General features: G+C 46.1%; 2 protein-coding genes across 2 annotated transcripts; both read right to left on the bottom strand.

The window, feature by feature from the left end:
• Positions 1-2,559: 2,559 nt before the first annotated feature.
• LOC126540362 (uncharacterized) lies at positions 2,560-14,520 on the bottom strand. Its single transcript, XM_050187162.3, has 3 exons — positions 14,267-14,520; positions 6,157-6,449; positions 2,560-5,184 (listed from the first exon to the last, which is right to left on the bottom strand). The coding sequence occupies exons 1-3, from the start codon at positions 14,268-14,270 to the stop codon at positions 4,897-4,899; spliced, it is 585 nt and encodes a 194-aa protein (XP_050043119.1). The 5' UTR covers positions 14,271-14,520; the 3' UTR covers positions 2,560-4,896.
• A 7,745-nt stretch (positions 14,521-22,265) lies between these two features.
• Positions 22,266-41,297, bottom strand: LOC126540363 (uncharacterized). Its single transcript, XM_055076328.1, has 3 exons — positions 41,190-41,297; positions 25,637-26,083; positions 22,266-22,396 (listed from the first exon to the last, which is right to left on the bottom strand). Exons 1-2 carry the CDS (start codon positions 41,199-41,201, stop codon positions 25,703-25,705), a joined length of 393 nt encoding a protein of 130 aa, XP_054932303.1. The 5' UTR covers positions 41,202-41,297; the 3' UTR covers positions 22,266-22,396; positions 25,637-25,702.
• Positions 41,298-58,381: the final 17,084 nt, after the last annotated feature.

Genomic DNA, 58,381 nt, shown 5'->3' with positions numbered 1-58,381 from the left:
ATGCAGCTTCATGTAGCTGTTTGTACGAGACGTTTCACAATGTCACAAGTTTACAGTTTCAGCAGGGCTTACAGTAAACTGAACATTTCTTCTTGTTTAGGGATGTCAGGATTTTGTGAGCCAGAGGAATCTACACCACTTGGGAGCCTGCGGCACTTCTGCAGGCTGAACAGCGCGTCAAAGCATCTGATTTGCATGCTGCGACAAGGTGTGTGCAAGACGGTCACTGCCACACACATGAGATGTCGGTACTCACTACTTCATTCCTTGGAAGCGATAATTTTGGTCCCAACCAAGCAGCCCGGAAGAAATCGGAGACAAATAAAATGTGCAAAGAATACTATTGCGTCTGTTATTTTATTGCATGCATGCATGCCAGTTCCCCATAGTGGGGCTACAGAAATTCTCTCTAATGTCTGCCTAAATGCTGTAATCCTGTGACCACAATCTCGACAGACTTTCTGCAGAAATGCTGTATCCTGCAGCTACACAGATTGAGCAGACTTTCTGCAGAAAGGGTGTACGAATTGGGCGCTGGGAGGTGACAGGGGGTGACAGAAAGTCTGTCACCTGTCTTCAGATATTCTGCATCCCGGGTGACTCGGGGTATGCAGAATTTCTGCAGAAAGGGTGTACCAATTGGGCGCTGGGAGGTGACAGGGGGTGACAGAAAGTCTGTCACCTGTCTTCAGATATTCTGCATCCCGGGTGACTCGGGGTATGCAGAATTTCTGCAGCAAGTCTGCAATGATTTTTGTAAGGGAATGTTGCTAAGCCCTCCTTAACCTCGGCGGCGCCTACAATTAGCCAGGCACTCGGGAGCCAGGACCACCGCTCCGCGTACAGCAGTCCAATTCGGGGCTTGTCTGTGTGGCCCCATGTGGTCGTCGGCGGACTGCCAACTCCGTGCGCACAGTACCAACTTCCCCGAATCCGCACCTCGCACCACTGGCGCCTGCCATGACTTGTCACTCGACCCTGCGCGATCCTTCTGACCCCTCATAACACAGAAACGGTTGCCCCGCTGACCTGGGGGGAAGTGAACCCCCTCTCTATACACAAAGCACGTGGCGACTCGCGACACTTAAGTACACAAACAATCAAAGCGGCGTTACAGCCCGGCTGTGGCTCGGCTTGCTGTGGCTGGTCGAAAATCGCAGTGGCACGCAAGGGAAAGTTCAAGCAGAGCGATGTCGTATATGTGCTGAAAGTGCTTGAAAACACCATGCTGCCACGCTAAATCCTTATATGGAAAGAAATTCATTCTCGCCATAGAGATCAGCGGGCAGCCATTTTTTTACTCCTTTCGGAACGGGGCCAGTCTCCGGCTATGCCAAAATCAGTTTTGTTAGGCATAATAATGCAACTTAAGTGCGTAGACATCACTTCAATGTGATTGAGTTTTCGTGGTTTTGCGACGTCGAGGGACAGACAAAGTGGGCATGGCCGGATAAACTCGCCAATAGCGGAGTGCTAATGGCGACAAAGACGTAGAATAGCAACTATATTTTTTTCTCTTTTGTATAGCAGAATCATGCATAATCAGCGCGTAGACGCATTTTAGGAGTGGAAGTCCTCTCAGTTTCGGGCCATCGACCGACAAGCAAAGTGGGTAGGGCCCGAAAAATGTTGACCAATGGCGGAAGATTAATGGCTGAGATGGAACGTAATATTTAGGTTAATGAGCCCAAGGTCGAAGAAGACTTGGAACATTTTCCCCAGTTATTGCGGTTTGTACTGACAGCTCGAGATCGAGTGAGTTTTTTGCACAGGCCCAGGAAATGGGTTAAAAAAAAGTGTACAAAACACGAGAAATAAGGAAGAAAAATATCGCATCAATACAACACAAGGAAAGTTTATTGTTTCCCATGAATTAACTAAGAAAATAACAAAAAGTTGCTCAGAATGATGACACGGTCGATCGTGTTGCGTTGCTGTGATTAAAGAGGGTTCGTTGTAGTTAAGGAAGGGTATGCATTGCGAAATTTTTTTTTACTAGAGTTCTAGCGCTGCTCAAAACATTTGCTAAACTTGAAGTGTATGACAGATTCAACGACATTAGACTAAAAGGGGTGGGGAGGGTAAACTGATTATAGGCGAATCTTATAGAGACACCTCTATGCACGGGGTGCCGTCCCGTCTTCAGCCTGCCGTAGTGGGCCCGCTATGTACTATATATGCATTCCGTCTATGTACGATATCTGTGCAATTAGATGGCGGGGCGATTGCTTGCCTTTTGACTCGGTATGCGTGATTATTGTAAAAAAAAGAATAAACGTAAAGCGAAGTAAAGTGCGGGAGAAAGAAAAGGCGCTGCTCTGCAGCTGTCAAATGCTTTTTCCAGAGGGTACACCGTATTGCACATTTGATAACAAATAACTGCATGATTGATAACAAATGATTCTATTCCATTATTTCGCTTAAATGTTTTACACTGCTGCTACATGCAGAGCTCGCAAAGTCCTCTGTAGCGCGTCCGTGTTCTTGCACGGGCGTTAGAGCAAGCACAGTGTCGCCATGGGCTCCAGTTACCGACAGAATGAAAATAAACTTTGTAGACACCGATAAAAAAAGGCTTTATTAATAAACAATAATCGATACAGTGCGTTTATGTACAATGGTGTAGTTCAGGACCCGCCTGTATGCGCAGAGGCCTTCGCCTTTATTGTAGCATGATCACACAAGTGCTTCCCCTCAAATACCCGGCACCACGGAAGATTTTAGCAAGGCGACGGCAGCTGCTATTTTCGTCGCTCATCGAGTGAACGCAAAACTATCTTGGGCTGACTTTCTCGAACAAACTTGACAGCAAAAACCGGAACTAGTCATTCAAATGTAATCGATTCGTGCTCATTTTGCCTAGGCAACAACACAACGGCGATAGAAAGAGGCGGAGAGGAACTGAAGCTACAGATTTAGCGGCATACCGGAACGAATGTGCTTCCTCCCAACGCAACTTTTACGCGCTACACAAACAGCAGTTAGTGCTAGCTATTGCGGGATCAACGCACACGCTCTTCTCATCTCCCACACGTAGGTCACTGATATGATTTAGGAATTTCTGGAGACAGCGCGTTGTCGGCTACCTCACGGCGTTATGAAATACTGAAGAATTTGACTCATTATTTGGAATTATTCAGGGGATTGCAAAGGCAAATCTAGTCTGAAAAAAGAAAGGCGTTCCTCCCCAGTTAAGGTCGTCCTTTTTTCCCAGGTAACTTCTGAAGCATCGTTCACCCCATTCCCGCATTCCCATGGAGCACCGCGTTTGGTATTTCTTTTGTGCAGACCATAGGTGCATGACACACAACGACAGTGCTCCCAACCTCTGAAGCCAGTTTTCCCCTTAACTTGGAGAAAGAAATCTGCCTAGATTTCCTTAGATTTGTGCAAAATGTGGTCAATTTTGTCAATATTACATCCGTATACATAAATCTTCATGTTATGTAAATGAAGACTATTTTATTTATAAGCTTGTGTTATAATGTTCAAATAATGAAGTCATTGTGCTCAAGCTCAAATAATGACATAACATTATGTCCTCCTGCTTGACGACCTCTCCCCCCGCCCCCCCTCCCCGCTCCCCTTCCGTATTCACAGAAGACTTCAACACATTAGTACATTTATGCTTTCTTGCCCTTCACTCTTGTTTCGCACTTAGAACAAATTGACAATATTATTGTCAGTTTGCCTTATTACCTTATTGGAATTGCTAGGAAGATGGGCACTGAGCCTCTCTTGCAGAATGTAACCGCGTCAGAAGTCTGCTACGGCACGACAGCAACGTAAAAGATGCGAATAATTTTTTTGAATGACCTGTTCTAACCTAACACCACCACATTTACGCGCTTACATTTCATTTGCAGCGAAGCACGCAGATATACGTCTGATATTTAATGCAAGGAACCGGGCGCGCCGCTCCATGGCCCCCAAGTACTTACGCCGGCGCGCGCAAAACGCCGGACTCAGCGGCTAGTCTGTGAACGCCGCGGTCGGTTTGTGTGTGTGAAAAGGTTCCTTCCGAGTTGTCGCGTCACAGAATTATGTTTTATCGTATAGTCAAATTACAATCTGAGAGCTATCATGTCTGTAAGTTGTGTGCAAGCAACAGGACGAGGAGAGGGACACAGACAACATCGTAGTTTACAATATTCCTACGTACTTTAGTTTGAGAAACTCAACTAGTTCAATCAATTTCTTGCATCATATTTAAGGCCCGAGCGTACATGGTCCGAAAATCTTTTTGTCGATGCGATGCCCGACGCGGGACACCGGATTTTCTGCGACACGGGCTCCTCAATGGTATCGCATTGAAATGTGTAAAATCCCTAGATCTAGGGAATCTTAATGATGACAAACCATCTGTGGGGGATATGCCATGAAGTAGGTGGTCATATGATAAAAAGACCTAGGGAATTTTCCATAGAGGTGGCGGCTTTGTTCGACGGCGAAGATAACGGCCGCGGAACCGAACGTGATGAGGCGCGAGTACTTTGCATACTCAAACTTCCATTCTTTTTCCTTATATAAACGTTTCGAAAGCGTTGAAGAGACCCTTTCAAATTTCCTTCCCCACGCCATGAAATGAGCCCTCAAGCGAGCTGCCTGATTCTTCGTCAATCCTCCACTGTGGGTAGGTGCCACAGTTTCTGAAGTCACCATCGCCGTCTTGTCGAGCGCTGGGACTAGGTTTGCACATAAATACATCTTGTAAATGGTTTTCTGCGTACATCTCCACGTAACAATACCCTCCTAGTCGCGTGCTGTGCTGTGGCTTTAGACGTTTTTTTTTTCTTTCGCAATAGGAAAACGGTCTAGTGTCCAGCTCATGCTTTAGACAGTCTGCTGTTTGTTCGAGCAAGCCGCTATAGCCCGAGTCGACTCCGCCGGTCGCAGTTAGTGGTGTCGCCGCTCTTTCGCCCGCATGGCGAGTCTAGCCGCCCAGTGCGTGGGCTGCGGGTGAATGTGCACGTTGACCGGCCCGTGGTGTCCTCGGCTCAGCAGCCCCGGTCTGTGCCCAAGGTGCGGCGGTTGGTGGTGGTGCCTGTCGTGACTGTGCGCAGCCGCCGCTACTCCGGCCATTGCGGCGCCCGCCATCATACCCACTGCCGCCGCTCCTGCCATGCCCATGCCGCTGCTGCCACTCTGCTGTTGCTGAGGGGGTGGCCGGACAACCTGTGTTGGCTGCGGAAAGAGAGATAGAGGAGAGAAAGAAGCGTCTTTGCTTAGAAACCGTGCTGCCCACGGAAAGGAGGGAAACAAGAAATAAACATATCTTCACGTCGGAAACTATGCAAGCGATGTCTTTATTTACTTTCCTCTGTCATATGGTTATTGAGGGCCGAGAGATAACAGTGGTTACTTTAAGGAGACGAGGTATATGAGACATGAGCATCCCTATCTCAAAACGCGTCTTATAAGCTCTGAGTGACCGTTGCGCATCAAGTGGTTATCGAAAGTCGTATTTGAGCCGTAGCAGTGGGGATAGGATTTGTAAAGTAATTGAACTAAGCGAAGTCAAAGATGAAGAGCGCTTGTGTCATCCTGATGCTCGTCTATGTCCTTGGCGTTGTTTTTACTATGGACATTAACCAACTAGCTCAACAACTTGCAGAGCTAGGAAATTATTCGCGCGTCTCTCCGTCAGGTCATCGAGAAGCGCGGGATGGGTAATCATGAGTATGTTCACCCGCACTGTCACCACTTCTATATCGCTCTCTGGCACCTTTCTCCGACGCCAGTTTTATAGGGTGGCCATAAGTGCCCCGCTGGAAGAAGATAAAGAAAGGAGCAATACGCAGGGCACTGGTATGGGCACCGTCCCAGCTGAGAAAACGTCATGCTGAGGAGGAATAGAGAAGGTAAACATTTATCTCTTTATATCTCTTTTATTATTAGGTATTTCTAAAAAAATTGTGGGAGTATACTCACTGAAATACATTGTACCCACTGCAGTGTGTTCTCAGTTCCGAAAACAAACAAACAAACAAACAAACAAACAAACAAACAAACAAACAAACAAACAAACAAACAAACAAACAAACAAACAAACAAAGGTATTGCAGGACCCTTTGAAACACAACCCCCTGTATCAAGGTAAGGTCTGCGCTTTATGTAATCCACCAGCGGGTATTTCGAACGTGTAAACGCACTCACCGCTGTCTGTGCGTTGGGCTGCTGCTGCACAATGACCGTGACGGGTGGCGCCGACGGTGGCGCGTTCACGTATGTCGGGTTGTACGACGGTTGCATCACCGCAGGCTGTGGCGGTGGTGGATAGCCCGGTGGATAGCCCGCTGGATAGGGGGCGGGCTGGACGCTGGCCGTGGCTGCAGTCTGGGGCGGGTAATAGGGCGGCGGAGGCGGGGCCGCGCCACCTGCCACAGGGGCTGGCTGTGGGAACGGTTGCACTCCAGCCGGAGGAGGGTAGTAGGCATCGTACGGCGCACCTGCAGGGAGACAACTCGTTACAAAGCGCGGCGGTTTATTTTCCATGCCTTTATATTAAACCGTAATGAGTCTCATGACACTTAGGTTAGCAAAACAGCATTTTTGCTTTCTATACGAGACTGACTTACTAGTACAGACATGTGTCTCTCCCACAGACGTCTCCTATTGGAACAATGTGAAGTCTGGTTTGATGTTTAGTGCAGCTTAATGGCGAGTAGCGCAACACTGTAATCCGGCTCCGTATGCTGCGTAATCCTGAATATAATCGCCACTCCTGCTTCAGAGACGCCGAGCATCAGGAGAGGTTGCAGTTAGTCAGGGTACCGCGACGTTCAAATGTTAGTTATAGAAAGATACTTTGACCGGTGTATCCATGGAGTTTGGCGAATGAGTTCATAGGATCTAAAGCACCGGCAAGAGAGACACAGGCGAAATGCCTCTTTCGACTGACAAGTTTGGATGTCAGTGGCCGGCAATATTTTCGGGCGTTTGTTTCATAGAAGAGAAGTGGAGGTGGTCATCTAGAGGTGGCGTGCGTGCGACAAAAATGCTGAGAGGAGGCAGCAATAATATTACACTATAGTAATCAGCAACGCGTCAAACTCATTTCTGCATAACAGAGAAGCCAGGGGGGCTAAATAGTGCTTCCTTTGTAGTGGAAACCGCAGACTACCTGCTCAACCAGCAATGATCTGCAGAGACGCTATCGTGAGTCAAAAACGGCATAGAAGCTTTTGTATTGAATTCTGCTCAAATAATCTAGGTGGTGGTGTATCCGAGGCTGAACTTAGCGGCACATCGCAGTCTGATGACAATTTTATGCTGTCCTTAATTCCCTTGAACGATGTCTTTCGTCATCATCATTATCAGCTTCAGTTTCATTCTTTTCAGTTTCAATCAGCCTAATTTCAATTTCAGTTTCAATCAGTCTAATTTATGCCCATTGCAGGACGAAGGCCTCCCCCAGCGATCTCCAAGTACTCCTGTCTTGAGTCAATTAATTGACTCCACCATGTGCTTGCGAATTCCCTAACGTCATCACGCCACCTAGTTGACTGTCCTCCTCGATGTCTTTTATACCGTCAATCAAGGATCAAGAATCAGTGCTCTACAGACGTCATCGTTGCCATGCGAGGTGACAGTGTTATTTTCTTTTACCAGATGGAAGGGGTAAGTTCGACAGGTGTTCATGTCCGCGGGAGGTCGGACAATCGGTAGAGTACAGCACAGGTGAAACAAAAACATACAACACTTCAGTCACACATAGGTGGGGTTGTGGGCGCTCCTATGCTCTTCTAAATCAGCCCCCAAGTCAACAGACGATGGAAGGTTTCTTTGCATGAACTCAATATCCAGATCGCTGCTGAAGGATCAGTGATTAGGAGAAATGTCGGGCAACCATCGCTGACGGTGAACAAACCATGATGATGCACAATGTACGTTTCCCGCATCTAATAAGTGCTCTTCTGCCCAAAATGGGTAACGGCATAGTTAACGCCACTGACATGTATGGGAGGACCAAGATATGTCCGGAAGAGAAGATTGAGATACCGTAAACATGCTTTTGAATAGTGAGGAATCATATTAGGGAATCTCCGACGGGCCATGGTTTGTGTCGCTTCCAGCGCCATGTTGATTTAAAGGCTGATCATCTCGTTTTCTTTGTAAAAGACGTGTGAGGCTTTGTGTTTTCCAGGGGCAGTAAATTTGCTTCTTTTAAGGAAGGCGGAAATTTTCAACACCATTTAGTTTTCGGCAGCCCAACAGTTATAACATAAAGGACGTTTGGGCACAACTGCCAAAAAAGTGTCGCTGTGCCATTTCTTCTTCTATTTTTTTTTTGGTATTTGATTGAGAAAATTGGCAGTCCGTTCGGGCCACTGCAGTCTTGCCGCTACTATTTGTCATGGTACTTGTATGAGGGCACCGCCGGAGTTCACCTTAGGCTGATCACTTCAGACAAGCGCTACGTTCTGCCATAGTTATCTTCCTTAAACACCGCATGCACACTGGCAAGGAAGACTGACGCAATAGCAGTTCACAAGGATGTGAGGTGCGTGTGTAGAGCGAGGAAAAGTGGAGATCACCCTATACTGTATACCCTTGTTATACCATCTATCCAAGAAATAAACAAATGTTGGGCAGCTTCTAATACCTTTGAGAGGCTACGTTGAAAGCGAGGGCAACTTCGGTCCCGTTCAAGAAGCAATGGGACAAAAACAGTGAACTCAGTGCTTGGGTTACAGGACAAAAACAAACAAGTTGCATAAATCTTACGTCGGCTTCACCATATTTCCAGAGCACGCGCACAGTGGTAGAGCAGCGTATGTAATAGTCTCACATCGGTTATTCGGTTTAGTGCTTGTGTGCGCAGCTTTTGGGGAGTAGAATATTCACCACGGCGATACCAAACTCCTCGCGCAATAACCATGTCGCGCTGCCTCTCTACTGAATTTTATACTAAGCGCGATTGAAGTTAGTAGCAGCAAAAGTTACTGGTTTCATGAAAATGCGAGGGAATACTCATGTTGTAGAATAGGCTGAAGTGTCTAAATAGAGGGCTGTGTTGCTCGTAGCCGATTACAGTATAATCGGAGAAACAACACGAGAGGTATATCAAAATTTGACTCTACTATCACAAAATGGTCTTCTTGCAGCGTTTCTATTTTGTTGCTACGGCAGTTAGAGCTACTTTCGGGCTGTTATATATATTGTCTGAAGCACGCTTACGAAAAAGTAAGCGCCTCGCACTGCTTTTGCTTCCGTCTTACACCTCCCTAACCAGCGACCGGAGTAATCAAAACGCAGACATGAAGTGGCCAGCGTCTATGCCGCGCAAGTCCAATAGGAGAGCTGTACGCAGCAGAAAGAACACAGATTGTAGCCAGCTGGTATCGCTAATGAAACGAAATACGGCGTGAGTGAAAATTGGACGCAGTGAGAAGGAGGCCACAAGGCTTTCTCTGTCGACAACATGTGGAGGAGAGGTTCACAGTTCCAACGGCAAGATTATCTATCTAGAAAAACCAGCCGAAGGCGAGGAAACAACGTATCGCGAACATTGTATGCACAGGGCTCAATGATCTCTGCAATTTGATTGAATAAAGCATACAGAGACAGAAGGCTGCCTAAACATTCAGTGCGAGAACTATTATATATATATATGTATATATATATATAAGGGCCCTTCCAACATGTGAAGATGGAAGACCAGCGAAACTGTATTGTTCAATAGCTTATATTAAGTTCTATATGGTGGTTATGCTATATTGGCTGAATAAAAGCCCAAACGCATAACTTCGTTGTTTGCTTCGTCTTTCTTTTTTTATTCTTCTTTATCTATATTTTTATTATTTTATTTTTAGTGTTTAATGTCCTTATTTCTTTACTCTTTTTTACTTTATACATACATAGCGATATTCTTTCTTCCATGTTACACGGCTCTTGCCCGTGGACACATTTTTCACCAGAACCTATAGCCTTATAAAACATTGATGCAAAAAAAAAAAAAAAAAAGAAACTCGTAGCTTCTTCTCAACGCAGGCACTGCCCCTCACCAGGTCTGGCCATTTTGAGCTGTCAAGCGCAGAGCATACAATGCGCGCTAACGATCGTGTTTGCAAAGAATTGCTCACTGCGCGCCGCAGAAAGATCTGAAATTTCAATTCGAACGCCGTTTTCCCTTTCCCTCGCGGAGACCGCGCTCCAAGCCGGACGGGGACGTACTCGTGTCCGCAGTGTGACGTCGCTCGTGATGACAATGACTTCGAGAATTATTCAAGGCAACATCCGTTATTTGGGTGATCTGTCGCTTGAATTGACGAATTGAAGTTTAGAGAAATAATAAAACACACAAATGGAATACCTGCGTGTTTTTTGTTTTGCTTCGCACCAAAGCAAGACAGATGTACTTCCGCTTCGTCTGCTTGTTCCCAGGGTCGTGCAGTCACGTGTGAAGGTACCAAAACTATGCCATTTTCTACCGTGTTCCAGCGCCGTGATAATGCTCTGCGATCCGCTTGTTCTGCCTTAGTATTCGTGTAGCACTGAATTATACCGCTTGTCATGCGTCCCTGTGCACAGTGTGCAAAATTGTGCGCTGCAATCACAACAGCTCGCCGCCAACGCCGTCAGCAAAAATGCACAACGCCGAAAAAGAAAAAAGAAAAGAAAGAGGAAAAAGAAAAAGAAAGGAGAAAAAAAATGAAGGCGGGGCCCATGACGTATGCGCCACGCGATCCTCGAGGTCCGGTATGGGAGAATGCAGGGTAGGAATTTCGCTTGCGGAGGCTAAATTGGGCGAGTGGAGAGAGTGTCTCGCTTGGCAGTGGAGCCCGCCTGCTGAAATCATGGGTTCGCGGCACTGAAATATTTCTAACTCGGCTATTAATGAGCCGATTTGAAATTTTTTTGCGGCAGAACGCTTCCTAGAGGACACGTAACAACTTCCAGCGTATAACCAAATTTTGCTATGAGGACTGGTGAGGGGCCCTTTAAAACTCCAACCACTTCCTTTCTCTTCCGTTCCACTCCCCCACTAGTCACGGCCTCGACGGTGGCGCCGCCTATGTCGACACTGCCGTAGCAGTGGACGGCTAATGCGCTACCGGAGGGAGGGAGAAAAAAAAAGAAATAAAAGAGACCAAGAGGGAAAAATAGAAAAGACAGAAAAAGAAGGGCATGGGAGGGTCTTGGAGGAGCGAGAGGTTAGGGATCATTCAGGGGTGTCATTGGCGGCATGTTTTTGTGGCTTTAGAAGAGCCGGTCAGGCGGTCAGTGCGCGAGTAACAAAAAAGGCCCAAAAAGATATCAGTTGAAAGAACTACTGGAGTAGCGTCGCAACAATGCGTCGGGTAATATTGAAGGAGTTAAGATGGCGACAAGGAGTCTGAGGTGCAATGCGTGGGGTAGCTGGAAGGCAGCGGCTTGGTCTTTCAAGGGACGGTAGTCCAGTAACTCAACCTAGGCGTCGTCACGGCGGTATACAGAAGTGGCGACACCCTGTGTAGCTGAGGCACCCGAAAAGGTATCCTGGCGTCTGGGACTTTGGAATGTGTTGGTGAGGATGTTTCGAAAAATAAAATAAAGAACAGACAAAAAAAGGGGGGGGGCGAAACCGGAATAACAAATAGGAGGGGGACATGAGTAAAAGCGGGGGGGGGGGGGGGGGGGCAGGTGTGTATGGGAAAAGGGGTCGTGCAGTTTATATATGCGTAAAAACGTGAAAGAGTATATTAAATTGAGTAGTAGGCAGGGAAAAATTGGAAATGGAGGAATAGGTGAGGTTGAGAATTAAGGTTAGCTGGTAGCACAATGTGTTTTGTTCCTTGGTTGATGATATGAGAATTTCAGATTTAGCTTACAGCTTTTAGAGATTCTAAGTTGCCACATACCAAATTAATTCCCGTCGGGTGTAGGCATTTAAACTTGTGTATGATGTATGATTCCGTATACTTCTTCTCGCGAGGTGAACGGAAATTTATTTGTAGTATATAGAGCCTTGCTTTGTCGAATATATGACCATGTTCATTGAAATGGCTGGCTACTGCTTCAGGTAAATTGTGTTTTGTATCTGTGCGGTGACCGATGAGTCTTGTATGAATTTGTTGTCCAGTCTCCCCCCCTACGTATTGTTTGCTACAAGTGGCGCATTCTAGACAGTAAACTACCATGCTTGATGTGCAGGTGAAACTCGAAGTTGCCTTTTGTGAGTAATTCGACGCTGTACTTTTTACTATAGTAGTAGATTTGCATGTAGAGCACCTGGAGTGGCCGCACGGACCGGTTCCTAACTTCGCCTTTGTCCTTAGCTTGACATGTACAAGAACATCATTAAAGTTAGTGTTGCGTCAGTAGGCTACTCTGGGCGGGTCGGGAAAAATCTTACTCTGGGCGAGTGGGGCGGCGGAAAGATGTAAGAATGGCGCTGCTTTTGGAAGGTGTAGGGGCTTTATCACTTCGTTCATGACGACGCCACCATGATCAGGAAACCGCAAATTGATAAAACAGTTCCTCTGCCTTATATTGTACCATGGTATACAGGGTCATAAAGATAAATGGAGAGTGAGTCACAGCATATTGATTATCGGCTATTGGTTGCTGCAATCTGAAAAATATTGTTGCAACCTAATATTCCAACCTGTGGTATCCAGCTGGAGCTTAGGAGGCAATGCGGCTACAATATTCTTGTAGGGAGAGAAACACAGTCTTCGAAGAATCTATTATGGCGGCACGCTTTGAACTATGGTCAAGAGCATCACGTGAGGCCCTCACCTCCCCGCTGTTGCATATCGAGTGAATTCGAAGTCGTCGTCCTTTGAGAAGCCTTGCGTCCTTCGGGCTGTTGTTCGAAACCACACGCTGACGATGCGTGTACATAAGATAGAGCGGCGGGTCAGTGTACGCTTGATGCGCGTGCATATGCGTACATCTTGATATCCGCCCACGAATACCGAGGCATGATTTTAGGCGGTACATGCGCATAACAATACATCTACGCTGGTATGTGTACTGCTGCTTGCGGAAATTATGTGGTGGCATAGATCCGGGCATTGTTACACAGATGTGCCGTCGTAGTGAGGACAAAGATGAAAAATTCCACCCCGATAAAATGTGAAACTTTGGTACTTATATGTGGAGTTGACGAAAATGAAAATTGTGTGCGTGTATAAATATCACATCGGTAGAAGGTGCTTCCATTGGCAGAACGTCGTTCCCTAAACGGTATATAGCCACGCAGGGAGCGCAACGGGGCGCATATATTTGGCCCGACGTGTGCGTGCCTTATTACGCCACACGATTTGAGGGCTGAAAGAAAGGTGACACGGCGAGTTGACGCGGTCATGATTCAACTTATGAAATGCCATTCTAGATCACATAGAATGTACTTCGACTGACTATTTGGCACAATTACTGCTCGCTGTTAAACAGACGTGCCGACGCCGACGAAACGCCTGAAATACGCTCCATGTGGGTGCCTCCTTAGTCCTTTAAGAGCCGGCGAATATTACGTAGTTTTGAAAGTTGCTACAATGCCTATTTGGAAGCCATTTTCCGGGACACAAATGGGGCAGTAATGATTGATGACTGAAGAAAAAAATGTGCACACGGTTATTGGCACTGTTTACTGCAAGCCACCATAGTTGTGTTGACGTTATGCGGTTGTACTAGTGCAAGCTGCAATACGCAGAACGGATTGTCCCATTGGAAGGATGTTTAGAAGGCTGTATGCAGGGAGCGGATGAACAGGTGCTCTAAACGCAATCTTGCATGTAAACGAACAGGAACGAGTGAGTGATAAAAATATAGTTAATTCACGGCTGCTTTTAACATATTGAGCAGCGCCTGTCGCAAAAGGAAGCAATTCTGTTCTCCGAAAACCTCGAAAAATCGAAAAAAGTACCATGACAGGCATTCTAATATGAAACATCTCTAGGTATAAAGTGCTAGCGTGTGTAACATTGAGAAAAAAAAAAAAAAAAAACGCGCACCACCATTTCTCTTCGTAAATAATATTGTAAACTAATAAGCACAGGTTCGAAATATAGCGACAAGGCTAAATTCACGCATACGTAGCGTTTTGAGGATAAACAAATCTGCGCGGTTGTCTAGACACGATAAACTCTCGATATTTAATCCTGTGTCAAAATTACTCTTCTTGGTACACCAGAGATGAGTCGCACACGGAGCACGCCGCCTGCTTGCCGTGAGAATTTGATACCCAGAAGAACTTTGAAGAGGAGTTTCCAAAATATCTTCTCCTTTCCGAGTGCCGTGAGGATAAGGACGCGTGATAAAGACATTGGCTTGTACTCACTCATGTCGAAACTGTGCCTTCTTCCAAGTGAGAACTTCGGTCAACAATAATGGCACTGGTCTGAAGTAAGGAACCCTCGCAGGAACAGTTAGTCGAGTAGAGGTGTGACTACGCCGCGGTGCTATCCACAAGAGAAATATGACCGTTTTCTTCAACCAACGTCCTGTATATCGTCACCCCGAGGCACAGGCCTATCGCCGTTATCTCGCGAGTACAATGTCCACCGGCTGGCTGTATCGGTCGCTTTCTATCTACGACGTTCAATCGCCACTACGAGCTGTTATTGCACACCCTCCTCTCCCGCTCTCCGCTCTCTCCCATTGCTTTGTTCCTTTTTTTTGCCCCTCGCACTCCTGGCCTCTCCTACATGAGCAACCCACGTGGAAGGAGGCCCCACGTCACCGCACCGACGCCCGTACACAACAACTCAGCCGCAGCTGGATTGTTTTCCGCTCGCCTCTCATCCGCCGCGCGGCTTCGCCCTTGATCGCAACTGGGACTCGAGCCGTACGTGTGTAACGGCCGCGCGCATACCACACGAACTTCACTGCACACCGAAGCCGCGTTTCCGTTTTGATGGCCTCTCGTTTTTTGTCCCGTCCCCTTCGCTCTTCCCGCTTGTGCCATGTACGCGCGCTCGTATACACACGTATAGAAGCACTTCCGCTGTCGACGTGCTGTTCTGCTTGTGACGTTTTCCTTCCGCGCTCCTCGAGCCTGGGGCGATAAGTTTCCGGAGAAATCCTGCGCGCGTGTGCGTGTTGCAAGCCCGTATCGCGTCGCTTGGATTGACTCACGGTCGCGCTCTTCTCCCTCTCGCCGTCGAACGACGCTTAAAAACAGATAATGTGATTGAGGGAGCTCTTCTTGTGTGAGTCACCGGTGTGAATCGTCGCGGCGATTGCGTAAGCATTGCTCATTGAGCGACATCGCTTTTGTATATGTCACAATTATCTTCGCCTCTGCTCCAGAGGATAGCTTTCTTTTTGAGAAGAGGCAAGTAAATTTCTACAACTTGTTCGCATGTATAGGTGGACAGATAGAACTCACTTACGCTTCTTATATGTTCTAGAACAACTTTAGAACAGCTTTGACTAGGTTTCAGCCGCACTCAGACTCGCTAAAAACCCGAACCTGTCGAGCTCACTCGGACTCGCAGTCATCAAATTCAGATTCAGCTGGCCTTACTGCAGGCTCACTCGAGCTCAAAACTACCACGTACCAGACACATCTAGGCTCATTCGTAAACAAACTTCCCAGAAATGGGAACCGCCCAGCTGCATTCGGTCTCCCTCACTAAAAATAACGCGTTGTCTGCCTCTCTCGAACTAGCCTAATTCAGACCCATCTACGCTCATTCACATTTAGACTCACCAGAAAGGAAACCCAACTAGCTTTATTCGGTCTCGCTCACCAAAATCACATGCTGCTTGACCTACTCGAACACGCAAAAATCAGACGCAACTAGGCTAACTCGCACTCAACTATGTATTGTTTGTAAACAATAAACAATACATAGGTGAGACTGGACAACAAATTTATACAAGACTCATCGTTCACCGCGCAGATACAAAACACAATTTACTTAAAGCAGTACCGAGCCACTTCAATGAACGTGGTCATATATTCTACAAAGCAAGGCTCTAGATACTACAAACAAATTTCCGTTCACCTCGCGAGAGGAAGTATACGGAATCATGCCTCAAACACAAGTTTAGATGCCTACACTCGGCGGGAATTAATTTGGCGCCTGGCAACTTAGAATCTTCAAAGCTGTAACTTTAATATGAAATTCCCATATTATCAACCAAGGCACAAAACACATTGTGCCACAGCTAACCTTAATTCTAAACCTCACCTATTCTTCCATTTCCAATATTTCCCTGCCTACTACTCAATTTAATATACTCTTTCATGATTTTACGCATATACCAACTGTACGACCCCTTTTCCCATGTACACCTGCCCCCGCCCGCTTTTACTCATGTCCCCCTCCTATTTGTTATTCTGGTTTCCGTACCCCCCTTTTCGTCTGTTTTTTATTTTATTTTTTGAAACGCTCTCACCAACAGATTCCAAAGTCCCAGACGCCAGGACACCTTATTCAGCGCCTCAGCCACACAGGGTGTCGCCACTTCTGTATACCACCGTGACGACGCCTACCTTAAGCTACTGGGGCTAACGTCCCTACTGGGGCTAACGTAACAGCCACGGCGTCCGTCCGACGCCGTGGCTGTTCACCGCGGGATACTGCAGTGCAAGCCGCAGAAGTCTAGCGCCGGTAACGTGACGTCATCACTTGGTCACGTGGGTTTTGGTACCATCGGATGGTAACGCCGGACGCGGGATTTTCCTTTTCATGGGGCATATAATGCTTTTGCATTAAATATTATACTTTCTCTCATTGCGAAGTCGTCGTAGCGGCTGGAACGACGACCCTCGATGTGCCGTTGCTTGCCTTGGGATTCGACGACACTTCCCCAACGCAATTCCTAGGATTAGAACGTTGGGAATTGCCCGTCCGGAGAATTAAGGTCGTTTTAGGCCCTAGGAATGTATAAATCAAGCCGCCACCTTCTTCCACCCTCTCTGGTATTTGACCTATAGCACGAAATAAAGGATTATAATTTGCTAAGCATTGTCTCGTCCCTATCAAGACCCTGAACTACGTAAGCCTGAGGACCATTTCTTGTGGTTCGCATACCCCGTCGTAACAGCTCTCGGAGACTTGGCCGTCATACTTTCCCGTTCCTACAGGCCAATAAGAGTGGGTCATGCACAAAAATGGCGACCTCGCATATCCGAAACACGGAGATGATGCTTTCGAGATGGTGACATCATGAGACCCGAAGCCAGCTCTGCGAACACATCTAGACTGTTTTTGCCAAATACAAGCAAGGCACCGCGCCTTTGTGACTGCGCCTCTCGGGTCGCTCTGCCGTCTACGAATTGTCTTGAATTATGGCTTTGTGCATCTGGAGAACCACTTCTAGCTCAACAGGGCCTCCAGCAGACAAACATGCCACTTCATCGCGAGGAATGTTTTTTTCTCACATGATCTTGGAAAGTCTACTGATGGCATTGAGGGGCTCTGCAACACACCGTAATCTCAAGGACAGTGTGTTAAGCCACTTCGGCGGTCCTATTGCCCGTGGTTCAGAAACGCCGAAATGATCCGCTGGAGTCTCTACAGAACCACCACCGGAGGGAAAGGAGGAGCAAGAGGAGCGTTGTTGCTCCTCAGCAGTCTGACCTAGTCTCGCAAAAGTTGTGGCAATTGCTCCGCCCAAGCGCCACTTATTATGTGCGGTAGGATCTGAAGAGCGTCGTATTACCTCTGGTAACACAGGCATCTTCTAGAGCTGGGATTTTGTCGCGAAATTTGAACACGGAACTTTGAGCTTACTTTTCCTTGTTATTATTCAACAATTACCGCGAAATTATTGAAAGGACGGTTTGGAAAGAACGATTATAGAAAAATAAGAAATTAGAGAGTAAAATAAGAATTTTAAAAGAGCCATGGGCCTTGCAGCAGGAGTGGCGGCACCATGCTGAAAAATCCATTTCAATGTATGCTTTAAGTGGCAGCTATCCTTCTGGGCCACGAACTTGCGTTGACGTGCTGTTTCCGAGAAGGACCGCATTTCGAGCTGCTGCGCCACTTAGACCTGCACATCGATGAAGGTGGACTGCTCCTGGACATCGATAACTTGACTGATTCCTTCGTCACTGCACAGACTTTCAAGACGACATCGGTGACGTCATCCCACGTGACTGTGGGAGCCTGCAAAAAGGAGCCCCTGTATAGTGCTTCGATAGTGGGCCCTGTAGCAGCAGTGGCGGCATCATGCTGAAAAACCCATTTCGATTTATGCTTCAGGTTGGTCTTTATCTTCCTGATAACTACTACCGTAGCGATGACCGCTTTCTGCTGCTTCTGCCCTGCCCACTGTATATCAAGCGCTTTCCTGGTTTCATGAGCGATCTGAAGAAAAACCTTTTACTTTGCGGGGACATAGAGTCAAATCCAGGCCCCACGGAAAAGAAAACGCGGCGTGTCGTGACTTGCTTGCAGGCCAAAGCAAAATGCGGTCTGCTAGTGACGTGATCACGGACTACCAAATAAACATTGAGCGAAAACAATCTACTCTAACAGACCAAATTCATGGTATCGAAAAACGTCCATCAGCAGTGATCATACTGACAAGCAGCGTAAAAGAAATTGATGCAACTAATGCGAAGTTCACAAAACAAGTTACATGACATGAATGATTTTGGATGATCTTGAAAACAGAGGATGAAGGAAAAAGTTTATAATAAACGGTCTTACTGAGCGACGCACCGAGACTACCGAAACGCTCGCAAAGACAGTAAGCGCTGAAGTATTCCAGCACAAATGGGACGTATCAGCAAAAGGTATGGAAAGAATTCACAGAATGTGTCAAGAGATTGAAAATAAAGTGCGACCTGTTAAGTAAAATTTTTGGACCATCGCGAAAAAGTATCTGTTTTGAAGGCCACCTATAAACTGAAGAACAGTGACCTATCTATATGTGAGGACTTTTCAAAGCGGGTTCGAAATATTAGAAGGCAATTGTGGCAAACGTCGAAAGGGCCAAAGGCGCGAAAGTCAAGCTTTGGTTTGACAAAATAATCATTGATGAAGTCACGTGAGTGTGGGATGACACCACTGCGTCCCGTTGCCGCATTAGGAACGAAAACAGGGATTGACGACACAAGTCACCCCATTTCTCGCTGAATATCCTCAACATCAATTGCCGAAGAGTTGTACATAAGACTGTTGAATTGAAGGGACTTCTACTGTCACAGAATCCTTGTATAGCTGTCCTAACAAAGACATGGTTAGCAGACTCAATCTATGAAATCGAAGTCGTTCCACCTGGCTTGAGTGCGTATACAAAATACTGCACTCCAAAGACCGGCGGCGTGTGTATGCTGTTTTCGTCATGCCTTCTACTCTAACCCAGTGACCAAAGTTGCCTAATAACTTGTGCCATTAGTTGTGTTCGGGATCGTGATGCCGTCGTGGTTGTTACATCTTCGGCATCCCAGATTTGACATCCGACTCTCGTCATGCCGTCGTCATACGCCATGGTCGTCACACAGTTGTCGTCATGCCGTTCTGTCACGCTGTCATTTTATCATTGTCATCACTTCAGTAACGTCATCCAGTGGTCACGCCGTCGTCGTCATACCAACTTCGTCATTCCATTAAGTCAATTTTTCTTCGTCATTACACTCTAATCATATTGTCGTCTTTCAGCTGTGATTATGCCACCCTTGTCATGTCATCGTCAGTCTGTCGCTGTCATGCCTCCATTGTCAGACCGTAGTTGTAAGGCCGCCGTGATTGGGCTATCATCATCACTGCAGCTTCGTCATCCGACTCGCATCAGGCTGTCGCCGCCATGTCATTGTCGTCATACAGGTTTTGTGATGCAGTCGTCGTCACAACATCATCATTATGCATCCGTCGTCATCCCTTTTTCCTCATGCCGTTGTCATGCTATCGTCATTACTGAATCGTTGTCATACAGTCGTCGTCATGTGTTCGTTGTCATATCGTCGTCGGGATGCCGTCGTGATAGTTCTATAGTCATCATTGCAACTTCTACTTTCGGCTCTCATCATGCCTCCGTCTTACTATCGTCACACTACCTGTCACACTACCTTCGTCTATAAATCGACATCATTTCTTGTTAGTAAATCTATCGATATCATGCTATCGTCATTCAACTGTGATAATGCCGCCGCTGACTTGTTATCGCTGTCATTGCTTTGCGTCACATAGACGTTATTATGGATCCTTTGTCACACCGTCATCGTCATGCGGTTTTAGTCGTGCTACCGTCGTCATTCCCGTTTCTTCATCCTGTTTCGTCATGCCATCGTGGTTGTGCCATCATCGTCGTTCCGGCATCGTCATCCGACCCTCGTCAAGCCGTCGTTGTCATGTGATCGTCGTCATACAGGTTTCATGATGGACTCATAGTCAAGCCATTGTGGTCATACACTCGTCGTCATCCAACTGTCTTCATGCCGTTGTTATGTCATCGTTGCTATGCATTCGTTGTCATACCGTCCTAGGGATGTCATCCCGGTCTATCGTCATCACTGTAACTTCAACACCCGATTCTCGTCATGCCGTCGTCGTCATGCCGTTGCCGTCATGCCATTGTCTTAACGCTGCCGCTTCACCATCGTAATCACTTCAGTATCGTCATTCCGTTGTAGTGATGCCGTTGTCGTCATACAGTTTTCGTCGATCTATCGACGTCATTCTTAGTACGTAATTCTAGCGTAATCGTGCTGTCGTTATTCAATCGTTATTCTGCCGCCGTCGTTATGTCATCGTCGTCATTGCGTCGTCGTCACATATACGCTGTCATGCATCGTTTGTCATGCCTTCTTGGTCGTGCCATCGTTGTCATTACCGCTCCTTGATCTGGTTGTCTTTCGTTATTCTGCCTCAATGCTGATGGACGACCTTGGAAACGAGTGCTGTAATAGCAAAGTGAGACGATATCGGAGTATGTGGCATATAGCCGAAGCAAAGAAAGTCTCAAAATTACTACCACACGTGGTAAATAAACGTGACTTCAGCAATATGGTCTGTCGCTACAGTGCTCGACTGATATTTGTATCACCCTCGACAGTCATCATCAGATGAGTTCTGCCGTAATTTTTTTTGTTCCGAACTTCCGCGGCAATTCAAATCCGCCTTGACAGCAGGTGTAATCCAGAGTAAATTTGCATACTCTCTCGCAGATGATTGCGTACCGGAGAAGAACAGCGCCATTCGAAAAAAAAATCATTGCGGTCACCTCCAGTGTATGATACACATACAACAGGCTGCACCACTGTCTGTCTGATGAGCGCAAGCCATGACCGCTGTTGTCGTGAATTGAATTCCCAATGCAATGAACTGAGAAAAAACAACAATAGTCGCGCGGGAGCCATTGTCCATAAGGCTGAGCGTCCACTAGAAGCATCTTTAAAAGATTTCCGCGAAGTTTAAAGCTGCTTTTAGTTCGAAGAGGAACGGCGTCTTTCGAAAAAATGTTGCGAAAGCGTTTCGTACGCGCGGAGGCATGCAAGCTTTGATCCAAGGCATTTTATGTTGTACTTTTCCTTTCGTCATTCCTAGCACTCTAGATGCTGCGACCGTTCTGAGGCAAAAGCGATGTTTCATCCAGTGACTAGGCTGTCACACTGTGTCTTTTACTTCTTATCCAATCTCGCGCATCTGAATAAATCCCGAGTTAGGTTAGGCTCTTAGCTCGTTTGCTTTCTTAACTTGATCCCTTCCGCTGGTATACTTTAGTTTAAGATTTGTTTCATTACTCTAACACCTTGTTCATTCGCGAAGATTAAAGGAAGCCGGCCCAGCAGCTGTTTGTCACTTGCGCCATGAAGTAAAACAAAGAGTTGTGGCGATTCTAAACAACGCGTTGCAAAATCAAACATGAAAATTTCATTGGGATGATACACTATCTTCGTTGTATGTGAACGTGTAGTACATGGCCAATATATTCCTGACAACATTAAAGTTCTATTTTTTAATTTTATCTCAAGTGAGGCAGATCCCCTTCAAAAGCGTGGCAGTTTGGGCGAGTTGGTATGTCATGACTGTTTCAGGCTTGTAGCGCAGCTCAGGACGAGCAAAAAAGGAAGGAGGTAGGGGTAATCAAAGGGAACGGAAAGAGTGCTCACCCTGTTTTCCGTTCCCTTTGATTACCACTACCTCCTTCCTTTTTTGCTCGTCCTGAGCTGCGCTACAAGCCTAAAACACTCAGATCCCCTTCGAAATTCAAGATTCGTTGTGCGCACGTTCTAAACGCATTGGGGTAAGCAGAACGTGTTAGTTTCCACCGCAATCATTGTTAAATGCAGATTGAACAGCGTGTGGCACGGCCCGCCGCTCAAGGGAATTGAACTGCAGTATTTGAGGCTGCCAAAGGCGACATGCTCAAGTAAATGGAAACGAATGGAACACATGTTTATTATTAAGTCGATGCATTAAAGAAGTTTTATTCTAGCAAACGGGAGGCTGCGTCGAGTGCTTGCAGTTTGCGTATACCCGAATCTGAAAATCTGAGTCACTGTAGTCTGAAACAAAAAGAGAAAACAGAATATATAGAACCCCCCAAAACGCACTCAGAGGCAAACAGCAGCACTACGTAAATATGGTTCAAATAGGTTTCCAAAGTTTCACATACAACGTTGTTGCTCAGGTGCAATCGAAATAGCTAGAGCGTTTTTCCTCTCTGTAAATCGGAAAATGCTTGCTGCAGCAGCGTCCAGTTTGAAATGCAAAATGCACCTTAATATGAAACCGTAACGCCGTAGCCCTTCAACTGAAAGATCAATATTCTCTAGTTGTGGCTGAAATCGAGCCAAAGCTCTCCCTTTTCAGGACACTGGTTTTTAACGGCAGCGATAAATCATCGCAAAAGGTTGCTTTTGTTTTTCCTCTGGTGATATAAAATTTGTTTATGATTATGTCGGATCCATTAAACAAATAAGGTGGTTTGTTTATATCCTTCACAGGGGGAGTGGGTAAAGTAGTCGACGCCGCTCTATCGGTATCTCTTAACATGCGCCTGTTATTCGGCTAGTTGGTACATAGCCTGTTTTATGAATTCGGCTAGAAAGGCGACAGAAAGAGGAGATGGACACATACAGCGCCTTCGTGAGCGTCCTCATGTGCTCTTTTCTCGCGCTCTATTCTGAACGCATTTGCTTACTGCGTGTGCATGGTGCACATGCGCATGGACATGGAAATAACCGAGGGTTCTCTTGCACCTCGAAACGTGCACATCCATATCGTCTTATCTCCGCAGAAGCCTGCCTTGGTGTATCTGTGGTCGGTCAGAGGAGAAGAGATTAGGCAGGAATCGGCCTTTGTTAGCAATGGCGATTATGGTGGCAGAACGGCTGGTGTGGTCGCTGCCATGACGAACTGCGAATCTCGTGCTTTTGTGTGCCACGGTTATCTTGTTTGTGGGCTCGTAAGTGTAGATTTAGCCACGGCTGTCAATGTGCAGGCACGTACATCGACACAGGACGGGATTTATTTTTGCGACCGACATTTCCCGGAGCATACGGCGATCACTACAGATAATAATAATAATAATAATAATAATAATAATAATAATAATAATAATAATAATAATAATAATAATAATAATAATAATAATAATAATAATAATAATAATAATGTTTGCAGCGCAAAACGCTCAGTCTCTATTTTATCGCTGCCATAAGCGAGAGGAAAAGACACAACAGAGGAATTAAGTGATTTCCGCGGTGTAAAAACGTGCTGCATGTGGCTGATAATTCCATCTGAGCACGAAAAAAAATCTACGACCTTAAGCCAGCATTTTCGTCGGGCACAAAAGCCGTTTTGTGTACGCGAATTCAGTAATTCAAGACTATGTATATAATCTTCACCTAAAGCCTGCCAAATCAAGCTTTTTTTTTTTTCAGCAAGGGCCAGAGCAAGGTTTCTAAAAACAAACAAATAAATATCTTTCTGAAATCGCCGAAGAGCGAAGGTAGGCACTGAAGAGTCATTTCGATTTTTGTTTTCCGTGACCCTCAGAGGCTGCTCGCATCCTGTCATGGCGGACAGCTCCAGCTGTCGCCATATGCTGACAAGGCGAAATCAAACAAGGGGAATTTGGAGTCGTCGTAGCTCGGCCACAGCACACTTGCGGCGTATGAACTTCCGCATGCCATGCATTGATAGAGGGACCATTGCCGTGCTGTGATCGGAGGCCATGTAAAGTGGATGTATATCTTTTGCAGCGTGATTCTTACTCTTCTTTCGTGTTCTTGTCCTGCACTCCTCCCCGATTCTTCATCGCTGGTTATGACAAGCTTTATGCAGCGGAACACAAAAGCAACAGGCCGAAAAGAAAAGCTGAAGGCTGAAGATATAATCCATTTCACTCTGGACGAGTCAACCGCCGCGTCAATGTCCTCGTGGTATATCGTCGTCATGTTCGCAAAGTAGCGCTAGGAAACGAGCGTGGTGAGAAATTGGGCTAGTTGGCGTTCCTTTATCTCGCAATGTGCTGAGTGCTACCAGACTGTTTTATTAACTTCTTTCTTAAAGAAACACGTTATTAATGGATTCCCTTGCTACTGACAACCACGGAGGGACATACTCGATAAGTTTGATGGATCGCAACGCGGTTCATGTCTGGTGTGCGCTGGCGTGGTCATCAGTAGCACTCAGGCCATAATAGTGATCAACTTAGGAAACAAGGAAGAATAGGAACTATACAGGGAAAGGTCTTGTATTGCTTTGTCCGCATTCGTTTTGCGCATTTCTTTAGCTATTATTTTGTTCACAATACCTTAATGCGCAATGAAGGTCATTGAGTGAGGAGATAACGCTTCACAGAAAGCATAAAAAAATAACACTAAAGACAAAAATGACGAATGTACATGCAAATGCTACAAGCAAAGTTAAAGTACAGTGAAACATCATTTTAGAATACTAAATGTACAGCGTATTCAGGTTATTGCGAGGTGTCTCGCGGTTGGATATGAATGCTATGTGGTACGTGTGCACATGTCCTTGCGCTGCTATACAATCACGAACACATACGTACTGGCTCGACAGTCTGCACTTTGCATTGCAGGGCTCATGGTCATTCTCGCCTAATCAGCCATCACTGACATGACTGGGACTTAAGGCTTTCTTTTAAGTGGCTGTATACTAACAGCGCTAAAGCACACACATAATTTCAAAGAAACGTGTGAACTACCACGACACATTCAACCTGCGAATGACGTAGAAGATGGTAGTAAATGGTTCTGCGCTAATAAACGAATAAATCGTATACATGCAAATTTTCGTATCAGTGTTTATGGAATATCTTTTGCGTCCTCTGATTTTAGGCCCACAGAAACTTCCACCGCAAATAGTGCATCTGCGTGAGTCCAGCCCTACTAATGGACAGTGTGCCTGCAGTTGAAATGTGACGCAAGCTTGCTGCTCTTTTGAGCTTTTAATGTATGACAATGTATGACAGTTTGAAATATTGAAAGCTTCAATGAGTCGGCTTTTTATTTATGTTGCATTTTGCTAGGACATTGAAGTTTCCGAACGCGCTGCCTTTACCATGTGGATCTGATATTTTGGAACGTGTTCATGACACTCTTTTCAAGTGTAGAGTGCAGGAGCCACCTTTATTTATTGTTCGTACGACATTCACCACTTCTGCTTTCTTCACTGATATGCAATCTCATAATACCAGTGATACCGAGGATCACTTTTCCTGATTCCATTCACGCATCATGCAAGTAGCTCCGTGCCCTTGATCCCAGGTAACGTACCTGCGTTTGCGTGGAGTTTGGTGTGGAGTTTAGCCTTTGTCCAATTAGTCAGGTGGTTCAGGAGGCCTAGATGTGGTAGCCGGTACCGTAGCCCACCCCTACAGTGTGTACGCCGTATCCGTAGCGGTCTACTCCGAGGCCGACTGTGTGTACTAATCCCGGCGCTGCCACGTATGGTGTGTGGTATCCGACCACGTGCAGGGGTGCTGCGTACGCTACGCGTGGCACGTAGCTGTAGGGCGCACTGTACACGGGCCCCACGTTCGTAGACTTTGCCTCGGACACGATGGAGACGGGAGAAGAGGCGACGGCTATGGGCGCGCCCGACGAGCCCGAGGGGCCTACCGCCACACCGGGACCGAGGCCGCCCAGACTGTAGCCCAGGAAAGGCGCTGCCTGGGACACGCCCAGCACGAAGCTAAGGAGAGCGACGACCACGACGAATCTCTGCGAAGAAGGCGATGACAATCAGTCGCTCAGTTACAGTCAGAGCTACTCCCTGCGCCAATATCTTTTTGCGATTAGCATTTTAGCATACAAGAGCTGAAATTTGGTTGAGCTTGTAAGAGTTCATACCTGACTTAAAGCGAACAAAAGAGGACACAAGAAGGAAGTCAAGACAGACCAGCGCTCCTCGATCCTGTCTGGTCTTTCTTGTCCTCGTTTTTTGCGCTTCAAGTCCAATATTATTTTTAGCGTGCTATCTATCTATCTATCTATCTATCTATCTATCTATCTATCTATCTATCTATCTATCTATCTATCTATCTATCTATCTATCTATCTATCTATCTATCTATCTATCTATCTATCTATCTATCTATCTATCTATCTATCTATCTACGCTGATGCGTCACGCTCGTTTCAGCGTCGTCAGTTCAGCTTCTTCATCCGACTCTCGTCATGCCGTCGTCGTCACGCCATTTTCGTCATGCAGGGATCATCACGGCGTTGTGATCTTACCGTCGCTGTGACACGGCATCGCACCATCGTCATCAATTTCACAAGCGTCATCAAATGGTTCTCATGAAGTCGTCGCCATACTGCCGTCGTCGTTCCATCGACGTCATTCGTTCTTCGTCATTGCCATCGTAATCATGCTGCCGTCATTCATTCGTCATTATGCCGTAGTTGTCGGTTCAGTGTCGTCATACAGTCTTCGCGGTGCGCTCGTTGTCATACCACCGTTGTGATGACGACGTGGAACGTTCTGAGTTCGTCATTTCAGATTTGTCATCCGATTTCCGCCATCGTCGTCATACCGTCGACGTGAAGCCGTCGTCGTCACCTAGTCGTCGTCTTCACTGTTAGTAGTCCTGTCATCGCCGTGCTACCGTCGTCATGCTGTCTACGTACGACCGTCATAATTTGAGAAACGGTATCCTATTTTCATCATGCCATCGTCGTCGTACCACCTTCGTCTTTCCGTTAACGTCATTCCTTCGTCATTCCATCGTAATCATTCTCTCATTCAAACGTGATTATGCCACCGTTGACGTGTCGTCGTGTTCATTGCGTCGTCGTCGTGGGGTCGTTGTCATACTATCGTCACGATCTCATTCTGGTCGTTCCGTCGTCGTCATTCTAGTTTCGTCCTTTGATTCTCGTCATAGCGTCGTCGTCACGCTATTAGACAGTTTTAGGACAGCGTATATCGCCTTATGTACGTTAAGCGCAAGCATCTTTGTGGGACGCTACGGTGTGCGTCCTTTCAATCCTTTTATACACGGCGAGAACTTTCTGTGGCAGCACAACCAAAGGTCCAAAACTACGGAGCCAGACACGCATATTGTTACTGCGTATCAGCATGTAGTCCGCGAATGCAAGCAACTGGAAGGTAGGCAGCGTAAAACAAAACGTAGCAATTATTATCTTTATTTTTTGGCTCAAGATCTATTTTATAGCGAATAAAAAGCGTGCTTGGAAAAACAATTTCCGTTTCATGCTGCTCATAGTTTTCTGGCTTTCTAGTGTCCATGTCTGATTTTCCTGGTCCTGTAAACACAGATGGCGTCTCTAGGTTGCAACAAGTGCGGGCGAGTGTGAGTAAGCTGACCTCAACTCATCAGAAGCAAAGGAATACAGTGCTGTGTCGATGAGTGTTTGATTGGCTGCATAGTAATGCTAAGAAAGAAACTGTGTCGTGTGACGCTGACAACACAAGCACAACCGCGTCGCTGGTCCGACACGAGGGCGATGGCCACCTCGACATCGGCAGCCTGTTCGTGTACGGCGGGTCCGCCAGGTGTGGAAACACAACTGTGCAATTAGAATCAGCGCGTAAAGAACGTGAGCATTTCAGTCATTCGATGACATAAAGGGTCGGTATTGTAGGTTGTCTAACACCGCAGATATAGTCACATTCGGAAAACTTCGCGTGTAGCGGTGTAGCACAGGAGGTGTCAGCGTCTATGGGTGAAATCGTTCCTAGCACTTCGCCACGACAGGTTTGGACTTCTTGGATACAGTCATCTTCGCGAATTTCCAACCATTGCAATAGACCTGTCGATGTTTATTATACGAGTGACAGCTTTACTTCCACTGTGCGAAAACAACGTGCTTGGCCTGCACGAAAGATGCTACTTCCCGCAGGCGGTGAGGCGTTTCCAGCCAGCCACTCTATATCACGTGAAAGTTATTTCTACTCCTAACATGGACAACCAAAAACAGGGACGCTGTATGCCTTGGCATTAGTGAAACGGGCTCTTTGCTTTACGTAGAATTTCCGATTTTGCAGTTCCTGGTTGGTCCGAGGTTTTTCAGAATATGAATGCTTGCGTCCATAAAATCACTTGCTCCCCTGCTTCGGACTACAACTACTGCATCGCTTGTCGTATAACACTATTCGAGTGCATTTCGCGTGTTTGGACATGTAGTTCAATAGTGTGTGGCTTAGCGTAAAATAAGAAGCTACCTCGAGGTAATGTCTTTTGGAAAAGGGCTCAGCCTTCAATGCGGCATTCATAATTTATATCAGTATTCATGTTTGCTTTTGAAAAACAACATACATATCTAATTTACCTTGGCACTGTTTCACGAATAGTAACGATACACTGAGCGAGCTCACACGAAGACATCTAAGTGAAAAAAAAAAAAAACGCTCATGTGCTGAACGCAATAATAAATACTGAAACCGAAACCGCCAGAAAATGTCGGCACTACTTGGCGTAGTAACGCAATAGCAGAACCTCCGCCAATACGGGCGCGTGCGCATAGCTTTCGCTCTGCTGCCACATAAAGTTGTTGTCCGGTACAGTTTAACGTGCGGGATCGCAAACGCCATGAATAGGTTAGGAGACAGAGTGCCATCTGGTGCCTTGTGCCAAACGTATCCAAGCTAAGGCAATTCGTTAGCAACCATCCTGTCGTATTTATGCGGACACGTCTCGTTAAACCTACGAACACCGGAATCGCCAAACGATATAAAAGATTGGAGCCGCTATGCGCTTATAAATAACGTTGCGGGGGAAGTTAAAGGAAGCGAAAGCTCCTTTCTGTAGTTACTGGCAATCAGTGCGAGCGAGGGCGTTGCCGCCACGAGAATTCACGCTGAAGCAGGAGCCATGGTGTCCACCATGTTCGACAACGCTATTTCTTGGCGTGCGTAAATTACGAACGCTGAACTCGCGAAATAACGTACGTTATAATGCCGCACGTCGACCACAGAAACCCAATAACGTTGTGAACACTCGCAGTAAGGACAATGTTATTTCTTTATTACGTGATGCGTTTACGTTTGGTTGGAACCGCTGTTCTAAATGTGACTGTTGTCGTCATACAGTCGTCGTAATCCCATTGTCATCATGCTGTCGTCGTACAATCAGCATCATTTTAGAAATGTGGTCCAATCGTCATGCGTCGTCATAATACCACCTTTATTGTTCCATCGACGTCATTGCTTTTTCATTCCATCGTAATCTTTTTGTTATTACTCAGTCGGGATTATACCGCCGTTGTCATACCATAGTCGCCATTGCGTCGTCGTTCAGCGGCGAACGCGGCAGGTGACTCTCTCTTCCTTTCAGCAAGATGCCCAGTGCCAAGCTTTCACGGTAGCCACGGATAGCTATTTACTTTAAAAGCTGGGGAATCACTTCAGAGTGAGATAAATGAGAAGTTTATTTAGTCGCGTACAAGGTATCAGAAATAAACACAACATGCAAAATATTCTTACCATGCATCGACATCGATCGTCAATACTACACAAGAAAAGGATTCTTAAGGTTCTTGTCTCGGTGACGCGTCACAAGATCATCTCCGTTAGACGCTTATAATAGGGCAGGTGTTTGTGGTACGGACTGTATTTCATAACTTCTATTTCTTAACATAAAAATGGGCTCCTTACTGCATTTGCTCAAATTTTCGCCCATTAGGCTCACCTCTAATATATAATAAAAATCCGCAAAATTAAAAAAAAATATTATTGCGGTGCATAGCCAAGTACAACAAATTAGAATGAGGGCTCTTACACTCAAGCCATCCCCCTAGGGCTTCGCGTCAAGGTCCGCATGCTCGAAGTACAGGGAATAAACTCACCGAATAACACCTGCTGTGTCACATTAAGTATATTTCTCGCCAGAACGATTCCACGCCACATACTAATCAGTAGTGAACTTCCGACGGACACACAGGCAAACTGCAGTGATAGTACATTGAAATAACCGCCCCCTCAGTAGACTTCTGTTTCTTGTCTACCAGACGGGACAAATGACATCAATGAAACGATAACCTTACCGAAACACACTGTCCAGAACATTGCATAATTACATCCGGATAGCTATGTACCGCAGGTTAATTTTTTGCAGAAATAATAGTCCCTCCTGCTTTCCCAAGATCCTTGTGTTCATCTCCTTTTTCAAACATCTCAACGTTCATTCGAACTTTCATGTGGTAATGATTTGCTTTAAGGTCACAAGAGATTAGATAAAAAGAAAGCGCATGCGCTTCATTTCACTTTTCTTCACTATTCTTGCCTTTCAATAAAAGAAACAGAAAATATGTTAATTTCTCTTACGCTTTTTCTGTCTGCATTGTCTGTTGGCTTCATACGCTTGAGTCAGCTTGCTTCACATTTTGTGGAACTCGGGCCCTTACTGGGCGTGAATTGCGCGAATTGATGTAATCGCTTGCAAGCATAAGCTGGTACCTAATTTTATTGCTGACAGGCTGGATGTGATGCAAAAACATGTTGCCACACGGCAACAAGCGCATCGTGGTTACCAACTCCTAAGCCGTTCACGCGCAATAAATAAAGAATAAAAAATTATAAGGAAAGACCACATCGGCTTGTTATATCGCCTTTACATCAATAAGATCCAATGATGATGCCTCCGTTATATCGAAGTCTCGGCTATAGTTAGGTCAACAAAGTGCGTGTGTTACTAGTCGCAATTCGTGTTATTCAATAACTGTATTTCCGCCTCAAAATCCGTCTATTTTTCCAATGGCCGAAATGAACACTTAGCATTATGCATGGCCTTGGCGATCTGAATTTTCAGCGTGGACGAAAAGGCTTCGCCACATACGTCTTCCATAAGTGATTTGAAGATGGGCCAATCTATTGTTTGTTTAAAATTTGGTTAGGCCGATTTGGTTAGGCCTTTTATCTTCAGGTAGGTTGAAATATGGTCGCTACCCTGGGTTTATATATCTGTGAACCAATGGACGCAGCGAGTGAGGCATCGTGAGACAAAAGCTAAGTCTCAACAGGCCGTTCAGAAACGTGGGACTGCCGTACAGCTCTGCGTATAAGTTAATTAAGTTACGGGGTTTTACGTGCCAAAACCACTTTCTATTTATGAAGCACGCCGTAGCGGAGGACTCCGGAAATTTTGACCACCTGGGGTTCTTTAACGTTCACCTAAATCTAAGTACACGGGTGTTTTCGCATTTCGCCCCCATCGAAATGCGTGCTCTGCGTATAGGCAGACGACATTTGCATATGGGCTTCAGGAGTGACACGTGCACAAGTCCGCGCACGACTTCAGAAGGCTTCAATGGCCGTGTCAACATACCTAAGAAGGCAAGGCCTGCAGCTTTCACCTGAGAAGTGTGCAATCGTTGCTTTTACTCGCAAAGCGATGGTCCTGTATGCTTTGCGGATAAATGGCCAAACTGTACCACACAGAGAACACACCGATTTCTTATCGTCATCACTGATGGAGATTTGTCTTGTTGCCCTCACTTCTAGTACATGACAAAGCGTTTGGCCGCCATTGTGGACCTTCTCGCGTTTCTCGGCGGGAAGTCTGGGGGCGCAACAGTACCATCAATACATCATTTATATAAAGCAATAATTTTGGGCTTCTTGCGGTACTAAGCTAGGAAATTGCGTCACTAAGCGGTACTAGGAAATACTTGAATTACAAATATCCGCAGACTCCAGAGTGTGCAAGCCCAAGCACCCAGAACATTTCTCGGTCTCCCAAAAACTACGTCATCAATTTCGACAGTGGCCATTGCCAGAGACGCTTCTTTGACAGTCGACCTGGCTACAGATATCTTGAGAGTACACATCCGACACCTGAGTCGGATTCCCTCACACCAACTTGCTTTCTTGCCAGCAAAGGGGCCAAATTCCACATTAGCCAAAAGTGTAAGACATCAGTCCTACTTGTCATCACAATTCAAGCCCGCTACACGATTATCAGACCCATCATGGTGTATGCACCGGCCGCAAGTGCAATTGACAATTCCGGGCATCAAAAAGAAAGCCGGAGCGCTGTTACAAGTTTTGAAGCAAGCAACTTTGGGACGCATTCACAACGTGCACAGGTTCCGGCAACATGCCTACACAGATGTTTCGGTAAAACTCAACAGCTCTGCTGCTGCAGTCATCATCCCATCAAAATCTGAAGAAATCAAATGAAAAACTTCATGTTTGACCACATCAATGGGTGCTGAACTTGCGGCACTCCGTGCTGCACTTGATTTCATTAATCATTAGACACCGCAGCAATGGACAGTCTTTAGTGACTCCAAGTCAGCGCTTCAGTGCATACAAAGCCCAAAGCCCAACGGACCCAATGCGCAACTGGCCTCAGAAATTCGACACATATGTCATCGTAGCCATGACAAGGGACACAACATAATCTTTCAGTGGCTTCCAGCACATGGCAAAATCAGCGGGAATGACCACGCCGATGAAGCCGCCCGAACAGCCAATGAAAGGGGTCAACGTGTCTTGATTCCACTTTCGCGAATATACGCTGCGACTGGGCTGCGATTGATCTCCCGCGAATGTACTTTGCCCCTGTGGTACTCGAACGTGTCCACAATGTGTCATTTGCGCTCGCTGTCTCCAGGTATAGGATGCATCTACCGCCTGGGTTACCGCGACGGGAACAGACCATGCTGTAGCGTCTGTGGCTAGGCGTTGCATTTACGAACTCATACGCCCTTCCTTATTCGAACGGCTAACAGGCCCACGTGCGACACATGCAGCAGCGATGTGACGCTGGCACACATTACCTGTATCTTCCCGCGATATAGTGCCCAGAGACAAGTGATATGCAGAGTGCCGGACCAGCTGGGCAATCTTTGAATACCAGAACTAAATACTTTAGGTCAGTGCTCCTAAAGGACATCCGCGCTGAAGGCATTACTCGCGTTACTAAGGTTACTGTGGTCGACGGGCTTTCACGATAGACGCCACCGCCTACCGCTCTATAGTGTACGCGGTTTCTTTGTGCTAGTCTCTCTCTCTATATATATCTCGCTATATCTCTCCCTTCTATTTATTTTCTCTTTTTAGGCTACACTCAAAGAAAAACGATGGCGGCCAACACAGTAGGCAATGTCGAAAATCTCATCAGCGGGCGAAGTGCGTCGCCTTTTATACATAGCTCATCGAAGGCTCCAGAGCAATCGCTGGTGCCCGCGTGTGTTCCAGAAAGTATTACATAATTCGCGTCGCGCATAGATGCAGTCAGATTACGCAAGGATCGGTGACAATCGATAGAACCATCGATGACATTCACAAAACTTTCGGTACATACAGGCCCGCCCGGCGCTGAGCGATAACATTTGTTAGACGGTGAAACGTGGTAATCCGATAAAGATGAACAACTACACGTCTCATTATACTGCTCATATAGTTCTCATAGTTCCTACACTCTTTATAGTTCCCATATACTGCTCTATAACTCATATAGCGCATGTATACTGCTCACGTGCCAATATAGTTGTGCTCATACTGATAACAGAAACACCAACCAGAAAAATAATAATAGCGACATTTTTTCTAGGGTTGCTTAGACGAAATATCGATGCTCGCACTATCATCATCATCATCATCATCATCATCATCATCATCATCATCATCATCATCATCATCATCATCATCATCATCATCATCATCATCATCATCATCATCATCATCATCGTCGTCGTCTTCGTCATCATCATCATCATCATCATCATCATCATCATCAGCCTGGTTACGCCCACTGCAGGGCAAAGGCCTCTCCCATACTTCTCCAACTACCCCGGTCATGTACTAATTGCGGCCATGTTGTCCCTGCAAACTTCTTAATCTCATCCGACCACCTAACTTTCTGCCACCCTCTGCTAGGCTTCCGTTTCTTTAGAATCCATTCTGTAACTCTTAATGACCATCGGTTATCTTCCCTCGTGCCATTGCCCCATTTCTTTTTCTTGATTTCAACTAAGATATCATTAACTCGCGTTTGTTCCCTCACCCAATCTGCTCTTCGCTTATCCCTTAACGTTACACCTTTCATTCTTCTTTACATAGCTCGTTGCGTCGTCCTCAATTTAAGTAGAACCCTTTTCGTAAGCCTCCAGGTTTCTGCCCCGTCCGTGAGTACTGGTAAGACACAGCTGTTATAAACTTTTCTCTTGAGGGATAATGGCAACCTGCTGTTCATGATCTGAGAATGCCTGCCAAACGCACCCCAGCCCATTCTTATTCTTCTGATTATTTCAGTCTCATAATCCGGATCTGCAGTCACTACCTGTCCTAAGTAGATGTATTCCCTTACCACTTCCAGTGCTTCACTACCTATCATAAACTGCTGTTCTCTTCCGAGACTGTTAAACATTAGTTTTCTGTAGATTAAATTTTAGACCCACCCTTCGGCTTTGCCTCTCCAGGTCAGTGAGCATGCATTGCAATTGGTCCCCTGAGTTACTAAGCAAGGCAATATCATCAGCGAATCGCAAGTTGCTAAGGTATTCTCCATTAACTCTTATCCCCAATTCTTCCCAATCCAGGTCTCTGGATACCTCCTGTAAACACGCTGTGAATAGCATTGGAGAGATCGTATCTCCCTGCCTGACGCCTTTCTTTATTGGAATTTTGTTGCTTTCTTTATGGAGGACTACGGTGGCTGTGGAGCCGCTATAGATGTCGTTCAGTATTTTTACATACGGCTCGTCTATACCCTGATTCCACAATGCCTCCATGACTGCTGAGGTTTCGACTAAATCAAACACTTTCTCGTGATCAATGAAAGCTATATATAAGGGTTGGTTATATTCCGCACATTTCTCTATCACCTGATTGATAGTGTGAATATGGTCTATTGTTAGTAGCCTTTACGGAATCCTGCCTGGTCGTTTGGTTGACGGAAGTCTAAGGTGTTCCTGATTCTATTTGCGATTACCTTAGTAAATAGTTTGTAGGCAACTGACAGTAAGCTCATCGGTCTACAATTTTTCAAGTCTTTGGCGTCCCCTTTCTTATGGATTAGGATTATGTTAGCGTTTTTCCAAGATTCCTGTACGCTCGAAGTCATGAGGCATTGCGTATAGAGGGTGGCCAGTTTCTCTAGAACAATCTGTCCACCATCCTTCAACAAATCTGCTGTTACGTGATCCTCGATCCCCAGCTGCCTTGCCCCTTTGCGTATCTCCCAAGGCTTTCTTTACTTCTTCCGGCGTTACCTGTGGGATTTCGAATTCCTCTAGACTATTCTCTTTTCGATTATCGTCGTGGGTGCCACTGGTGCTGTATAAATCTCTATAGTTTCTATAGAACTCCTCAGCCACTTGAACTATCTCATCCATATTAGTAATGATATTGCCGGCTTTGTCTCTTAACGCATACATCTGATTCTTGCCAATTCCTAGTTTCTTCTTCACTGCTTTTAGGCTTCCTCCGTTCCTGAGAGCATGTTCAATTTTATCCATATTATACTTCCTTATGTCAGCTGTCTTACGCTTGTTGATTAAATTCGAAAGTTCAGCCAGTTCTATTCTAGCTGTAGGGTTAGAGGCTTTCATACATTGGCGTTTCTTGATGAGGTCTTTCGTCTCCTGCGATAGCTTACTGGTATCCTGTCTATCCTGTCTTACTGAGCACGTCCACATCTTGTATGATGCCAGGGTTAGCACAGAGTATGAGGTCTATTTCATTTCTAGTCTCGCCGTTCGGGCTCCTCCACGTCCACTTTCGGCTATCCCGCTTGCGGAAGAAGGTATTCATTATCCGCATATTATTCTCTTCTGTAAACTCTACTAATAACTCTCCCCTGCTATTCCTAGTGCCTATGCCATATTCCCCCACTGCCTTGTTTCCAGCCTGCTTCATGCCTACCTTGGCATTGAAGTCGCCCATTAGTATAGTGTATTTTGTTTTCACTCTACCCATCGCCGATTCCACGTCTTCATAGAAGCTTTCGACTTCCTGATCATCATGACTGGATGTAGGGGCGTAGACCTCTACAACCTTCATTTTGTACCTGTTATTAGGTTTCACAACAAGACCTGCCACCCTCTCGTTATTGCTATAGAATTTCTGTATGTTACCAGCTATATATTTATTAATCAGGAATCCGACTCCTAGTTTTCGTCTCTCCGCTAAGCCCCGGTAGCACAGGACGTGCCCGCTTTTTAGCACTGTATATGCTTCTTTTGGCCTCCTAACTTCACTGAGCCCTATTATATCCCATTTACTGCCCTCTAATTCCTCAAATAGCACTGCTAGACTCGCCTCTATAGATAACGTTCTAGCGTTAAACGTTGCCAGGTTCATATTCCAATGGCGGCCTGTCCGGAGCCAGGGATTCTTAGCACCCTCTGCAGCGTCGCAGGTCTGACCGCCGCCGTGGTCGGTTGCTTCGCAGCTGCTGGGGACTGAGGGCCGGGGGTTTCATTGTTGTGTTCATATAGGAGGTTGTGGCCAAGTACTGCACGAGGGTGGCCAATCCTGCTCTGGTGAGGGAGTGCGTTACCGGTTCTGGTCACCGGGATCAGGCCACACTCGAGGCCTGTTTATGCAATTTAACAACACGCGGATTTTTTTTAATCCGGTGGAAAATTGCGGGGCACCGGGATTCGTACCACTGACCTCTTGCACGCGAGGCGGATGTTCTACTTCTACGCCATCGCTGCACCTATTATATATAAATCTTTATACAATATAAATATTCACAAAATATAAGTGATCTGTGGGCAGTTGCAAAAAAGTTTTTTTTCGAGTGCAAGCACAACACACTCGCGAATGGACACAAGAGGTACATAAATACGAAAACACAAGGAAGAACATAAAAAAGAATATGAGCTATTTTAAAAGGACAAGTACAATACCAGCAAGAATAACAAGAACGAAAATATAGATGGATTAAATGGTTACGTGATTTAGCAACTTTTTGATATTACTGATTTTCCCGTGAATTGAACTATTCCTTTGCATCACTATGTTGCACTTTTTCCGATGTGCATGGACTCAAATATTTACTAATGATAGCCGCTGTTTATTTGAAGCAGCATACTTTAGTTGTTTCTTGGTTTTGCTTGTCTGTTTGTTGTGCGTCCAAATTGAGTAACAGATTTATTACAGAAGAGTATGAAAGCCAACACAATGAAAATCTGTGTTATTCCCGCCATTATTAACTCTGTCTTCGATGTCCTGTAGTAAAGAATATAGACCGTCTAAACCAGTAGATAGCAAACAGTGATATGTTTTTCAGTTTACAAATAGGAACATCTGTTTGGCAGGTAAAGCACACCCGGCAAGGCAGTCAGTGGCTTTGTGGCTGCTATGCGCTGTTATAATTACTGCCAAAGTCTATGACTTCCGCGCACGCGCAGACGACGGGACACTGCTGCTTTGGTTTAAGAATTATATAGCCGACGATGATTAATCGACTCCTTAAGACGAAGCTTTAGCTCGGGCCCAACTCCGACCCGGCCTATTCAAATGCATGTAAAACGCGAAGACGTTTTTCTGAGATAACCCCTGAACCAATTTTAATGAAATTTATTGCATTTGAGAGAAAAAGTTGAAATATAGTGGCTGTAGGAAGCGGAATTTCGAGTTGGGCCTGAATTTTGTTGAACACATTCTTAAAAATTCGAAAGTTGAAAAAAAGTAAAAGTACGAAGTTTACAAATTCATAGCTCTGCATCACGAAAAGATATCACGGTTCTGTTAACGGCATCCATTCGATCATTCAAAGCGGACAAATTCGATATGTTAATTTATATATTACGTGAATTTGTTACGTTGTGTACAAGGACTCTGCAAAAGCTGTATTTACACATTACTAAATTTTTGAAAGATTCATATGTAACAAATTAATTTTGTCCGCTTTACATGTACTATGAGATGGTATTCACAGAATTGTGATATCATTTTTCATTGCTGAGTTACGGAGTTGTAAACTTGATAGTTTCTTAAATGATATTGCGCGACAAAAAACGACACCGACGTGAGAGACGACACACCAAGCGCAATCTGCGCTTGGTGTGTCGTCTCTCACGTCCGTGTCGTTTTTTGTCGCGCAATATCATTTAAGTAATGGATTACCAACTTGCCCGGAATGCTGCTCTCATTAAGTTGATAGTTTCGTTTTCTGATTTTTGCCAATTGTTGGTAAAACATTGACAACCTAAATAAATAAATTTTTTAACCAACAATCATTAGATTTTAAGTTTTTCTTTTAAATGCAACAGACCTGGTAAAATTTGGCGCTGTGGTTGCCGAGAAAAACGAATTCTCTTTTTACATGCACTTTGGAGCACCTGAGCTCAAGCTTCCTCTTAAGAGGTAGCTTTAGCTTGGGTGCTCCTATCTAAATACATGTAGGAGAATTCGCTTTAGCTCAGGTGCTCCTATCTAATGCATGCAAAAGGAGAATTCGTTTTTCTCGGCAACCAATACGCCAAACTTGAAGTGGTTTGTTGCATTTAAAAGAAAACTTAACATCTAGTGACTTGTGGTTTTGAATTTTGGATATATGTCGTCAATTTTTAATCAAAATTGGCAAACATAAAAATTATTAGAGAACGAAACTATCAAGTTTACGACTCTCTAACTCATCAAGAAAAAATGATATCACAATTATGGGAACTGCATCTGGTAGTACAGCTAAAGCGGAGAAAAGTGATATGCTACACATTTAAAAAAATTAGTCTAAAAAAATTCAGTCAATTAGAAATACAGCGTTTGCAGAACCCATTTAAACAGCGTAACAAATTTACGTAATATATATATTGACATACAGAATTTGTCCGCTTTGAATGATCTAACGGATGCCGTTTACAGAACCGCGATATCTGTTCTTGATGCAGAGCTATTAATTTATGAAGTTTGTGCGTCTATTTTTTTCGAACTTGCGAGTTTTTAAAAATCATCTTACCAAAAGTCAGGCCTTAAATCGAAATTCCACTTCCCACAGTCACTAGCACTTAACCTTTTCTCTCAAATGCAACAAATGTCGTTAAAACCCGTCCAGGGGTTATCTGAGAAAAACGTTTTTGCGTTTTACATGTATTTGAATAGGCCGCGTTAGAGATGGGCCCGAGTTCCTATTAATTCAGAATGGACTGCCGAAATATGTTTGTAATGCCGCAAGAGTGTCACATTGATGTGCTCACGTTTCAGGAGCCACGATGGTACCTTGGTCGATCGGTGTGTTGTCAACTCAGAAAGAGGTTCGTTGCGAATTGGGTATTGATCATATCGGAACTCCAGGTGAGATGAAGAGGATATGAAAGGGAGTGAAAGGATAAAAACACCGCATATATATATATATATATATATATATATATATATATATATATATATATATATATATATATATATATATATATATATATATATATATATATATATATATATATATATATATAAACACGCACACGAACACCGCTTATTTATTCCTTATTCCAATTACGAAACGTCTCAATTACACAGAAATGATAGAAGCGCCTTAGTATTATGGAAAGCAGAGGTAGGGAAACCCCACGTATCGAGAACGCCCCGTTGCTCACGGCGCATGTCATGACGCATGTCTGGTGTGTTCCTGTCCCCGCAAAATTGCTTACCTCTATCCAGTCCACTATGTACTTTTTCTGTCTGAAATTCTGTTTTATCGACTTATTTTTCAGCATTTTTGGCGTGCAGCAACAATAAAAATTTTAAAGCGCCCATTCGGCCAAACAACTTCCACATTGGCTTTTACTTTTTTTTTTTTGTCAATGATGTCATAGAACCACGAACAAGATGCGCATCGGTGCGTAAATAACACTGCACACCTGCTCAATATACTGGCTACTCGGCTTCCCGTAAATACCGAACCGTAACTCGGGTGGTATACCATACTCTAAGCAGTTTTGCAGCAATAGATGCATTTCCGTTCGCCACGGCCCACCCAGCACCACCATACGGTACATACGGCCTATAGGTTAAACGCATTCTAACCACTACTGCCAGCCAATTCATAAGCATACACTTCCATTTTGAGGAGAATCTTCCTCTGATGGCCCGTGTCTGGTGCCCCAGCTTTCAGGAGTGTCAACTCCAGAAAAAGGTGCCACCGAGAAGACGCTCATACTGGGTTATAGGCCTAAAAGTGACACATACATTTCTTATTATTTGGTCGCCCTTGCATTCATGAAACAACACTGTCACTATTAGGAATCGCCTGCTCACACTGTCTGCTTTATTTATGAGCCGAGAAACAAAACAGTAGTCTGCAAAAGACCACTTATAGAGGGCCTTTCTCTGTCAAAACAGTAGCGGTAAGCTAGTCGTAAAGCACGTTAATGAACGATCGTGCGCTATATAGGTTCAATAGCTACATACCAGGGCATTAGAGGCGCTGTAAAGTGGAATACTTCAGAATAACTTGACCAACAGAGGTTCTTGAAACATTACTTACATGTGTGTACACGGGTGTTGCAATTTCCCATGGTCGACATCTCACCGTCAGGGTCGAAACACAACTCTGGGCCTTGTGTAAAGCAGCAGGACACCACAACCACTGAGCCGCCAACACTGTTAGTTTGGACTTAAGTAATCGCAATTAAAAGTTATTTTGCCCCAAACTACTCTGGAAATGGTTCATACGGTGTCCTCTGCATATACGCTCACGTACACGTCCCTAGTCAATGTGTGGCTTGTTAATTTCGGCGAACTTCAGCGCACGCTTACCAGCACAGCGACCTCCACCTCATTCTTTTTGCACGGCGCTGTAAATGCAAGGTGATAGGAAAGAAGCCGTGGCACCATCCAATCTTGGTATGCGTTGGTTGCGTGCCTTGTCACGGTGCGCCATACCGAGCCATTTCGGTCTTGCGTACATACCTGCGCGTTCATCCTGCTGCCACTGCTGCTCCTGCTGACAGAGTGGCCGGGTCGGTTACTTGGAAGCTATGTTTGGAAGTATCAAGAGCGGCCGCGATTCTTATATGACTCAAGTGATTCCAGTTTCCACTGTGGAGGAGAGCAACCGTGGATCTTCCATGCAGATGCCTCTCACTTGCCACTACGAGGTAACCCACAAGTTCCACGGCGTCGCGATTCATTAGCGAATGCCGCAAGGCATGTTTGTTCCCCCTTGTAAACCGTTGCAGCAGGGAAAATACAAAAGAACCACTCCCTTGACCTCGGTCTTACTTTTTTTTCTTCTCCTTTGGCGGTGACACCGGTGCATATTTGTTTCCTTGCTCAACCAGGCTCCAGTGCATGTGAATTTCTACCGTACTGCAAGAGCGACAAGGGGGCGAGCAACTTGTCCTCTTCTCTTACCCCCTTTGCCAATACGTTGTTCTACCTTTTCTTCTTCTATTATTTGCGGCTTCCTTCTTGCAGCTTTAGAGAGAAAAGACAAGAGTGCAAAATAAATAAAACATTCAGCCTCCGTGCTAACACCTTTGTTTGGACGCGCTATTCTGCGCTCAGCTGCTTGAGTGCACGTGCTCCTTTAGCACGCGTTGGCGTTTGTGCTTTTTTTTTTCTTTTGAATTGAGCGCAGCAGAGCTGTACGTGCGACTTGAAAGACAAGGCGTCATTGCTTGTCGCGCGGCGAATAGCACCCGCGCGTTCTCCTTGAGGCCGATGCGTAACGCCAGCCGATTGTCCGAAGCTTCCGTCAATTTGCGTTCACTTGTTCTACCCGTTTCCTGTACGGTGCCCACGATGCTCGCGATAGCGCGAATTGTGAGGCTGAAAAGCATTCCCTGTTCCGACTCCTTCTGCGGTTTTATTGTTCTTAAGCCTAAGCTCGAGATATAACGATGCCCGGTAAGATTGCCCATATTGAAGCTGGCCCCGCATAAAAATGCTTCTGCAATTACCCACCCCATTTTTGTGAGTTACGTGGTCATTGTTTTCCCGGTGTTGGACGAATGAGAGAACGAGCTGCTTACGCAGCGAGACAGCGTGAAGAGAGGCAAGATGTCCGTCGTATCGTAGCGAGTAGTATATCGGCACAAATACGAAATGCTGCTGATTACATAACCGACACACGCGTCCCATTTGTCGCGTTCGTCTAAATGCTGCCTTGAAGTCACGTAAATATTATCGTCGAGTGGCAGAAGAGATGCCGAGGTCAGCTTCTGTCTATACGTCAGCTGTGCGTATGCAGCTAACAAACTGCTAAGGAGATTGAAAATGACTTAGTTGAGATATGTGAATTAATGCGAAGAGGAGCGGAGTCATAGCGCACTAACTATTTTTCACAAAATGGCTTAGCGAAGCATTAGGGGAAAAAATTCAGTCTCGAATTAGTAGTATATGCGAAAGAGATGCGCTACCAATACGTCGTACGTCGTTGAGGTAGTGGATCCCTGATTTAAACCACGGTCACCGCATTGCAATATGTTGTTCAGGAGCTCACTCGACCCATGACCTGCCTCTTGAAGGACTGAAGAAGTGCAACTGATGGCAGTTCGGAGCCGACACCCATCAGTTGCACTATATATATATATATATATATATATATATATATATATATGAAAGAAAACTAAGTTGTTGTTTGCCGCAAAGCCTCCATTGTGCCATTCTTTGTTCAAAGAACAACAGGCCCATACGTTCACTATTTTCTACTTTCACAGTCCTAGTGCCAGCGCATTAAAAAAAGAAATAAGTAGAAGCAAGATTGAAATGTGTCCGCCAATTGTCCTTTAGTCGTTGACATGAAATGACCACGGTATTGGTACTAAGCAGCGCGGCAAACTATAGCAGGCTGGCTGTTTTACGTAGGGCGCTTTTACCCGAAGGGCGAAGCATTGAAAAGGATAGCAAGGTCCAGCGCTGCGCTCAACCTCCTTGGAGTGAGAGAGAGAGAGAGAGGGAGAGAGAGAAAGGTTAGCAATAAAATATTACAAAGAAATATCGATATAAAACGCAACCCTGAATTGTGTTGTTTCCGGTGGGGCGCCTAGATTAGGTGAATTGTTTCGCTCCTGAAAAGGTAGAACAGCAAGTTGTCGTATATCGCTTTTCGGTAGAGAGAGAGAGAGAGAGTGAGAGTGAGAGAGAGAATAAACCTATGGAGAATAGCATGCGAGCGATGCGAGCGTGTGTAGCTGCTTCGCTATGCAATTTATGGTCTGCTCAGTCCATAAGTCCAGGGTCCTTAGCTGCCCTTCTCGCTAAGTCGACCAGTTCGCGTTGGTCCATCGGAGTCGGAGCTGGAAAACGCTGCCTCCCATTGCCGTGTGGTAGGGCGTGTTACGAATGTGAGCTCTGGTGTGCTCGCGCTAGCATATACCATGTGGCAGAGCGTTTCTCATTCATCGCACTGTCGAAGGACGATATCTTTGTTCTTGTTGAACGTCGTAAACCTAATTTCTTCTTCTTCTTTTTGTCTTCTGGTCGACATTTTTCTGTCACAGGCGAGGCATGAAAAATCATTGCGCACAGGAATCGCCAGCTTTTCGAGATATTTAATTGTATCAAATCTCCAAAGAGTGTTGTTTCAGCGAAGGTACACCAGTATTAAGTTAGAAGGACTCGCACGGTGCGGCGAATAGAAGAAAAAGCCTCAAAGAGAATAAAACGACGGCAGGTCTGAAAATGACGATGGAGACATTTGTCTTGGGAACCTGGCACCACCTTATGCCCCACGCTCCATGAGATCAAGTGCTCCAGTGAAATGACAGAATGTTTACTAAATGCTAGAGTGTTTTACTAAATTGTTCGATTTGTAGTGTGCGAGTTCTGAAAGATAATGCTTTTGAGACTGTCGCGCCAAATCCTACGGCTGGCATATTACACTGTCGTGTTAAAAAGAAATTTACTGTTTCGCCTCAAGTCCTACAACTAGTTAATTACACTCGTGAAAATAAAAAGTTGCGGATTTGGGTTGCAAAGAACGAATGATAACAAAACTGGCAGAGCAAAGCAGCGTTTTTCTAAAAAAAGTGATGTTCAATAGTCGGTGTAGAGAGCAAGTGTTTGGGGCAAGAAGTTAGATCGTATATATGCTGGCCAAATACATACGGAAAACCCTGATCACAGGAAAGAAATGTGAAGGATAAAAAATTCATCGACGATTATGATACTCCCTAATTGGAATTTAGGTATTTATGTGTTATTTTTGACAATTTTTAGGTGTTTATAATTCGCGATATATTTTGGCAAAGACTTTGATTCTAAACGACAGCACCCATTCCGTGGCGGCGCTGGGCCTCTGCTCGGGCAGCTCGTTTAGCAGCCGCGGCAGACGAAGTATTTCCACTGGTTGCGTCGCTCATCGTTCAGAAAGAAAGCGTGAATACGGGAATGCGTGGCTCGCGCGGAGCCCATTCTCTATAACGGCGGCGGTACAGGCGAAGTAGCGCATGCGCAGTAGGTCTGAAGCCCACGCCAGCACTTTGTTTCCATATATGGTATTGGCGGACGCACTCGCCGCATGCCTGGTCGCCGCCGTTGAGCACGTCTCGTGCGGCACTCCGCCTTCCTTGTCACCCTTTCGCCATTCTCTCCTCCTCCGCTCCTCCTCATGCTTCCGTTGCACCCTCCTTCCCCGCTTTCCTCCTTGCGCTCTCTCCGCTATCGTCGTATTTCATCCCCTCCTGCGCTCTGCGTTTGCTCTTTCATCTTTCGCTGCACTTGGTCGCTCGGATGTTGACGCTCAACGCAGGAACGGGTGCCTAAGAGCTGCGCTCTAAAGAGAGTGCGTTTAGGATGCAGTGATTGGTCATGAATATATTGTTACGATATCATGGAGCGCAAATTCTACCGCAAGGTATTTGCCTTGCCACCATTGATTGTCTCAGCGACCAATACGTTGCAGCGTTATCGCCCGATGGTTCTCGCGAGCTTAGCATGCCCCTCGCGCCAGCCTCGGGCATTGATGCCAACATAAAGAAAATGGTTGCGACGGACCTGTCCTCTGTGCAGGCTAAAGACCTTTGCGAAGTATTATCGTCCTACCGCGATATTTTCGACTTCGACGATTGCCCTTTATGCCAGACGCTCGCGGTCAAGCATCGGACTCTTACTGGCGATGCTGCGCCTATTCATCGACGACCGTATCGAGTTTCTGCGTCGGAACGCCGAGTAATTCAAGATGAAGTGAACAAAATGCTCGATAAAAACATCAGTGAGCCTTCATCGAGTCCCTGGGCGTCACCTGTGGTGTTGGTTAAGAAGAAGGACGGCACGTGGCGCTTCTGTGTAGACTACCGTCATCTGAACAGCATTACAAAGAAGGACGTCTACCCGCTCCCACGTATAGACGACGCCCTTGACTGCCTGCACGGTTCCAGCTATTTCTCGTCTATTGATCTTCGTTCGGCATATTGGCAGATTGCTGTTGACGATATGGACAGAGAAAAAACCGCGTTCATCACACCTGATGGCCTATACCAATTTAAAGTAATGCCGTTTGGATTATGCAACGCCCCTGCCTCCTTTGAGCGTATGATGGGCTCCTTGCTCCAAGGTTTCAAATGGTCCACATGCCTCTGCTACCTCGACGACGTCATCGTCTTCTCGCCAACGTTCGACACTTACCTTGAGCGTCTCACAAGTATACTTGACGTATTTCGAAAGGCGAAGCTGCAACTTAAGTCGTCCAAATGTCGTTTTGGCCACCGACAAATTACTCTTCTGGGCCATCTCGTTGACGCTTCCGGAGTACAGCCTGATCCCGACAAAACTCGCGCTGTCCGAGAGTTTCCGGTCCCGAAGACAGCCGCAGAAGTTCGAAGTTTTGTAGGGCTGTGCTCGTACTTTCGTCGTTTTGTTCGAGATATTGCGACAATTGCTAGGCCCCTAACTAATCTTTTGAAGAAAGGCGTACAATTCTCGTGGGGTACTGCAGAAGCCGCCGCCTTCTCTCGTCTCGTCACTCTTCTAACCTCAGCACCCATTCTCGCCCACTTCGACCCTGATGCCCCTACAGAATTACGTACAGATGCCAGCGGTCATGGCGTAGGTGCCGTCTTAGCCCAGCGTCAGCGTGGCAAGGATCGCGTTATTGCTTATGCGAGCCGCCTCCTAGCACCATCGGAGCGCAACTATTCCATTACGGAACGCGAATGCCTTGTTGTTGTCTGGGTGGTTGCGAAGTTCCGCCCTTACCTTTACGGCCGCCCTTTTTCCGTAGTCACTGACCATCATGCTCTCTACTGGCTCTCATCGCTAAAAGATCCTACAGGCCGGCTTGTTCGATGGGCTTTGAGGCTACAGGAATTTTCATATTCCGTGGTGTACAAGTCTGGCCACCTGCACCAAGACGCCGACAGTTTGTCGCGTTACCCGGTTGACGACTCTAACTCCTCCAATACTGCCAGTGCTTCTTGCGTATTATCTGTATCCCAGCTGCTTCATTTCGCAGACGAGCAACGCCGTGACGCCTACATCAGAGCACTCATCGACCGTTTTGAACACTCTCCGGCCGATGCTGCTCTACGCCTCTTCGTCCTCCGCGACGGTACTCTGTACCGTCGTAACCTTCATCCGGACGGCTCTGAGTTCCTGCTTGTAATACCTAAACACCTCCGCTCCACCATTGTAGAAGAGCTTCACGACGCACCGACGGCAGGACACCTCGGCGTATCTCGAACCTATGACCGTGTACGTCGCCGGTTTTTCTGGCCGGGCCTTGCCCGTTCCGTACGACGTTACGTCGCCGCTTGTGAACTTTGCCAACGACGCAAGAAGCCTTCCCAGCTCCCCGCTGGTTACCTGCAGCCGCTCGACATCCCTGCCGAGCCCTTCCATCGTGTCGGCTTGGACCTTCTCGGCCCATTTCCGGAATCCACATCAGGAAACAAGTGGGTTGCAGTCGCGGCGGACTACGCGACCCGCTACGCCGTAACCCGTGCTCTTCCGACCAGTTGCGCAACTGATGTTGCGGACTGCCTCCTACATGATATCATTTTGATGCATGGTGCTCCACGTCAATTGCTTACAGACCGCGGCCGCACCTTTTTGGCTAACGTCATTGACGACATCATGCGTGCCTGCTCAATACAGCATAAATTTACTACCTCAAACGAACGGCCTCACTGAGCGTTTGAACCGCACCCTTACAGACATGCTATACAAATACGTTTCAGACGACCACCGTGACTGGGACCTGGCTCTACCTTACATTACCTTTGCATACAACTCTTCCTGTCTCGAAACTGCTGGCTTTTCCCCGTTTTACCTATTGTATGACCGCGAACCGACGCTACCACTGGACACTGTGCTTCCGTCCGCCACAGCTTCAACTAGCGACTATGCCCGTGACGCAATCGCCTATGCTGACCATGCTCGCCAACTTGCGCGTGCTCGTCTACAAGTGTCTCAAGACAAGAAGAAACAACGCTACGACCTCCGTCACCGTGATGTCCATTTTGTGCCCGGCGCCCTCGTGTTGATTTGGTCACTATCGCGCAAAATCGGCCTTTGTGAAAAACTGCTTTCCTGTTACACAGGCCCATATCGCGTGATACGCAAAGTGACAGATGTCACCTATGAAATCGCTCTAGCCACGCCCACCACGTCCTCCGCTGTGACAACCAGTGATGTTGTCCACGTTGCCCGACTCAAGCCCTACAACTCTCCATGCACCTTGGATATTTAACAGCGCCGTGATGGTGCTTTTGCCGCCGGGGGCTAATATTACGATATCATGGAGCGATGCTCAAGAGACGAGCCGCCGCGAGAACGACGAAGAAGTTGGTCGGTGCTCTTGGCACGAGCGAGTGTCAGCCTGGCCGCCTGGCTCCAGTGTAAACAGCGTGTAAATAGCATCTTTCGTCTGTGTCTTTCCACACGTAACAATATTACTAAATTATTAGTTCAAAAGGGGCTTTGCAAGACATGTACCAGGGAAAAGCGGCAGTAGAAGACGAAATAACGGTCAACTGAATCAAAGATGGAAGAAATATTATACTTGAAAAGCTTGTGTCCTTTTAGACAATACCTCAAGACTTCAAGTGTATTAGAGAGTTGGAAGAATGTCAACATTAGACTAATCCTTAACGCGAGAGACGATAAGAAATTGAATTATTAGAGGCACAATAGGTGCTTGATTTCAGTATTGTATTAAGTACTCATGAATGTGATTTTCAGTAGAACCAAGGAAACACTTGTCTTTAATCAACCAAGAGAATAGGTTGGCTTGAGGAAAGGGTATGCAACAATGGATCACATCCATGTCACCAGTCAAGTAAGTGTGAAATCTACGGAGTACAACGATCTCTCTTTATGGCTTTTGTGTATTACGAAAAGGCAGTTTCAATAGAGATACCAGCAGTCACAGAGGCATTACGCAATAAATGAGCAGAGTACAGATACGTTATTAGATTTGGCGGTCGTAGCTGTAGAGATGAACTTGGGACGACAGGACTGGGCGAGCAGGATTTAATTGCAGGATTTACATTTAAAACAGGACATACATTGGCAGACTAGCGCGACTCCCATATGGAGCCCGCAAAACTAACATACAGCAAACAGTTTACGAGCACACAGCTCACTCCTACATTTCGAGTATGACAGAGCACTCAGCTCCCGACAACGATCACGACACGAGCACACCCTAGCAGCCGGCAAACGCTGCTTATAAGCTCTCCGCTTGACGTCATAGTTCGACGTCATCGTTCGGCCGTGGACGGAGCACGAATGGTCGGGAAGGTTCGTCCAAGCATTGTAAACTTGCCGCCGCCCCGCACTATCGTTTACGCCCACACGCACGCAAACACACAGGTGCGAACCCATACACACAAAGGCTCCGGAGTCGACGACCGAGGGCTTCGTAGAACTGTGCTCCGTCTCGGGTGGTGCGGCCAAGTACCAATTTCCTGAATTGATCGCGCGCCACGTGGCTGCCGGTCATCCGCAGTTCTCGGTACCGCCCAGCTTTCAGTGCCGACGTCAGAGGGCTTCGTAGAACTGCTTTGTCCCGGGTGGCTCGGCCAAGTACCAATTTCCGGAGTTGATCGCGCGCCACGTGGCTGCCTGCCGACCGCAGCTCTCGGAAGGGCGCCCCGACTGGTGGGCTTGGAACACGTGCAGCGGGCTGAAAACTGGCACGTTGCCACCCCGTATGGCCATTCTTAACAACGTGAATAACCTAGCAAACATATATAGATTGCCCAGCTGTCTTGGTTCTACACAAGAAAGGTGGAAACATACCGATCAATGGACAAAGCAAGGCAACACAATCTCCTCAATGCTATTCACTGCATGGTTAGAAGTATTCAAGCGCTTGGACTGGGAAGGATTAGGAGTGAGAACTAACGGCGAATATCCCAGCAACATAAGATGCAGATGACATTGATCTGTTCAGCACCGCTGGAGATGACTTGCAAGGAATGATTGAGGACCTTAGTAAACAATGTCAGAGTACGGTACAAGAATAATGTGCACAAGACAAAGGTAATGTTAAATAGCCCGGCAAGAGAATAATTCATGATTGGAAGTCAGCCTCTATAATCTGTGCAAGAGTATGTTTATCTATCACTTTTAAAACAAAGGGTGTCATAAAGTTGCAAACTTGACTCTATCGGTAGTAGCTACCTGTTACATGTACGAAGCTTTTTTCTTGCTATACCTCTTATATGGACATTCCAAGCGCATTTATGCCGTCACCGCGCGCCGTACGCTGTATGTGCGAGTGAAAGCTTAGGAGGGTCAGCGACGATCGACGCGCAATCTCGTGCGCTCGAGTGAGGAAGGCGAAGTGGAAGCGCGCCGTCTTCTGTCGCGCGCGAGGCACGGGGGGGGAGGGGGGGAGGGCGAGGCGAGGGAGGGAGAGGGGGCGTTATACTCCGGCGGCTGCTGCTTGCGGCGCGGCCGCGCGGGCCCCGTATCTTGCAAGCGATCCGCGACGTGGACAAAGTGCGCGCCAGCTCTGGCCTCGAGCGACACGTGTTCATGTTTCCCTTTGCGCACGTGACACCGTGCTTGTTAATTTAGTTAGAAAGCAAATGTTTGAAAGTTTATACGGCTGATAAAACGAATATCCTTACCTCATATAGGTGTCTACTAATTTGCTATCGCAGTCGATGCTTCGCCTTTCGGGCGAAACTGTGTCTTTCTTTTATAGCGCGTGCACTCATGCACTGGAGCTCATGTGTTCCACAATAAGGAGTAGTAATACTAGAGTAACTGAACTTTACTCTGGGGAAAGTGACTTTAGTACTGACAATTTTGCTATATAGCAGCTGGTTAAGGCAGTTTAGCTACAACTTGCAAAAGAGAATAGTAATTGAAAGCTTGTTTCAGAAATTACAAGTGCAGGCACGTCCACCCTTTAGGGAATTGTAGTTGGGTTTACGAATGTGCATTGTACGTAATGTCAAAAGCCTGAAAAGCTACTCTCAGCTGCGCGAACCGTTCAGGTACATGAGGATGCCCTTTCAGGCTCCAAGACATGCATACACTGGGAGCCTGGAGCGAGCACTATCACACATGTAGGCATAAGCACAACCCTTGGAATTGTACATCCCTGCAGTTGCAAATCCTGCAATCAACTTCTAATGAATACTCATAGAAGCTGGAACGAAACTGTGTCAAGCTCACAAAGCCCACAAAAAGCACTTCAAATGCTAAAAAAGAGCATGATTATTAATCAAGTAAATTAAAGTGTATCATAAATAAAAACAAGCAGACATACTGAATTACCAGCACATTTTGTTCAGTTCAGGCCGACTTGTAGTAATGCAAATATAGTGAAAAACAAACAGCAAGTACAATCTCATAACAAATTAAGCCACGAGCGATTCAAGGTGTTTGCGTGCAAGAAAAAAGAAGTCGCTTCAATCAGCGGGTGCTTTTCACAAGAAAACAGTGGTTGGGTAGGTGGAGCTCTTGCCAGAGACCTGCAAAAATGGTTTAAACGGACGTAATTTGCAGGGCAAAACGTTTATTTTCTCATGCCCCAATTTAGGACACGAATGAGAGCTGGAAATCAAAGGGAAACTTGATTTCATGAGAAAAGGTGGCATGTTAGCAAATTGTTCCCCGGAATATATTAACCAGTGACGCTGGGTTCGTTGCGATAAACAGTAGTGAAAGCAGAGAATATAATGAATAAAACGCAGAGAGTGGATAAAAATTCCGATCCCTAGCCACCACCTCCTCCAAGAAAGAAAGTGAATTATTATTTTTTTCTTATATGGTACTTAGGAGACGTGGTCGCCTATAGTTGGCGCCGGCTACTTATTTTCACATAGAGATTTAAAAAATATTTATCTTAAAGGCGTTAAAACTAAAAGTCCACTCCAACTAATAGTAAGGCAAAGTTCAGTCACATAAGTAGACTAATGCCACACTAAAACTGAAACTTAAATCAGAAACACAAAGTCCAGTAACATAGGTGCACTAAAGTAAACACAAACGCCGGTTACATAACTGCACTAAAATCAGCGAGAAGAAAAAGGGTTAACCGAGGGGCCCGATTTTTATTAGTCATGTCATAAGAAGCCACCAAACACGGACACCAAGGACAACATAGCGGAAATTACTTGTGTTTAATAAAATGAAACAAAGAAACGATAAATTCATGGAAATTAAAGCGCATGAAAAAAACAACTTGCCGCAGGTGGGGAACGATCCCCAGCCTTCGCACTACGCACGCGATGCTCTACCAATTGAGCTACCGTGGCGCCGTTCTTCCATCCACTTTCTTGGGTATTTATGTTTCCTAGGAGTGTTAGCCAGCGCCACCACTCACAACCCTTGGAGGCGGATTTGGAACATCCTTTCTGCCGCAGGCGTCACGAGAACGTGAGCTTTTTGGGTGAAGGCAACCGGTCAATATACTCACACATGCTACCTGAAGGCATCAATGTTGTAATGCGTCGAACGAGTATAAAAACGAGCCCAAAGGAAGGAAGGAAATCAACTTTATTCAAGGTCCTGCAGGCCGCGAGAGCTTTGGGCTCTCATGGAGTGGGCGTCTTCCACGACGGAAAGGGAGGTTGAGTTTCCCGGCGGCGTCGTGGACTTGCTGGCACAGGTATGTAATAAGCACAAATGACTCTATGACAAGCCGGCCATGCGTTACATTAAGGATGGACTGTAAGCCAAAGAAAACAAACTTCTTACTTGAATAAAAACGCCAGCATTGCTGCTCGATCTTTTTTTTTGCAATTTAGCTGTTTGGCAGTGCAGCCTTCAAAATTCCAAAACACGGCTATCGCAAAAGTTAGCATTTTTCTTCAAGCTCCGATAAGGATTCAGGTACGCCACGTTCGTAATATCGCTTCATCACCCCTACCATTCGAAAGCGTGTGTACAGAAAACCGAAGGAGCCACAAAAGCCACAAACGTGAAAGCGCACGCACTCAGCCAACACAAACGGACGCAACCTCGCAACTACGGAGCTGAGGTTCCGCGAGAACGGAAAGTCGGAATACTCAAGTACACATAGAGAGCGCAGAGAGCGATCACCCGTGACAGAGATCATTCATCGTCAGAAGGCAGGAAACGTAGTCAATGGACGGGAGCCATCATGCGATTACACGGTGCTTCGCCAAGCTAACACGTATGCAAGGGTGCCTTGGCTCCATTGGTGCTCAGTGCATTTTATTTATTGCGATTAGCATTCTTCGCCTACCTCAGACATTTTGAATCTATCTATCTATCTATCTATCTATCTATCTATCTATCTATCTATCTATCTATCTATCTATCTATCTATCTATCTATCTATCTATCTATCTATCTATCTATCTATCTATCTATCTATCTATCTATCTATCTATCTATCTATCTATCTATCTATCCCTCCATCCATCCATCCATCCATCCATCCATCCATCCATCCATCCATCCATCCATCCATCCATCCATCTATCTATCTATCTATCTATCTATCTATCTATCTATCTATCTATCTATCTATCTATCTATCTATCTATCTATCTATCTATCTATCTATCTATCTATCTATCTATCTATCTATCTATCTGTGGAGCGGAACATACTTCATACTTTTCACGTAGGCCTACCTTCTCTAGGTCATGTGAGAGGTGGTGTCCATGCCTGATAAATGCAAGCACGTATTCCGCCAAGAGAATGGCTTGGTGCAGGTGCCAGGTATGGAGGCCACAGTAACAACAACAAGAAAATGCATGCGGATGGGTGCCCATGGATGGATGAATACAACTTTATTGAACGTCAGGCAAGGCTTAACGCAACCCGGGCTTAAGTCTCCCACGAGGGAATGTCAAGGCCCTGCCTCAACGCTGCCTCACGGGCTTGCTCTACGGCCCACGTCTGGATGCCGAGGTCTGAGTTGGCAGAGTGGCGGCCCACCTCGACGACAGCGTGTCCGGATTAACTGCCATCCTTCCTATAGTTATATTTTTCTCTCACACATGTGTTTGAATGTTGCTGGCCCTTCCTAGCACAATTTGCACGTGTCGTCCTGAAGCTTATAAGGGAAGATACGTTTCAGATGGAATTAGTTCAATAATTAGTTCAATTAGTTCAAAAGTTCAATTTGGGACTCGACCGTGGGATGAGTGCCCATGTAGGTGAAGAAGTAAGGAAAGCCTTGGGAGCTATGCAAAGGGGGAAGGCAGCTGGGGAGGATCAGGTAACAGCAGATTTGTTGAAGGACGGTGGGCAGATTGTTCTAGAAAAACTGGCCACCCTGTATACACAATGCCTCATGACCTCGAGCGTACCGGAATCTTGTAAGAACGCTAACCTAATCCTAATCCATAAGAAAGGGGACGCCAAAGACTTGAAAAATTATAGACCGATCAGCTTACTGTCTGTTGCCTACAAAGTATTTACTAAGGTAATTGAAAATAGAATCAGGAACACCTTAGACTTCTGTCAACCAAAGGACCAGGCAGGATTCCGTAAAGGCTACTCAACAATAGACCATATTCACACTATCAATCATGTGATAGAGAAATGTTCGGAATATAACCAACCCTTTTATATAGCTTTCATTGATTACGAGAAAGCGTTTGATTCAGTCGAAACCTCAGCGGTCATGGAGGCACTATGGAATCAGGGTGTAGACGAGCTGTATCTAAAAATACTGAATGATATCTATAGCGACTCTACAGCCACCGTAGTCCTCCATAAAGAAAGCAACAAAATCCCAATAAAGAAAGGCGTCAGGCAGGGAGATTTTAGAGACCTGGATTGGGAAGAATTGGGGATAAGAGTTAATGGAGAATACCTTAGCAACTTGCGATTCGCTGATGATATTGCCTTGCTTAGTAACTCAGGGGACCAATTGCAATGCATGCTCACTGACGTGGAGAGGCAAAGCCGAAGGGTGGGTCTAAAAATTAATCTACAGAAAACTAATGTTTAACAGTCTCGGAAGAGAACAGCACTTTATGATAGGTAGTGAAGCACTGGAAGTGGTAAGGGAATACATCTACTTAGGACAGGTAGTGACCGCGGATCCGGATCATGAGACTGAAATAATCAGAAGAATAAGAATGGGCTAAGGTGCGTTTTGCAGGCATTCTCAGATCATGAACAGCAGGTTGCCACTATCCCTCAAGAGGAAAGTGTATAACAGCTGTGTCTTACCAGTACTCACCTACGGGGCAGAAACCTGGAGGCTTACGAAAAGGGTTCTGCTCAAATTGAGGACGACGCAACGAGCAATGGAAAGAAGAATGATGGGTGTAACGTTAGGGATAAGAAAAGAGCAGATTGGGTGAGGGAACGAACGCGAGTTAATGACATCTTAGTTGAAATCAAGAAAAAGAAATGGGCATGGGCAGGACATGTAATGAGGAGGGAAGATAACCGATGGTCATTAAGGGTTACGGACTGGATTCCGAGGGAAGGGAAGCGTAGCAGGGGGCGACAGAAAGTTAGGTGGGCAGATGAGATTAGGAAGTTTGGAGGGTCAACATGGCCACAATTAGTACATGACCGGGGCAGTTGGAGAAGTATGGGAGAGGCCTTTGCCCTGCAGTGGGCGTAACCAGGCTGATGATGATGTTGATGATGATGGTAGGTGAAACTTCAGGGTTGGAATCTGAGGTTGTAATTTTGCGACAGATCATTCGAGGAGTGTGTACATTCCCTATGCCAGAGCCATAAAAGTGATGATACTCATGAGAATAAGTTAATATCGGTTTAGATAACATTTAAATGTGCGACTCCCGAATCAAGTAGCAAGTAAGCCTCTAGGCAATGGTACCACAGAACGAAAGTAACTGCAAAGGGGTGTCTTGGCCAGTGAGTCAGCAGCCTGATTCAAATACAAGCTCTTGTAGCCAGGTACATTGTGAGGCATATTTGGTTGTTTTGTTTTCTCTCTGCTGAAGGCATAACTCGCGAATAATGTCGCCTTCGTCGTCTTTGTCATCATTGTTGGCTGCTTTGCGAAGACTCAGCGCGTGTTGCTGGTCGCCACGTCTCGTGTGACTGGTCGCTAGAGCAAGACGACGAAGATTGAGATCCTGAGCCACTACAGGCGTTGTTTGGAAGTCGCGTTTGCGAATTCGGGCTTCTAAGTTTCCCGGTCATTCTCCTTATTGCGGAACCCTCGTGGGTCTTCAATTGCAGGAACGCTCGTATTCTCTTTTCTAACATTTTCTGAGACAGAAAGAGACCTCGTGTTAAATTTTCGATATTCGGTCTAAACCGCTCCTTTAAATATTTATTACGCAATGTTTTTAATCATCTAAGATTCTTCTAATGTCTGCAGTTTCCTCACTAGCAAGTATATATAGAGACATTTTTTTATTGTTTTAAGCGTAAGCTTGGTTCATATGGTATTATTAATCTAAGATAATTTTAAAGCAACCCACTTATTGGCCAACTTACTGTAGTGGGTAAGCTTTATAATGTCCAGGGACAAGAACACGACGAAGGTAGCGAGTGGCGGTCGTTAAGGCAAGCGCTGAAGTTTAGGCTGCGAACCCCAGCGGTAGTACCGACGGCATCTACAGTGACTGCAAAGCCATCTATGGGAGTCATCACTATGGAGGTCTGAAGATAGTCTTGCAGGCTGATCTTCCGAAGATGTCTGAACGGCCGCAGGTTTGCCCACCTAGTGTGTCAACGCTGTCTCACATCACCAGCCTTACCGTAACCGAAAGCTCTATTGCCATAAACTATCAGGAACCAACGCACGAACTCCTAGGTACCGAAGAAAGCGTTGAAAGCTGGCCAGTCTCGAATGAATCCCCCCGTGATGCTCAGTTATTGAAGACCAGTGCTTCGCCTCCAGCGTCACCTCGCATCAGTCTGCCAGAAGCCGGTGATGCTAACGAAGTTCCATACTACAGCAGCGAGAACGTGAAGATTTCCTCCCGCCATGCTGACGCGAACAACCAGCAGCACGGCGACGACAAAGCGTCGCCCGAATATCTCCACTGCTGGGCAGAAGAAGGCCTGGTGGCTTCCGGATGCACAGCTCCGTGGCCGTCGCAACAACTTGGCCTAGACAGGCGCGGTCGCTCCTACTGGCCTGGCGGATATTCACAAGTGAGCGTCTTTCTTCCACGAAGCAATTGGCCCACCAGCGAGTCCTCTTGGCGGCGCAGGGAGTGGATGTCACCTCTGTCGCCGGCATGCTTAGCGGCCGATGGTAGCTGTACGTACCTGCACGGCCGCCTCTCCCGGGGCACAACGTCGTCAGTGGGAAGCGGAACGAAGGCGTCAACTACGTGCCTCAGCGCATTCGTTTTCGTGGTCGTCATGCTGTGCGTGTGGATGTTCCAAGTCGTCGGCGAGTACCGCGTGCCTGAGCCGGACCTGGATTCGTTGTACGCCTCGAAAATATCCTCTTCTGTGGACAAGGATAAAGGCGCTGGCCGCGCCGCTGCTCGAGTGGTGTTAGGGGACACTGATGGTTCACTAAGAGCCGAACACACTGACGAACGGATCTCGTCGCATTACGATGCCGAAGGGACGACAGATGTCCGTTATAGCAGAGATAGATCCACGCAGAAAACCACCATGCTTATGATTCCGCATAAGCTGAGATCTGACAGAGAGATCCGACGCATTGCAGGGGGTCGACGTCCAGTAGTTCATAAAGACCAGGCTTGATGACGTCAGGTGGGGCTCAGTAATCTTGTAACTGTACTGGTCTGGAAACGGCCTCTATACTTAGACTCGAAACAGTCTGGCGTACCGGCGTCTCCACCTTGCGCATTTTTTTGATAAAGGCTCATTACCCTTCAAGTGAAGAATTTGTGCGAAAAAGAAATAGGATATCAGCATGCCGTATATAATGATTTGGATATTGATATATACATATGGGATTGCACCACGCGTTACGAATTATTTGACCACTAGAAGGACTGTTGCACGGCTAAATTTTCCTGAAGCTGTCAATGAGAACTGCTTCAGGAGAAGTCAGAAAAAATGATAAGTGATTACAGTTATTTTGACATGATTTTGCACACTGCCGTTGTCGCAACCAGAATAAGTTACAAGCAGATGGATAAATCATGGTCTGAGTTTATTGAATATACGCGCGCAAAAACATCGAAATACTATCTCCTGTCTCTGCTGTCTTCTTGGGTGCTTAGACTCTCGGAATGCCAGTCGCATAAGATATTGTGTTTTTTTTTTCTTTCGCCTATTTCCGGTCGGCATTGCAGTGCATCTCGTTACGTCCCGTGGTGCGATCTATTTATTGCGCTGCGCAGTGGGTTGCGAGGGACGCCGTATCGGAGTGCTTGCGCAATAATACTGACCACTTGGGTTTCTTGAACGTGCATGTAAAGCACCGGTACACGAGCGTTTATTGCATTCCACCCTTATAGGAACGCGTGCGCCGCGGCCGCAAATCGGACCAGCGAATTCGTGCTCATTAGCCGAATGCCACAGCCACTAAACAACCGCGACGGGTTGACCATGTAGTCACCATCAATATAATTATGTCTACTCCATGGTGAACTCCTCCCTTATCCCCGTATTCTCAAACGATCCTCGACTCGCAGCTTTTTGCTCTGCTCCAAGATGATGAGGATATTTATTGGCATCCCATTTGAAAGGAGGGGGTGGGATGGCAAGTTGTACCATAGCTTGCTTGATTTAATCAGGTTTTACAACACCCATCGCTATCTAGCCTTTCGCCTGTCGTATCTCAATCTTAACGTTCGTAT

This window comes from Dermacentor andersoni, chromosome 2 (assembly GCF_023375885.2).
Source record: "Dermacentor andersoni chromosome 2, qqDerAnde1_hic_scaffold, whole genome shotgun sequence".
NCBI lineage: Eukaryota > Metazoa > Arthropoda > Arachnida > Ixodida > Ixodidae > Dermacentor > Dermacentor andersoni.
This window is presented reverse-complemented; position numbering and strand designations above follow the sequence as displayed.

Excerpts from the sequence above, each read along its gene's own strand:
- LOC126540362 (XM_050187162.3), bottom strand. Across the intron at positions 5,185-6,156 it reads AGCCCAACGCACAGACAGCG|CCAACACAGGTTGTCCGGCC; the intron begins GTGAGTGCGTTT and ends CTCTTTCCGCAG.